Source organism: Lactuca virosa, chromosome 5 (genome assembly GCF_052849685.1).
Source record: "Lactuca virosa cultivar CGN04683 chromosome 5, Lactuca_virosa_CGN04683_v6, whole genome shotgun sequence".
In the NCBI taxonomy this organism is placed as follows: domain Eukaryota; kingdom Viridiplantae; phylum Streptophyta; class Magnoliopsida; order Asterales; family Asteraceae; genus Lactuca; species Lactuca virosa.
This window is the reverse complement of record NC_136430.1, coordinates 345,596,707-345,668,795: the sequence shown is the minus strand read 5'-3', so window position 1 is coordinate 345,668,795 and position 72,089 is coordinate 345,596,707. Positions and strand designations below refer to the sequence as shown.

General features: G+C 36.4%; 1 protein-coding gene across 5 annotated transcripts; it reads right to left on the bottom strand.

Annotated features, from left to right (window-relative positions):
- Positions 1 to 37,727: 37,727 nt before the first annotated feature.
- Positions 37,728 to 56,828, bottom strand: LOC145117018 (WRKY transcription factor 6-like). Of its 5 annotated transcripts, XM_079053329.1 has the most exons (7): positions 56,446 to 56,828; positions 56,253 to 56,351; positions 55,781 to 56,155; positions 55,565 to 55,678; positions 55,210 to 55,489; positions 54,880 to 55,125; positions 37,728 to 37,825 (listed from the first exon to the last, which is right to left on the bottom strand). In XM_079053329.1, the coding sequence occupies exons 1-7, from the start codon at positions 56,758 to 56,760 to the stop codon at positions 37,791 to 37,793; spliced, it is 1,464 nt and encodes a 487-aa protein (XP_078909455.1). In that variant the 5' UTR covers positions 56,761 to 56,828; the 3' UTR covers positions 37,728 to 37,790. The 5 variants fall into 5 exon arrangements, with proteins under 5 accessions (XP_078909455.1, XP_078909451.1, XP_078909452.1 ...); XM_079053325.1 differs by having other exon boundaries at positions 37,730 to 37,825; positions 54,880 to 55,489; positions 56,446 to 56,827; XM_079053326.1 differs by lacking the exon at positions 37,728 to 37,825 and adding an exon at positions 44,593 to 44,672 and having other exon boundaries at positions 54,880 to 55,489; positions 56,446 to 56,827.
- Positions 56,829 to 72,089: the final 15,261 nt, after the last annotated feature.

Below are 72,089 nucleotides of genomic sequence, written 5' to 3'. Positions count from 1 at the left end.
ATAATGAAAAGAGATAGAAATAGTGAGAAGAGTTAGATGTAGAGAGAACAAGAAGATTTAGAGATACAGAAAAAGATTATGACATGGAAAAAGATGAAGAGAATGAGTAGAAAGAGTTATGGATCCGTGAGGGATCAAAGTAAGGGATCTAACTCTAGATGATTATACACTGGTGCTTGTTCAAATTTATGTCGATGATATTATTTTTGCCTGTACTGACCCTGCATTATCAAGTGAATTTGAAAATCTTATGAAGAGTCAATTTGAAATGAGCACGATGGGGAAGATCAACAATTTTATGGGATTAAACATTCGACAAAGCAGAGAAGGAATATTCATCAATCAAGAGAAGTATTATCGAAATCTGCTTGAGAAGTTTGGAACGATGAATAGTTCGAAATTGCATGTTCCTATGGTTGTTGACACAAGACTTGGTCCTTCGTTGGACAAGCCAGCTGTCGATATCACATTGTATAGAAGCATGATCAGTTCGTTACTATACTTAACTGTAAGTCGACTTGATATTATGTTTGCTGTTTGTAATTGTGCTAGGTATCAGTCAAATCCCAGGGAACCTCATCTCACTGCAGTAAAGAACATCTTCCGCTATCTCAAAGGGACAATTCTGTTGGGTTTATGGTACCCTTCGAAGACTGGTTTCTTCATTCAAGCACTTCTAGCGGATGTCAGTTACTAGATGGGAAGATTGTGAGCTGACAATCAAAGAAACAAACTTGTGTTTCGATTTCCACAGTAGAAGTAGAATATGTTGCTGCTGCAGCTTGCACTTCTCAGATAATTTGGATTCAAAGTCAGCTTCGTGATTATGCAATCAACATGAAGAAAATACCTTTGTATTGCGATTCCCAAAGTGCAATTCGAATTTTTCATAATCCAGTGCAACATTCAAAGACCAAACATATCGCAGTTTGATATCATCTTATCAAAAATCACGTTGAAGATGGAAACATTGAGGTTGACTTTGTAAAAACAACAGATCAACTAGCTGATATTTTACTAAACCTTTGGATGAAAATTCTTTTCTAAGAATTTTGTCAGGACTAGGCATGCTTGATGTGAGTGTAGTTCTCAATTCGTCATCATAAAGCAACGAGAAGTGCAGTCGACATATCACTGAATGACTCAGATGTTACAGTTCACGGTTAAGCGTTCGACACGCTTCGATTTCAACTTTCCTTCTGACCGGTTCAAAACACACTTCGTTCTCCATAACCAAGTGTTGAGTTGTTACATCATTTCTTGCTATCGATACTCCTTACTTCGTTAGTCCTGTAACATTTTCTTAGTGTTTGTCATTTTTTTTTCAAAAACAAAAATACCAAAAAGATTTTTTTTATTTTTGTTGTTGAGTTTTAAAAATCAAAAATATCAAAAAGAAATTATTTTTGTTATTTTCTTTTAAAACAAAAATACCAAAAAGATTTTATTATTTTTATTGTTTCATTTCAAAAACAAAAATACAAAAAATATTTTTCGTTTTTATTTTTGATCGTTAAAAAGTTTTGGTGTAGCTTGATATCGAATTCTTGTGGAGGAACTTGCTTTGCAGCTTTAGGGAAAGGTATTCATTCGATACTTTGCACTAGTTACGTGTCCCTAGAAGCATGTTGTTGCATGTTGACTTATGCATCCATGAATCAATGTGTTTCGAAGCCTTAATGGTTTTCTCATCATGAGAATTCCTTCCCAATTAGGCTATATTCGCATTAGTAAATGAGCTACCTTACTCTTCTCATATCGAGTTAAGAGTTACCAGCTTGGTCCATATATAGCAGAGGTACACTTCGTAATGTAACATCACGTTAATTTCTGTTTGTAAAGTCAAACAAAGGTCAAGTAGAGTCCTTTTTATTGTTTGGGTTTTTATTTAGGTTATAATAATAACCTTTATTTGTTAAAATCCTTAAAATATCTACAATTGAATTTAGAAGGAAACAGCTTGAAAACCGAGAAACTTCGCATCTTATTCCTTCGCTTCGGACCGCAAAGAGTTTACGGCCGTACACTCCTCGCAGCCGTAAACAAGGTCGTGAACGGCATCGGCCGTATACTCTTCGGATCTTATCTTCTCGGAAATCGAACTTTATCGCATTGGAACTTGTTCACGGTCGTAAACTCTAACCGACTTCGGGTCGTAAACGAGGTTCACGGCCGTAAACCCTCGGACCGTGAACCCTCGCACATATATATAGATTTCCTTCATTTTTCACCATTTCTCACACTTCCAACCCAAGAAACTTGATTTTCTCTCAACTATCATCAAGAGTTTTCATCTTGATCTTCAAATAAGTAAGTGTTTCTTCCATTTGTTAGTTGATACCTTGCTTAATCTAGTGAAACCCTATGATATCATCCATGAAATCATCTATTTTGGTTAGATCTTCAAGAACACCAAGAACACACACTAGTTCTTTAGACCGTGAACACCCCATTCAAGCTTCAAAACATAAGTATCCTTCCGTATACTAGTTATTCTATAGAAGCTCATAACATACACCCTTAAAAACAACCATTTTCCCAAGAACATAAGAGTTTACGGCTATGAGCATCTCCCTTGGCCGTAAACCCTCCTCAAGATCTTCCTTGGCCGTGAACATCATTGGCCGTACACTCCATGGCCGTAAACACCTTTGTGTGGCCGTGAAACCCTTTAATGCAATCACATGTGATTGTAACACCTCAATTCAAGTGTTTCCTACTCCCTAAGGTGGTTTCCTATTATAATTAGTTGTTATATACACTAATTATATCCATATATGTGTCATTATATGCTAATAGGACCCGTTTGTGCTCAAGACTTCACTTGACACTTAGCATCCTACATCGACCTTTGACTCGAATCACTCACTACAGCTAAGTTCATACACCCATATTTTCATAGTTTTTACTGTTTTAAGGGGGGGGGGGTGGGAATACAAGTCTAACACAAAGATTTTGTGTTATAAACAAATGGTTTCAAATATCTTATCAAAATGGATTTCAGTTATCATCAAATCAAATGGTTTTCAATGATTGTATCAAAATGACATCAAGTCACCAAAATGAATTTCAAAATATCAAACTTCTTTTAAATGTTTTTATATACTTATATTTCTCCCAGAAATCATACTTGTATATATATATTTATATAAATAAGATTTAAAAGGCTTATAACTGATAACCCACTTTGGTTCATTTTCCTTGTTTGGATGTGGGATTACAAGTATCAGTTATTTGTCCGAGTGTCATTTAAATTTTACTTATATATATTTGTATATGTATACAAGTATAAAAGTTAGTTCATTAAGTTTCAATTACCCTTTGTAACATGTTGAGCAAGGGGTTGCATTCATGAATACTCGGTATCAATACAGAAAGTACATATAAATTATAATAGGTATAATTTATGATTCACAGAACATTAATTCATGATTCAAGTATACTAAAGTACATTGTTTTACAAGAACAAAGGTTTGATTCAAAACTATTCAAGGGTATACATCTTTCAGATACATGTTAATAATACTAATTCAAGAACATACTATCAATCATTTATTTCAGAATGATTGGGTTTTCATAACTATTATACATGTAACGTTTATATGCTTTTTATGAGTCATTTGATACAGGTTATTTAATTCATTTAAACAATATAGTTAAAGTCCTGACATTATAACCAAAATCTTCAGCGGGGGATCGAAATAATGGGTGTATATATCTATATTGGGATTGACTACCCCGCACTCAGACTACTAGCTACAGTCATGCATACACGCCTATGAGTGACAATTGTTATCAACAGCTTTCAACGCATTCATAGCGTTGGGTCAGGCCATCTATTCAGTATGGTTATAATAACTCATATAAAAGATATTAACAATACGTTAGTGTATAATTAACTAAACTTAAGTACATTTTCAAAGTACTAGTTTACATGATATAGTTTACAGTATTACATTACAATTTACAATAACAGTTGATGAAATCAGGCACACTCTCAGATACATAACATTGGTTTACAAACAGAACGGTTTTATGTAATTAAAACTACTTTTCATATACAACAGAAAATATAGGATTTTCTGGAACAGTTTACATATTCAAGAAACAGGAAGCATTCTTTCAAACATAAATACTTATGCACTCACTCAACTTTATGTTGATACTCTCTTTTCAAATTACTTGTATTCTCAGGGAACCAGTAGACAGGTAGTCCCCGTGCTTTTGAGAAGATGGAGCTATTTATGTCTTGTCTTCTTTTGTATAACTATTTGGTTTCAGTATACAATGATGAAACACATGTAAATACTTATACTTTTTATATACAGTGGTTGTTTGTACTCTGATTACTATAATGCATGTGTTGTGATACTACAAATGAAGTCATCCACCCCCAGATGTTTCCGCCATTTGGTTTGGGGTTGTGACAGTTTCTTAACCAATCTTTTTCATCAACATATTTCTTCACGAATCACACACATCTCTTGCATATCCTCGACATCTCTGGTTGAAACCAACCAGAATGTAGATATCGCACAAGTCTGTGTTAATGATTCTAATTCATGAGACCATGATGATGATGAAACCCAAAATTTCGAACTCATAAAGGAATTGACGGTGGACATTGTTCAAGTATTTAACGAAACATTTGTTTTAGTACCACACTTTGATATTCAAAATCATATTCTTTCGTTATGAGTGATCTTGATAAAATGCTCTAAATCCAAGACATTTTTACCACACAAGATCCAGAAAATCATCATTTTTCGTTGAATATGATTTCAGTCTGAATATTTTCTTGAAATTTAGTTACTTGCAAATTTTTCCAAAACCACTTGTCACTGACTACACTGGTTATACAAGTACTTTTGCTTCTTGACTTCACACTTATGTAAAGTTGTGATCGTGGACAAAATTGTGTTAACCAACGAAGCCTTATATAAAAGAAGCCCTTCGATACTCCTCTATGAGTATTCGATTGTAATTCATGGGAAACCACACAAGCTGTTTGACATCTCTCTTGATGAAGAACGAAGCGATATTTGCCTGGGATCTTACTGCTTTTATGTCAATAGTTATTTGACATCACAAAACCAATTTTTTTATCTTTGTTCTCATCTCATTCTTTGGCACACTTATTCACACACTGAAATCCTTGAGGTTCTGAATAATACCAACTCAGGCTGATGATTTCGAACAGTCTGGCATATGACTTCGCTTCTAAACCCAAAAGAGAAAGAGCTCAACCTCCATTCTGAAGGTTCACTAATGGTTCTTATCCTCTTAGGAAATGGGAAACGACTGTTTTATGTGACGGTTTGGTTACTTCATGGTTTTCAAGGAAAAAGTGCACATCGCTTTTCAGACGTGCAGACTTTTACGGCTACATGCCCGATTTTCAAGGCAACGTGTGGCATGATTTTAATTCTTAACCACTTCAAATTCAAACTTGGAGTTTACGTATAAAAGGGTTTTGGGATCATCTCATTCAAACTTTACGCGATCACGCTTAAGTTTTCCCCAATTCTCTTTCTTTATACGTCTCGTTCTTTCAAATACCTTTAAACCCTAACAATGGTGGCTATCAACATGAATGTTGATCCTTCTCAAACCGCCGACGATGCCACATCTCAACCTCTTTTGAAGATCCAGAGTACTAATTACAGAGTGTAATCTAATGTTAGCAAGTATCTAGAAGAGTTGAAGATGTTGATTGTGGCATTGAATCACTCGGTGTTGTCAACAGTGATGTCGTCTTCTTTTTCTGTACCGATGACTTGGTTATCACTTTTCGGATCAACTGATGTGTTTAACAAGACAACAAAGGTGGTTACTTTTCAACTCACCAACAAAAAGAAGTACAAACTGACGAAGAATCACTTTGCTCAGATCTTGAACATTCCTAATGTTGAACCTTTCTATGAGGTCACGAATGAACAAGTTGTCCATATGTTCAATGAGATGGGTCATCAACCCCCACTCACCAAGATCAGTGATTTCAAGAAATCATCCTTACCTTGCCTCTGGAATTTTCTCTTTGGTATTTTTCTTCGATGCTTGACAGGTCGAAGTGTTGGGTTGGATAAAGCAAAGCTGGAGTTATATGCAATGGTTGCAGGTTTGTAGTATGATCTACTAGTCGATTATGCAACTCAACTGTGGCAGGAGTTTGGAAATAGTATTTCTAACACCAGTGTTGTGAATGGTGTGTCTTGTGCTCGTTATTGGAGTATGATTTTGAAGTATGTGTACGGAAAGGAAGGTATCATGGTTCCTGATGATGTTCCTAAGGTTGATTTTGTCTTGTTTCAACATCCCAAGATAGTAGAAGACGATCCTGAGGTTTTTCCAAATGTTGCAAGGATCACTGGTGCTATACTTCGAAAGGTTGATCCAGTTGATCCAATTCTAGTAGCCTATCTTCAAACCATCAATCCTTCGATTGAGACATGTGTTCTATTGGCAAAGGGACTTGCAAGACCTTCAAAAAGGGGCAAAAGTTCAAAGAAAGTTACCAACGCTATTCCATCGAAGCCTGCTCCCGTTCACGCATCGAAGAAGGTTACAAAGGTTAGTCCGTTGAAGCCTGATAGTGTTCCTATTCAAAAGGAAGTGGTTAAGCCTATTCATGAAGAATCTTCTAACCCAACAAAGGAGGTCATGCCTTTGAAATCTGGTGTTCTAAAGCTGTTAAAGAAAATGGCTCATAGGCATCGTCATTCTCCTGAAAGGCAGCCTATTCTCGAAACTGTTCCTGATCCATCTATTTATTTTCCCAAAGAGACTTTCGCAACAAAGATCAAGAAAATTCGCAAACCCCAGATCAATCAAAAGGGGGTGCTTATTAGGGAAATTCATGCTCCTATTTCTCCATCTTCCAAGAAAATAAGAGCTAGAGATGTGAAGAAAATCAAGTGGATGCTGATTTGGATGAGGTTGTTGTCGAGACAGAGTTTGAAGATAGTGGTAAGTCTCAATCTCCACTTCGTTATGATGATATTGGCTTCGAATCAATTCAAAGGGGCTCTCCTGTTAAGTCGCGTTTCGAGGCGACAAGAAGTCCTGGTGGCAATGTGGAAACGTCTAATGTAGACACAACCATTAATCTGGATGATCATTCTCTTTTATCCATCCCTGAGCAGACTTCGGTCATACCACCCGAAGTTTCGATTGCCAAGTCCAATATGGAGGAGGTTCGAACTTCAGGCATCACTGTGGACATATCTAATATGGACACAAATGTCAACATGGGTGAAGGGGTGTTGACACACGAAGCCCATGGTATTTTGAGTGTTACTAGTTCTTCTGTTCCTGTATCCATACTTGTTTCCTCCACATTCGAAACTACTACCATTGATACATCTACTTCTTTACCACCATATATTACTCCTACATATTTACCTATTTCTACTTCATCGCCCACTTATCAAAACATTCTCAATCAACCACTAACATCTTTGTTTCCTTCACAATCCACTGAAGGACCAAAATCCATTCCTGATAACAACACAGAAGATGATGATGCTTGTGTTTCTTTCGCTGACATACATTTTGATCCTGGGGAGGAGAACATACCAGATCATATGTTTATGTCTGGTAAGCAGTTCAAGATTCTTAACCGTAAACTCAATTCGTTACTCCAGTTTCAATCTGATGTTGGGGTCGACATAGTGTCTCCGGGACTGAAGTCGATGTTATGATCAAGGTTCAAGAACTTTGGTTGAAAGCCATGATGGATCAAATGGATAAAAACAATGAACTGCGTATGAAACATCAATCTGATTCATTTAATCATGAAGTAAAGGATCTACGAGCAGTTGCCAAAGAATGACATCTTATTTTTGTTGAAGCTGTAAAGAAAGTAAAGGAGGATGTGAATTTTAAGGTTGAAGAGATTCGTCAAGAAATGACGCAGGAGGTTGCTAAACATGATCATAACTATTCAAATCTTCACACTAAGGTGGATATTGATGGGTTTTGAGCATATCTATATTCCTATGTGATCATTCAACCCTAATTGCTTTGGATCTAAGTTTTTCACTAATTGAACATGCAAATTGAATACCAAAGCAATAACCCTAGATCTAGCATACAAGATTCTAAATTCATATGAAATTAGGGTTAGAATATTACCTCACTTGTTATATAGTAATAACAAGAATAATCCTTGAATATCTTTGTTGGGTTTTGTATACTACAACATCCTATGGTGCACATACAACCCTAAAAGCTTTGGATCTATGTTTTCTCTAATTATACATGCAATATTGTTTCCAAAGCTTTAAGCCTACAACTAGCATACAAATTATATAAACTACATAAAATACTAGTTAGAAGTTTTACCTCTTTGTATAGTTTGTAGAACTTGATGAATTTGGCCTTTAAAAGCTTAGCCCCAATAGTGTGGAAGCCTAAAATGAAGTCACAACACATCATGGACAAATGTGGAACTTGAGAGAGAATTCCATGCACCCAAAAACACCCATGAACTCCAAGAACAAGCATGTAGGCGTTTTTTAGGTTAAGAGCATGTATTTATATGTTGGATTTCAAGGGTCATGGGTATAACCCAAATCCATACCCATGGGTTTATGATCAATGGTTCATGTGGCCCAGCTCTTTATGTATCCATACATAAACTTGGTCCAACATGGATCATAAGCCCAACACATATAAATATAACTAATTATCATAATTAGTCCCCATAGATTTAATTAGTCTCTTTTGATCACTAAATTAATTCCAAATTAATTCTTGATCAATACTAATTAAAACATATGATTTCATATTAATATATTATAACTAATAATATATTGATAAATCATATATAACCTTTCTCTCAAGAGTCCATCCTAACAAATTGTCCTGATGATATGCAACCCAAATGGACCATGCTACTCTCGGTTCGAGTATATACCAATAATAGTTATGGGCTTAGACATCTAATCCAACAGTCTCCCACTTGGATAAGTCTAAAACTATTATTGCAAGTATGTCTCCAAAACCCGACTAGAAATCGTAGCTCTTAAAAGTCGCTGTCGAACTCTGACTTAGTCAATGACACGTCCATTAGATAAGGGATCATATATTCCTCCATTCTAGATATAATATGGACTGAGACATGGATTATAATCATTCTCTCTGTCCATTTGTTGTTTCCAGATTTCCGATTTATGACGACCGACTAATTGAACAACTTCAAATCAGTCCAGGCCCGGCCGAGCACTTACGTTTGTCATCACTAAATCATCGAGGGGCCCACAAATATCGCTTTTATCCCTCCAAGGGTAAAAGGAATGGATAAACTTTGATTCATATGCTTGTACTAACTACTTGTTAAATCATACACAAAGGCACGTTTTATAACATCAAGTTACTGATGCGTTTTCGTACAATCAATGTACAACCAACTCATAGTCAACAACTCATATCTCTAGGTTTGAAGAATATAAGATATTATCGTCTCATGATCACTCGTGATAAAATCCATGAAGTGAGTCAAATGAGTGTGGGTTTAATCCAATACTCGAATCTCATTCCAGGAGCACTCATGAATGTTGCAGCAACTTTTGCTATGTCTAAACACTTTAGACATCTACAAGCCCAATTCATGACAGTCTTGATTCATACCTACTTCCTAAGTATGATTGACTGTGGAGAGTTTGAATAACCTTGTTATTCGGGAAGTCAAAAAATACAAAGTGAAACACAAGAATAATACTAATCCTATATGGCCCCAAGCACCTTTGAGAGTAAATAAAACACCTTTTATTTAAACACCATATTGATTACTCGTTATTCATTGTATAATGTTTCGAATGTTCAACTTAATACTTGAATTAAAACAATAGTCATGCCATGCTCCAAGCATGCACAATATGTTTGTCCAAACAATAGTTATGCCATACTCCAAGCATGCACACTATGTTTGTCTATGATCCTTACTTTGTGAAATAGACCAATTGAACATGATTCCAATGATGCTCATTTCACAATCCCAAATCCTTACCATAAATGTGAGAATATAAGATTCTTTGCCATTTACTGAAATTTGTTAGATTTTAAACTTATGTGCATTGATCCTCTTGTAATGACTATGCACAAAAGTCACAAAGACTTGGCAACATACATTTACAAAGTATTCCAATGGAGATCAATTCCATGGAAACGAAGTCTCAAATTCAAAGTACATTCCTTTGAACATCCTTCTTGCATTAAGTTTTTCTAATCTTACACAGATTTAATGAATAACTTCCACCTATGGAAACATTTCCACATTCCATTTTGACTATCATTTCTGAACAAGAGTTACCTCCTTTCAGAATATGTCGACATGGTCCTTCAAAAATTAACACTATACTTCAATTTGTCCATGAGCAACCAATCTTTGGTAAACCTCAGATTGTCCTCGACAATTGCTTAATCATTTTAGTCATATCCAGTTCTAGTCCTTTTTCCCTCTTAATGCCCTAGGAATTTGGAAAATTTAGAACGGATGAATATTATAGCACATGTAATCGATCCTATACCTGAGGCATATGGGACATGATTCATGATGTCTCACATAAAGACATGATCCTAGACCAGCCTTTTGCTACAATATTTTTTTAATTTGCCATGTTTTCATAATTCGACTATGAAGAGGGATGCCGTAATCATAATCGAATTTTGAGAACGCAATATATATAGAATTTCCCTATGTTGAACCATTCCAACATAAAATTCATATCCTTGACTAAAGATGATTAAAATCTCAATCTAAGCTTTTAGAATTGAAATAAAGTATAATTTCCTCTCCCTTAATTATAGCAAACAACTTTCAACCCCTGCAACTTCACGAATTGAAACCCTTTTGTTTTCTATAATTAACATTGCTAACTTGCAATACTAAAAATGATAATCATGCTCCCACTAACATGATAATTATTAGCATAACACTTATGCTCCCACTAGCTTTGACATGTATCCAGAAATTAGTTGGACTTCTAGAAATCAATACTTTATTGAATTTCTTACGAAAGTTCAGATATCTGATACGAGATGCTTTGATAAGACTTTATCAAAATCATACACCTTTTCTTAGATAGCTCACATATGTGTCTAAACAATTTTTAGAACAATGAAAAGGGATGTCGTAATCATAGTCTCAATTGCTTAGACCTTTGCCATTTCTCACAAGTCCATGTTAGGGTGCCGGTTAACCACACACGCTCCACTAACGACTTTGAGAATGCAAATATCACAATTGCTATCTACTTAAAATCTACTTAGTGAAAGCGTTTCCTCACCATCATTTTTCATGAATCGGAGAGAAACCTTATGACACTTAGATTTTATGGTGTATGTGTTCCAATCCATGTGAATTTGTCAAAACCATAATCACAAGACAAGGTTAGTGACAAATCCAAACTCATATGGACTGAACTTGTGCAATCTTAACTTCTTGCCACCTGGCAGCACAAGGGCCTACCATTGCTTCCAAGTAGTTATGCAAACAACTGAGAACTCATAGAACTCTTATGCATAGTCAACTTTTAACTGGAATGGGCACAAAAACAAGAATATGTCAACACAATAGGTTACAAACCTCAAGTCGTGTGCTAGTGATAAACAACAAGTTTTATTCTTGATTAGTTCTTTAAACTTTTCAATATCTTTAAGACTCCCACTGACCTCTTGACATATAAGATTCTCTTGTCAAGAACCATTCCTTGACAAAACAAATATTCAAGAGTTACTGCAGATTCTTATCAAGAAAAGCACTTCACACAATTGGTCTTAGTTGGTCTTTGTTTTATCCAAAACATCACAACTTACCAATTTCAAATGTACAAGAGTAAGAAAACATTTTACTCTACATTTGACAAGTGTCATAAACCTTCTTAAGATTATATCACTCAAGTTACAATCTTGGAGTATGACTCTAAGAATTGTTTTGGAACGAAGTATGACTCATCTTCTTGATTTAACCACTTCAACAATTCATGACTCCTCTTCTTAGCCATAATAATGCACTAAGATGTCCTTAGAGGATCAATTGTGACACGGTTTTTCCTAATCATTATGATGATCATAAAACACGATACTAAAGTACTCTCCCATCTTTTCAGATTTGAGAAACTTTTATCTTTCTGCCTAATTTGATTCTTCTCATTCGTTCTGCCATACATTGAAACTTTTCCAATGTTTCAGAATTATACTTAAACTTGTAAGTATAACCATATTTACTAAACTTTAGTAAATCATGACGAATAGTCTTATCGTTCTCTATGGTGGACCTGACCAGCGCACACACAAGTGTACCCGATCCCCTAATCCTTCACTTGACTCACATATACATGTGATCAAGGAATTAGTCTTAATTTCCCAAAGATGAAAATTCTCATTCATCATACAATACAAGTTGCATGATTCCAAGTTTCTATCCAACTGAAACTTGGTTGATGAGAATATTTCCTTATTTGGTAAATTATGACACTACCACAAACAAAAGAATCAAATCCATTTTCCAATATTCCTATCAATGGAATCATATAAACAACAATTTTCACAAATTCCAATGTAAGGATACTTAAAATAAATAAAATCAAAAATTCTCCTTTTATTTTAAAACTTGCAGAAAAACTTATCCTTACAATACAAATGCATATGAAAACTATGTTGTTATGCATTCCTAAGCAATCTGTCATAACTCTTAAGCAACAGCTCAAAATTCTGATCATCGAACCATGCGATCGAAATCCATCTATTCACGATCAGAATCAGCTTACTCTTCTTTTAAGTTCCCTTTCATTTCTTCGATTCTACAAAACATGAAAATGCGACCTAGTCAAATCATGTAATAAGAATCTCAAAATAGGAACTTAATAGAGTTAGATAGTGGACTTACCTGAAGTAGAGTCATACATTCTGACTTTACAATCCTTATGATTTTTCAGGTAAATAGGGCAGCTTCGCAACCAATGTCCCTTCCTTTGGCAATAGAAACATATGGACTCTTTAGTAATGGTACACGAGACTATCTCAGACTTAGCCTTTCTCTTTATCATTGGGTCAAATGACTTGACCATGGCTGATCCCTTTCCATTAGGAAGAGAAAGCTTTTCTGGGCTTCTAATGTTTCCATTGTGAATGTCCATGAAAGTTTAGGAAGTAGATCTTCCAATCAAATTTGCTTTACCAATGCCCTAAATCATTGATGATTCAGAAGCAACAAGCAAATATGTAAGATCAATAAGGGTCATGTCGTGATCTGTCATCAGGGAGTGACTGAAGAACCAAGTCAACAGCCAGCTACCTCGAGACTTCGACACCCAACTCTCCCAGCCTGTCAATATGTAACTTCATCTCCAAGATGTAAGTATAGACTTTGCTTGCCAATAGGGATTGAGTGACCTTGAACTTTTCAAGAACTTGTGGGTTAGGGAGAATAATTGTAGGAAGTGGAGGAAGAGAAGTATGATTTCCATGATCCAATCGTGGGACATCATCTTCATTAGGAAAGCTTGTTCCAAGATATTTGGGAAGACCGTAGTTGTCTGAACCAGACATCTACAATGGGAGAAATTCAAGTTAGTTGATTTAAGTCCTTAATACAACACCCAATATGAAATATTAAGGCTAGGACCCAACACAATATTTTATAACTTGGAAGAGGGATGTCGTAATCCAAGCTATAAAATATTTGAAGGTAGGTAAATGACGATTTACCAATTTCCACCACGAAAAAACGAAAAAGAATTTTAGGTCTTAAGTGAATTGAAACTCCTAGATCCTTTGAGATTCATTGAGCTTTTCAATGGCATGTTTAAATCTCGGATGTGCCCTCTCAATTTTGTGACTGGGATGCCGAGGATCACAAACAATGTGTGAATAACCATGCAAATTAACTTGGTACCCTTAACTTTATCACCTAATCGATGTGCCGGTTAACCACACACGCTCCACCAATCTATGATAAACATTAAGTTACCCTTTGCCACTCTTACTAGTCCATGTTAGTGTGTCGGTTAACCACACACGCTCCACCAACAAATTGGTAAGGTACAAAGTGCAATTTCATGGGTTAGCACCAAATTCACATTTGCTAAGTAACTAAGATTGGGAATTTAATAAATTTAGTTACTTAGTATTTATCATTATACTTTTAATGAAAGGAGAATTAAATTCATGTCGTACCCGTTCGGCTAACGGCTCTCCACCAGTCAAGGAAGCGGTGGGTGAGAGTGGACACCCATTAAACTGCCATTTTATAGGTAGTAACCTTATACCCCCCTTATAGACCGGCTTCGTGAATGAGGCCTACTAACGGTAAAACCGACTTTTTACTTATACATATAATATATTAAAATTTTAATATTATAATAGTATAAGGGTGTATTTTAGACATTTAAAATACTTGGTGGTTTAATCTATTAGTTAAACTAGACTTTTAATTTAATTAAACTCAAACCATATATTTATGGATTTAATAATACTCTTTTAATTAACTATTAATAAAGTCCATAAGAGTTAATTTGAACTATTCAACAAAACATCATAATTCCAATTATTAAATTCAAAATTAAAACCATTTAATTAATTGTTTAAGTTATGAACTCAAGAGTTTTAGAATTCAATTTTTTTTTCATAAAAAACTTTTTTCAAATTCCAAAACTTGAGGGCAAGTTTTGTAACTCTTGAAAACTTTTGGATTCCATAACTTGTGGAGTTAAATCCTTGTTTTATGATGAAACTTTTCATGTTTCATAACTTAAGAACAAGTTATGGAATTCTTTAAAACATTAACACCAAGTTTAGTAACTCCATAAAAAACTTTGAATCAAATTTGTTTTTTTTAAAACTTTCATATCCATAACTTATGGAGGTTTCAAAAAAAAAACTCTTTAGATCAAACTTTTAACACTAATAAAATAATCATATCATTTTATTTTTTACTAAATTTGACCTAATTCAACTCATATAACAAATGATTCAAATTTTACAAATAATTAGTTTTTCACAAAAACAAATAATTATCTTAAAATTTGACAAAGTTCATGTTTTTTTTTCTTTTTTTTTTCAACTTTGAAAATCAAACATTTGCATCAATATAACAGAAAACAACTCATGGCTCTGATACCACTGTTGGGTTTTGTATACTACAACATCATATGGTGCACATAAAACCCTAAAAGCTTTGGATCTATGTTTTCTCTAATTATACATGCAATATTGTTTCCAAAGCTTTAAGCCTACAACTAGCATACAAATTATATAAACTACGTAAAATACTAGTTAGAAGTTTTACCTTTTTGTATAGTTTGTAGAACTTGATGAATTTGGCCTTTAAAAGCTTAGCCCTAATAGTGTGGAAGCCTCAAATGAAGTCACAACACATCATGGACAAAGGTGGAACTTGAGAGAGAATTCCATGCACCCAAAAACACCCATGAACTCCAAGAACAAGCATGTAGGAGTTTTTTTAGGTTAAGAGCATGCATTTATATGTTGGATTTCAAGGGTCATGGGTATAACCCAAATCCATACCCATGGGTTTATGATCAATGGTTCATGTGGCCCAACTCTTTATGTATCCATACGTAAACTTGGTCCAACATGGATCATAATGTTGGATAAGGTGTCTAAGTCCATAACTTATTTGGTATATACTTGACCCGACCCGACATGGTCCATTTGGGTTGCACTTCACCCAAACTGTTTATGGATAATTTTATGAGAATTGTATACTTACGATTTATTAATATATTATAAGTTATAATATATTAATATAAAGTCATGTTATTTAATTAGTTTTAATCTTGAATTAATTATGAATTGATTTAGTGATTAAAAGGAAGACTAATTAAATCATGGGCTATTATATTTATATGGTGTGGGCTAATGCTCATTTATTAATGGGCTAAGCTTATATGGAAGTCCATGGATGATCCATGGAGCTTTTAACCCATGGATCCTTGGAAGAGGAAAAGACATGGGTTATTAGGGTTTCACCCTAACCATGCACACTATATAAACAAGCTTATGTTGCATGAAAAACACCCTAGTGTGTGTGTAATAGTGGTGGCAAAAATCAAGAGTTAGTATACTCTCTCATACATTTTCCAAGTTTGTGGTGATTTGTGATTTCCATTTGAGGCATTCACGTTATTGGTGCTTGGCTCTCAAACTCCAAGGAATCAACAATCAACAAAAGGTATGTAATCCATCTAGTCCTTTTATGTTTAAAAGTACCCCATGCCATGCTAGATAAGTTATAAACCTTGGAAATTAATATTTTGCACGTACCTTAGACAAACATAGATCCAAGGTTTATTAGGGTTGCATGTACACTTAGGAAGTGTTAGAATGCTCAAAACCCAACAGTGGTATCAGAGCCTAGGCTTGTTTGTTTGATACTTGATGCAAAATAGTGATAAAAAGTTGATTTTTTGCTGTCTGACTGATGAACTCGCCGAGTCCATGGGGGGACTCGCCGAGTTCATGTGTAAACTCATCCTACTCGCCGAGTAGGTTCGTGCACTCAGCGAGTACGAGCCTCAGAATGCAGATTTTCGACTTTTGCTGCTGGAAATGGACTAGAAACATTACCCTAAACTGTTTTGGTGTTTTAAAACTTGTTTTAATTGGTGTAATGGTAGTTCTAATCCATTTACAATAGCTTATATCAAAATTTCATGCTTTGTATGTGTTCATATAATTCTTGAAACTTTGATGATCATGTTCATGTTCTTATGAATTTAGAAGATGATAGGAATTATTTGCTGAATTGTTTAGGATTAATTCTTGATCATTTATGTGTTTTAATTGAGTCCATAATTTGTCCTCAAGTTATGGATATCCAAAGGTCACTTCTTTTAAACACACACTTAAAACACATAAGTTACATAAAATGAAGAGTCTTCATTTTTATGAACCTTTAATTCATAAGTTATGAAATGAAAAGTTTTGGATAGTTACAAAACTTGCCCTCAAGTTTTGGAATTTGTAAAGTTTCACACACTTTAATAAACTTTAATTCCAAACCCTTAGAGTTTTAAAAGTTAAAATTCAACCCTTATACTATTTATAACATTAATGGTTAATTATTATATATATGTATAAGATCAAGTCGTTTTACCGTTAGTAGGCCTCATTCACGAAGCCGGTCTATAAGGGGGGTATAAGGTTGTTGCCTATAAAATGGCAACTTAATGGGTGTCCATTCTCACCCACCGCTTCCTTGATCGGTGGAGGGTCGTTAGCCGAACGGGTAGGACAATGACTTTAAATTCTCATTAAAAGTATAATGAATATTATAAAGTAACTAAACCTTTTATAAATTCCCAATCTTAGTTACTTTAGGAAAATGTGAATATGGTGCTAACCCATGAAATTCACACTTTGTACCTTACCAAGTCGTTGGTGGAGCGTGTGTGGTTAACCGGCACACTAACTTGGACTAGTAAGGATCACGAAGGGTGACTTAATGTTATCATAGATCGGTGGAGCGTGTGTGGTTAACTGGCACATCGATTAGGTGATAATATTAAGGGTACCAAGTGAGTTTGCATGGTTATTCACACCTTGTTTTGTGATCCTCGGCATCCCAGTCACAAAACTTGAGAGGGCACAATCGAGATTGAAACATGCCATTGAAAAGTTCAATGAATCTCAAAAGATCTAGGAGTTTCAAATCCAATTAAAACCTAATTAATTATTTCGTTTTTCATGGTGGAAATTGGTGAATCGTCATTCGCCTACCTTCAAATATTTTATAGCTTGGATTACGGCATCCCTCTTCCAAGTTATAAAATATTGTGTTGGATCCTAGCCTTAATATTTCATATTGGGTGTTATATTAAGGACTTGAATCAACTAACTTGATTTTCTCCCATTGTAGATGTCTGGTTCAGACAATTATGATCTTCCCAAATCGCTTGAAACAAGCTTTCCTCCTGAAGATGATGTCCCTCAACATCATGCTTCACTCCCCCCCAACTCCTCCATTTATTCTCCCTGACCCACAAGCCCGAAGACTTGAAAGGTTCAAGATCACTCAAGCTCTACTAGAAATGAAACATAAAGATGGAAGACCTGTGTGCACTCATGTCTTAGGAATGAAGTCACACATAGACAGGTTGAGAATGTTGGGTGCTGTTATTTCAAGGAAGTTCGCTGTTGACTGGGTTCTTCACTCACTTCCTGAGTCATATGGTGAGTTTATTAAAGACTACCGTATGACAGATCCTGACATAACCCTAATAGATCTTTCTTATTTGCTTGTTGCTGCTGAATCAGCAATGATTTGGCGCAATGGTCAAGCAAATATTGATGGAAGGTCTACTTCTCAAACTTCCATGGACATGGACAATGGTAACATTGGAAGTCCAGAAAAGCTTTCTCGTCCCAATGGAAAGGGATCGGCCTTGGTCAACCCGGTTGACCAAACGGTAAAGGGAAAGGCTAAGTCTGTGATTGTCTCGTGCACCATTCCCAAAGAGTCTATATGTTTTTATTGTCATGAGAAGGGACATTGGAAGCGAAGCTGCCCTGAATACCTGAAATATTTTAAAGCAAGTAGAGACAAAATGTTTGACTCGGCTTCAGGTAAGTCCACTATCTAACTTTGTTAAAGTTCCTAATTGTTGATTCTTATTACATGATGTGACTAGGTTGCATCTTGATGTTTAGTAGGATCGAGCAAAAGGAAGGTTAAAAGAAGAGTGTGTTGAATCTGATCACGAAGATGGATTTCTATCGCATGGTTCGAGGATTGGATTTTTGAGCTACTACTTAAAAGTTGTGATAGATTGCTAGGAAATATGTAATAGCATAGTTTTCATTTGAAGATGCATTGTAAGGAATATTTTTCCGCATTTTAATAAAGAAATAAAAGTTTTGTTTAGTTTATATTATATCCCCTTACAATGGCATTTATGGAAATTGATGTTTGTATGTTTCTAGCAATATTGGAAATATGAGTTTGATTCTCTCATATGTGGTAGTGTCTGAATTTACCAAATGAGGAAAGGTTCTCATCACCCAAGCTTCAGTTAGACAGAAACTTGGAATCATACAAGTTGTATTGTATGATGAATGAGAATTTTCATCTTTGTAAAAATTGAGACTAATTCATTGATCACATGCATATGTGAGTCAATTGAAGGACTAAGGAATTAGGTACACTGGGTGTGTACTGGTCAAGGTCCACCACAAAGATCAATTCGTCATGATTTACTAGAGATTAGTAAATATGGTTATACTTATAAGGTTAAGTATAATTCTGTAACATTGGAAAAGTTTCAATGTATGGCAGAACGGATGAGATGAATCAAATTTGGCAGAAAGATAAAAGTTTCTCAAATCTGAAAAGATGGGAGAGTACTTTAGTATCATGTTTTTATGATCGTCTTAATGATTATGAAACCATATCACAAATTCATACTCTAAGGACATCTTAGTGCATTGTTATGACTAAGATGAGGGGTCATGAATTGTTGGAATGGTTAAAATCAAGAAGATGGATCATACATGTTTTTATGATCATCTTAATGATTATGAAACCATATCACAAATTCATACTCTAAGGACATCTTAGTGCATTGTTATGACTAAGATGAGGGGTCATGAATTGTTGGAATGGTTAAAATCAAGAAGATGGATCATACTTCGTTCCAAAACAACTCTTAGAGTCATACTCCAAGATTGTAACATTGAGTGACATAAAGTAAGGTTTAAAACACTTATCAAATGTAGTGTAAAATGTTTTCTACTCCTGTACATTTGAAATTGGTAAGTTGTGATGTCTTGGATAAGACAAAGACCAACTAAGACCAATTGTGTGAAGTGTTTATCTTGATAAGAATCTGCACTATCCCTTGAATATTTGTTTTGTCAAGGAATGGTTCTTGACTAGGGAAACTTATATGTCAAGAGGACAGTGGGAGTCTTAAAGATCCTGAAAGGATTTCAAGATTTAATCAAGAGTAAAACCTGAGTTTTATCACCAGCACACGACTTAAGGTTTGAAACCTATTAAGTTGACATAATTCTTGTTTCTGTGTCTGTTCCTATTAAGTTGACTATGCATATGAGTTCTGTTAGTTCTAAACTGTGTGCATAACAGCTTGGAAGCATTGGTGGGCCTTGTGCTACCAGATGACAAGAAATTAAGATTGAACAAGTTCAATCCATGTAAGGCTGAATTTGTTACTAACCTTGTCTTGTGATTATGGTTTTGACAAATTCACATGGATAGGAACTCATACACCATAAAATCTAGGTGTCATAAGGTTTCTCTCTGATTCATGAAAATGATGGTGAGGAAATGCTTTCACTAAGAAGATTTTAAGTAGATAGCAATTATGATGTTTGCATTCTCAAAGTCGTTAGTGGAGCGTGTGTGGTTAACCGGCACACTAACATGGACTTGTGAGAAATGGCAAAGGTCTAAACAATTAAGACTATGATTACGGCATCCCTTTTCATAGTTCTGGAAATTGTTTAGACACACATGTGAGCTATCTAAGAAAGGGTGTACGAATCTAAATTTCAGAAGTCCAGCTGATTTCTGGAAATATGTCAGAGCTAGTGGGAGCATAAGTGTTATGCTGATAATCATCATGTTAGTGGGAGCATGATTATTATGTTTAGTGTTGCAAGTTAGCAATGTTAATTATAGAAAACAAAAGTGTCAATTCGTAAAGTTGTAGGGGTTGAAAAAGTTGTTTTGCTATAATTAAGGGAGAAGAAATTATACTTCATTTCAATTCTAAAAGCTTAGATTGAGTTTTAATCATCTTTAGTCAAGGATATATATATATGAATTTTATGTTGGAATGGTTCAACATAAGGAAATTCTATATATATTGCGTTCTCAAATTCGATTATGATTACAGCATCCCTCTTCATAGTCGATTTTTGAAAACATGTAAATTGTTGGAAAGGACCATATTGACATATTCTGAAAAGAGGTAACTCTTGTTCGGAAGTGATAGTCGAAATGGGACTATGGAAATGTCTCCATAGGTGGAAGTTCTTCAATCTGTGTAAGATTAGAAACTTTTATGCAAGAAGGATGTTCAAAGCAATGTACTTTGAATATGAGAGTTCGTTTCCATAGAGTTGATCTCCTTTGGAATCCTCTGTAATGACTGATGACAAGGTTTTGGTGACCTTGTGAATAATCATTACGAGAGGATTAGTGCATATAAGTTTAAAATCTAACAGTTTTTTTGGTAAATGGTAGGAATTGGGAATTCTTACATTTACAATAAGGATTTGGGATTGTGAAATGAGCATCATTGGAATCATGTTCAATTGATCTATTTCACAAAGTAAAGATCGTAGACAAACATAGTGTGCATACTTGGAGTATGACATAACTATTGTTTAGAAAAACAAAGTGTACATGCTAGGAGCATGGGACGACTGTTGTTTTTGTTCAAGTATTAAGTTGATTATTTGAAACGTTATACAATGAATAATGTGTAATCAATATGGTGATAAATAAAAGGTGGTTTTATTTATATTCAAAAGGGTTCTGAGACCATATTGGATTCGATTATTATTGTGTTTCACTTTGCATGTTTTGACTTCCATAATAACTAGGTTATTCTTTCCGAATGATTAAGTTATTCAAACCATCCACAGTCGGTCATATGTTGGACGTAGATATGAATCAAGACTGTCATGAGTTGGTTGTAGAGGTCTAAGATGTTGGACATGGCTACAACACTCATGAGTGCTCATAAGTTATGAGTATTGGATTCAACCCACGCTCACTTGCATCACTTCATGGAATTTATCTCGAGTGATCGTGAGACGTTAATATCATATAAGTCTTCAAACCTAGAGATATGAGTTGTTACCTATGAGTTGGTTGTGCATTGATTGCACGTAAACGCATCAGTAACTTGATGTTATAAAACGTGCCTTTGTGTATAATTCAACAAGTAGTAGAAACAAGTATATGAGTCGAAGTTTATCTGTTCCTTCTAGTCCTTGGAGGATTAGAAGCGATATCTGGGCCCCTCGATGATTTTGTTTTGACCTATGTACCGGGCCCGGTCAGAACCTAATTGATGTGTTCAATTTAGTTCTTTGTCAAACAAACTGCTGGACAATAAGTACGACGTTGTTCCATGTATTTGTCCGGCTGATATCATGAGAACAGAGGATTATATGATCACTTATCTAAAATGGCGCTTCATAGTTCAACAGAGTTTTCGAGAGCTACGATTGCTGGTTGGTTCCTGAAGTAACATACGCAAATACAGTTATTAGACTTATCCAAGTGGGAGACTGTTGGATAAGGTGTCTAAGTCCATAACTTATTTGATATATACTTGACCCGACCCGGCATGGTCCATTTGGGTTGCACTTCACCCAAACTGTTTATGGATAATTTTATGAGAATTGTATACTTACGATTTATTAATATATTATAAGTTATAATATATTAATATAAAGTCATGTTATTTAATTAGTTTTAATCTTGAATTAATTATGAATTGATTTAGTGATTAAAAGGAAGACTAATTAAATCATGGGCTATTATATTTATATGGTGTGGGCTAATGCTCATTTGTTAATGGGCTAAGCTTATATGGAAGTCCATGGATGATCCATGGAGCTTTTAACCCATGGATCCTTGGAAGAGGAAAAGACATGGGTTATTAGGGTTTCACCCTAACCATGCACACTATATAAACAAGCTTATGTTGCATGAAAAACACCCTAGTGTGTGTGTAATAGTGGTGGCAAAAATCAAGAGTTAGTATACTCTCTCATACATTTTCCAAGTTTGTGGTGATTTGTGATTTTCATTTGAGGCATTCACATTATTGGTGCTTGGCTCTCAAACTCCAAGGAATCAACAATCAACAAAAAGTATGTAATTCATCTAGTCCTTTTATGTTTAAAAGTACCCCATGCCATGCTAGATAAGTTATAAACCTTGGAAATTAATATTTTGCATGTACCTTAGACAAACATAGATCCAAGGTTTATTAGGGTTGCATGTACACTTAGGAAGTGTTAGAATGCTCAAAACCCAACACATAAGCCCAACACATATAAATATAACTAATTATCATAATTAGTCCCCATAGATTTAATTAGTCTCTTTTGATCACTAAATTAATTCCAAATTAATTCTTGATCAATACTAATTAAAACATATGATTTCATATTAATATATTATAACTAATAATATATTAATAAATCATATATAACCTTTCTCTCAAGAGTCCATCCTAACAAATTGTCCTGAAGATATGCAACCCAAATGGACCATGCTACTCTCGGGTCGAGTACATACCAATAATAGTTATGGCCTTAGACATCTAATCCAACAATCTTGACTCTTGAAAGCTTAGTGCCCCAAGTGTTTCACCTCTAATGGAGTCACAAACACCCAATGCAAAGGATGAGAAGGAGAGAGAAGGAGATCGGATAGGGTTTCAATCTAGAGTGCATCGCCGGAATTCCTAGTGTATGAAGGGGTTTATATAGCTGTGGGCTGCTAGGGTTTCTGGAGGAAACCCTAATTCATGCTTAAGGCTTAAGCAGCCCATGGACTCCTCCTTATGAGGCCTTGGACGAAATCTATAGGGCATCCCTATAGGATTTCGTCCACTCCTGATTAAAGAGTCCAATAGCCCAGTTCTACAACTATCAATGATTTGCAAAACAGCCCCTCCATTATTAATTAGTTCCTTTAATCCAAAATTAATACTAAATTAATTTCTGATTAAATACTAATTAATAATATGATTTCCAAATAATATATTAATCTTGTAATATATTAATAAAATCATTTGTGTACCAATATATTATTTCACATAATAAATTCTACTCTCTCTCTCTCTCTACTAGTCATCCTGCCAAGTTGCATGAGTGAAGGCAACCCAAAACGACCATGCTACATATCAAATCAAGTACATACCAATTATAGTTATGGGCTTAGACACCTAATTCAAAAGTCTCCCACTTGGATAAGTCTAATAACTATTATTGCAAGTATGACTTCAGAATCTGATTAGCAATCGTAGCTTTCAAAAGCCGATGTCGAACTTTGATCTAATCAATGACGCGTCCTTTAGATAAGTGATCAAATCTCACCGTTCTACAAGATATCATATGGACATGAGACATGGATTATAATCAATCTCAGTCCAAGAGTTGTTTCCCGATTTTCGATTTATGACGACTGACTAATTGAACAAATCAAATCAGTCCAGGCTTGGCCAAGTGCATAGGGTTTCATCACTAAATCATCATGGGGCCCACAGATATCGCTTTTATCCTATTTAGGGTAAAAGGAACGGATAAACTTTGACTCATATGCTAGCACAATTTACTCATCAAATCACATACAACAAATACGTTTTATAACATCAAGTTACTGATGCGTTTACGTATTATCAATGCACAACCGACTCGTAAACAACAAGTCATATGTCTCTGTTTCAAGAATATAAGATATTATCGTCTCAGAATCACTCGTGATAAAATCCATGAAGTAATTCACTGAGTGTGGGTTTAATCCAATACTCAAATCCTATTTCAGGAGTACTCATGAACACTGCAGCAAACATTTGTTATGTCTAAGCACTTAGACAATCTACAGTCAGATTCATGAAAGTCTTAATTCACTACTTACTTCCAAAGTATTAACGACTGTGGATGTTTGAATAACCTAGTTATTCGGGAAGTAAAACATGCGAAGTGAAACACAAAAATAACCTAATCCAATATGGTCTCAAAACTTTTGAATATAAATAAAACACTTATTATTTAATCACCATATTGATTAGACCTTATTCATTGTATAATGTTTCGAACAATCAACTTAATACTTGAATTAAAACAATAGTCATCCCATGCTCCAAGCATGCATACTATGTTTATCTATGGTCCTTACTTTATGAAATAGATCAATTGAACACATTTCCAATGATGCTCATTTCACAATTCCAAAACCTTATCACAAGTGTAAGAATACCAAATTCTTGCCACTACTAGAATCTGTTAGAGTTTAAACTTACATGCAATGATCCTTTTGTAATGTCTAGGCACCAAAGTCACAGAGACTTTGCCAATGATATTACGAAACATTCCACTGGAGATTTGTCACAAAACAATTCCATGGAAATGAAGTCTCACATTCAAAGAGCATTCCTTGAACATCCTTCTTGCATTAAAGTTTCTAACTCACACATATATCTCAATATCCAACTCCCATAATGGAAACATTTCCATATTTCCATATGACTATCAATTCTAAACAAGAGTTACCTCTATTCAGAACAAGTCAATATGGTTCTTCCAAAAAATATACGATACTTCCAACTGTCCACAAGCAACCAATCTTTGGTAAACCTCATATTGTTCTTGACAGTTGTTTAATAACCCTAGTCAGTTCCAATCCTTTTCCTTCTTAATGCTCAAGGCATTTGAAAAAATCAGAACATGTGAATATTATAGCATATGCAATCGATCCTATACCCGAAGCATATGGGATTTGATTCATAATGTCTTACATAAAGACATGATACTTGACCAGTCTCTTGCTATAATATTTTCATATATATAATTTCCTATGTTGAATTACTTCAACACGATATTCATATATGCTCGTGACTAAGTTCCATTAAAATTTCAATCTAAGCTTTTAGATTCGAAATGAAGTATAAATGCCCTCTCCCTTAAGCCTTACTATAGCGAAACAATTTCCAAACTTTACAACTTTGCAAATTTAAAACTTTGTTTCCTATAAATAGCTTTGCTAACTTGCAACACTTAACATAATAATTATGCTCGCACTAGCATAACAATTATGTTCTTACTAGCATAACAATTATTCTCCCACTAGCTTTGACATGTACCCAGAAAGCAGCTGGACTTCTAGAAATCAATACTTATTGACTTTCTTACCAAAGTTCAGATTTCTGATGCATGGTGCCTCGATAAGTCTTTATCTAGACTTATCAAGCTCACACACCTTTCATTAGATAGCTCATGTGTGTATCTTAACTCTTTCAGAACTTATAGGAATAATTTATGAGTGTTCAAACTATTTGCCATTTCTCATAATTCAAACTATGAAAAGGGATGTTGTAATCGTACTCGAATTTGAGAACGCAATTATCACAACTGCTAACTCTAATGATACTAATCAATCTTTTAAAATCTACTTGTGAAAGCGTTTCCTCACAATCATTTTTCATGAAGTAGAGAGAAACCTCTTGCCACCTAGATTTTATGGTGTATGTGTTCTTATCCATGTGAATTTTTTTCATTTCCAACCACTATCATAAGACAAGGTTTATGACAAATTTAAACTCATATGGACTGAACTTGCTTAGTCTTAATTTCTTGCCATCTGGCAGCACAAGGGCCTACCAATGCTTCCAAGTTATCGACTAGCTCACCCATACATATCAATGTACTTTCACTGATCAAGTTGTTTTGCCTTATGCAATCAAATGAGAACTCATAGAACTCACATGAATAGTCAACTTAACTGGAATGGCATAGAAACAAGAATATGTTAACATGATAGGTTATCAACCTCAGGTCGTGTGCTAGTGATAACTAAAAGGTTTATTCTTGATTAGTTCCTGAAACTATTCAAGACCATTAAGACTCTCACTGACCTCTTGACATATAAGATTCTCTGTCAGGAAACATTCCTTGACAAACAAATACTCAAGATTCAGTGTGGGTTCTTATCAAGAAAACACTTCATATATTTGGTCTTAGTTGATCTTTGTTTTAGTCAAAACACACGACCACCAATTACAAATGTGTAAGAGTAAGAAAACATTTCTACTCCACATTTCATGAGGCGTTATAAACCTACTTAGAACACGTTACTCAAGGTACAACTTGGAGTAACTAGAGTATGACTCTAAAACATGTTTTTGGAACGAAGTATGACTCATCTTCTTGATTTAACCATTTCAACAGTACCTGATTCCTCTTCTTAGTCATATAGATGCACTAAGGTGTCCTTAGAGGATCAATTGTGACATGGTTCCATAATCATTAGGATGATCATAAAACATGATACTAAAGTACTTTCCTTTCCTTTCAGATTGGAGAAACTTTTATCTTTCTGCCCAATGGATTCTTCTTATTCGTTCTGCTATACTTTGAAACTTTTTCAAAGTATCAGAATTACACTTAATCTTGTAAACATAAACATATTTACTGAACCAACAGTAAATCATGATGAATAGACTTTATCGTCCTTTGCAATGGATCTGACCAGTTCACATCAATGTGTACTAGATTCTTTTGTCTTTCACTTGAATGTTAACAAGGAATTAGTCTTAATTTTCCAAAGATCAAGATTCTCATATATCACACAATACAAATCGCATGATTCCAAGTTTCTGTCTAATTGAAACTTGGGTGATAAGAATCCTTCCTCACTTGGTAAATTATGACACTACCACAAGCGATGTAATTTAGAATCAAATCCATTTTCAACATTGCTAACAATAGAAATACAAACACGAATTTTCACAAATGTCATTGCAAGGAAACGTAAAATAAGATGAAATCAAAATTTATTTTATTGATAAAATGCGGAAAACTTGTCCTTACAATGCAAATAAATATGAAAACTATGTTTCTAAATATTCCTAAGCAATCTATCATAAGTCCTAAGTAGCAGCTCCAAATTCCAATCTTTTGAACCATGTGACCGAAATCCATTTTTTCAGATCAGAATAAGCCTTTACTTCCTCTTAAGCTTCCTTTATTTCCTTCGATCCTACAAAACATCAAAATTTGATTAACACATTATGTAATAAGAATCTATAAACAGGAACTTAATAGAGCTAGATAGTGGATGTACCTGAAGTAGAGTCTTACAATTTGACTTTACCATCTCTAAGATATATCAGGTAGTCAGGGAAGCTTCGCTTCCAATGCCCCTTCACTTGACTATAGAAACAGAAGGACTCTGTAGGAGTGACACATGAAACTATCATAGAACTGGCCTTTCTCTTATGGTCAAACTTTTTGACCTTGCAAGATTTCTCTCCCTTATGAGAAGAAATCATTTCTGGACTATCATCGTTGTCATTGCCTACGTCCATGAAAATTTGGGAGGTAGATCTTCCAAACCAATTTGCTTGACCAGTGCGCCAAAGCATTGTTACTTCAGCAGCAATTAGAAAATATGTCAGATCAATAAGGGTCATGCCGTGATCTGTCATATAGTAGTCTTTAAGGAACTAACTATATAACTAAGTAAGCGATTGAAGAACCAAGTCAATAGCTAGCTTCCTTGGGAAAATGACACCCAACATCCATTCTGTCAATGTGCGACTTCATCTTCAGGACGTGTGCACACACAGACCTTCCATCTCGATGTTTGCATGCCAATAGGGCTTGAGTGACCTTGAACTCTTCAAGTCGACGAAAAAGTGGGTCTGGGAGAATCACTGGAGGAGGTGGAGGAACAGAAGAATGATTTCCAGTTTCACCAATGCACGAAGAAGGGAACGATCTTTTACCTTGATTGACACGTGGAAGATCATCTTCAGAAGGAAAATCTTTTTCCAAAGGATTGAGGAAGACCACAATTGTCAGAACTAGACATCTACAAAAGGGAGAAATTCAAATGAGCTGATTTAATCCTTAATATAACACCCAAATGAAATATTAAGGCTAGGACCCAACACAATAATTCACAGTTCGGAAGATGGATGCCGTAATCCAATTGTAAATTAATTGAAGGTTGGTAAATGACGATTTACCAATTCCACCACGAAAACGAAATTTTAACGAATTAGGTTTTAGATAAAATTCCTAGATCTTTTGAGATTCATTGAACTTTTCAATGGCATGTTTAATCTCGATTATGCCCTTCAAATTTGTGACTGGATACCGAGGATCAAATAAGGTGTGAATAACCATGCAAATTAGCTTGGTACTCTCGATGTCATTTATCGCCTAATCAATGTGCCGGTTAACCACACACGCTCCATTGATCAACGATAATTTACAAGCTACCCATTTCCATCCTTCATTAGTCCCATATTAGTGTGCCAGAACTACACACGCTCCACTAATGACCAATAAGGTGCAATGTGCAATTTCATGGGTTAGCATCAAATTCACATTTTCCTAAAGTAACTAAGATTGGGAATTTATAAAAACGTTTAGTTACTTTATAATTCATTATACTTTTAATGAGAGTTTAGTGTCATATCCTACCCGTTCGGCTAACGACCCTCCACTAGTCAAGAGTGCGGTGGGTAAGAGTAGATACCCAATGGCGGTCATTTTACAGGTCGCTTCCTTAAACACCCCTTATAGACCAGCTTCATGAATGAGGCCTACTAACGGTAAGACTGACTTTTCTTATACATATATAATATATTAGACTTTTAATGTTATATATTATAAGGGTGTATTTTAAACTTTTAAAATACTAAGTGGTTTAATCCTTTAATAAATCAAACTTTTAATTTAGTTAAATTTAAACCATATTATGGATTTATTAATTGTCTTTTAATTAATATTATTAATATAATCCATGAGGGTGTATTTTTAAACTATTCAAAAAATACTAAGGTTCTAAAATTTAAGATTTCAAAATTAAAGCTATTTAATCAAATTTTAAATTATAAAACCAAAGGGTGTATTTTAAAACTTTTCAAAATACTAGGTTAAATTTAAATTAGGAATATAATCCTATCATAATCCACAACTTCAACCAAATCTTTCAATTTTGATAAGGATATCATGTTAATTTTCAGAAAATTCGATTTTAGACTTTAAAAACGAATTATGGCAATTATCCTTATCAAAATCTGATCTGAAAATCGAAATTTTAGGTAACTGACGAGTCAACTCGTCGAGTTGGGCAAGGAGATCGTCGAGTTCACCCAACTCCTAGAGTTCCATATTAAACTCGTGGAGTTCAGCCTCCAGACAACAAAAAATGATTTTCTTATTCTTTGGACGGTTCACTAGTGCATCAATTCAATTGAAAAACATCCTAGGCTCTGATACCACAGATGGGTTTTGAGCATATCTATATTCCTATGTGATCATGCAACCCTAATTGCTTTGGATCTAAGCTTTTCACTAATTGAATATGCAAATTGAATACCAAAACAATAACCCTATATCTAGCATACAAGATTCGAAATTCATATTAAAATAGGGTTGGAATATTACCTCACTTGTTATATAGTAATAACAAGAACAATCCTTGAAGATCTTAACTCTTGAAAGCTTAGTGTCCCAAGTGTTGCACCTCTAATGGAGTCATAAACACCCAATGAAAAGGATGAGAAGGAGAGACAAGGAAATCGGCCAGGGTTTCAATCTAGAGTGCATCGCCGAAATTCCTAGTGTATGAAGGGGTTTATATAGCTGTGGGCTGCTAGGGTTTCTGGAAGAAACCCTAATTCCTGCTTAAGGCTTAAGCAGCCCATGGACTCCTCCTTATGAGGCCTTAGACGAAATCTATAGGGCCTCCCTATAGGATTTTGTCCACTCCTGATTAAGGAGTCCAATAGCCCAGTTCTCTAACTATCAATGATTTGCAAAACAGCCCCTCCATTATTAATCAGTTCCTTTAATCCAAAATTAATACTAAATTAATTTCTGATTAAATATTAATTAATAATATGATTTCCAAATAATATATTAATCTTGTAATATATTAATAAAATCATTTGAGTACCAGTTTATTATTTCACATAATAAATTCTACTCTCTCTCCACTAGTCATCCTGCCAAGTTGCATGAGTGAAGGAAACCCAAAAGGACCATGCTACTTATCAAATCAAGTACATACCAATTATAGTTATGGGCTTAGAAACCTAATCCAACAGATATAGTTAGTGATGCTGTGACGAAGCTTGTTGAGTATCACAATTATCTTCTCATCAAAGTTGATGTGAAGTCATAGACTGATTCTAAGGAGTTTGTTCATCTGTAAGGGTTATTGGGAGGATTGAAGGAGTCGATTTCGAAACTTTATATTCCTACTTCTTCGTCGGTTTCTCAAGAATCGATATCACAAATGATTTCTTCATTGGAATCTCGTCTGAAGGCTGATCTTGATCCTTTGTTAAAGTTTGTCAATTTGATGCCCATGGCTGCCCCACCTATTTCCACAGGGGTGCAAGGGGGAGAAAAGGGAGTCGGTGCATCAAAGGATTCGGATCAAGGCAAAGTTGCTGGTAAAGTAATAAGCACATAGATTCTTACTTCATTACAGTGTCCACAACAACTACTTCAGCAACCATGACTTCGAAGCCTTTAACTAAAGGTATTGTTATTGGTTCATCTGCTGGTGGATCAAGTTCGAAGGCACCGCTATCAACTGAAGAAATGAAAGGAAAAGTGAAGGGTATCCACACTGAACCAACAGGAGAAGAAAAGAAGCTTGCCTTGGAGAAAGAGATCGAAAGAATGAGGCAAATACAAAGTATTCTTCGGCAAAGGCAAGGAGGCCCACCTAGTCTTGCGAAGTGTGACCCAAAAAAACCTTATTGTTACGAAAAAATCGAACAGATTGTTTCTCTTGGTAACATGTCTGATTTCTTGAAAGTACCAAAGAAGATCTTTGATATAGAAAATTAAAATTTCAACCAACTGGATTTTCCTGAAGAGCTTTGATATAGAATATTACAATTTCAACCAACGGGATTTTCCTAAAGAGCTTTGATATAGAAAATTACAATTTCAACCAACTGGATTTTCCTGAAGAGCTTTGATATAAAAAATTACAATTTCAACCAACTGGATTTTCCTATCAACCATATGATGTTCGTATCAGCTCAGTATCAATTAATTGACAAGTTCGAAGACAAAGAAGAGTACAAGAAACTGAAAATGAGGTTTCATGTTGTACTTGGAAAAAGAAAAGAAGAGATTTGGTCATTGGTAAAGATTATCATGGTGTTGGGAATAACCAAAGATCAGCTATTCGAAGGGTTATTGCAGAACTATCGTTTTCATGTATTTTGTGCCAATAATGTGGCCTGTGAATTCACAATAGCTGATTTTCCCATGATGAATCTTAATGATCTCATATGTGTGGCAAACATTCTAAGAGGGGTTGATGCTTTGAAACTTTAGGTGACAAGCAAAGAAGATTTATTTCTTGGATTTGCACATATCAAAATCTTCATTGACAATTATTATGAGTATCCTGCTTTAAACGATGTGGAGTTAGCTTTGGCAATGGGAAAACATATTGCTATGCCAAAATCTTTGTTGAAATGTGTTGGGAACCTGAAGAATTTTGATGATTGAGAAATCTATGTCAAAACTTGGGGATAGTTTTTGTTGGAAAGAATAAAAACAACAAGGATACAAAGTTTTTGTTCACAGTTGAAGACGTTTAAAAATATAATAACTCTCAATATACAAATCTGCTTGTTTGTATAAATAACTGCAAGAGAAACACTGAAGGGGACAAAGCTGAAGTTCGAAAATCAATCCTTTGGTAAATGGAACTTAGAAGAGTTTTACATCAAGTGACCAAGATGATAATGACTTAGGATTCAAAACTTCTCACAAAGGGAGAGAATGTTTAGGTCAAAATTAGTTGTGAGGTGTCGAAATGTCCTTAGTTTTATATTAGTGTCGAAGTCTGTTTGTATGTATTACATAAGGGTACTTCTTTATGTCGAAGTGTTATTGTTCAGCCCTTGTGTATTTTTTGTATGCTTCTGTAATCCCTATAAATAGGTGATAGGTACTAGAGTTAGAGTAATTTTTGGGCCTTCGCTACTTTACTCTAAACTTTCTCTATATCTTTTAGAAGCTATAATCAAGCCATCCATATCTTATTTACTCTTTGTGTGTTCATAGTTCAATCTAAACTCTGATTACGTTTATTATACTCGATCTGTAACAACTACATAAGGCGAGTACCAATGACGTTTCCCCAAATTATAGGACATGAAAAATTGTTTGTAAAATGTTTTATGGTGTAGATGCAGTTTCGTACCTTTTATAGGGGTTGAAGGTTAAGTTATGGATTTGGCGTGCGATGTAATCCTTCTTAGCAATAGGAATGTCAATATAGTCGATAAGGACTCAAACAAATATATGAAAATGATAAGGATCAAAGGAGGATTCAAAATTATATTAAATATTCGTATAACGAAGTAGTGCGATGTTTGATCGAGAATGAAAATTTAAGGTTGAAGTTTGGGCATGAGACATGTTAGTAATTTGGAAAGTGTAAGATAATGGCATACTTGAGAAGATCACTAGTGCATCCGGGGGCCTTGACCTAAGACTTGTAAATTTTTGTCATAAAGGGGATGTTTTGTGCTTCAATTCAGATATGTGAAGTAAAGACGGTAGGGTAAGAACTACCTAAATAAAAGTTTTTGGGTCAAAGAGATATCCTAGGTTAAGTTTTAAGCTCAAGATGGAAACGACCTAAAGCTAAAATCGTAGCGTAGAAGAGAAGCCTCACGTATTGGTAGCAATGGGCTGAACTTCCGTGCCCCCTCGTGATTCATATCAGGGATGCTCGCCAATGGTATCCAAGTGATTACTTGTGGTGAGTCATCTACCTCCTAACGCGATGCTCCAACTATCGTCCTCCTTCTCTAATCGGAACGTTTTTCCTAGTTGTAACTCTAGTACGAAGACGATGAAGAGGTATCGAGCTAAAATTGGTATTGGTATCGAGTTAAGATTGTCACTAGTTGTTCTCTAGTTGCTAACCTTACGTCTAGAGTCAATAGCTACCAAGGAGTACTCGTTCTCAATATTAAGTGGATTGTTCCTAGAGCGGCTAGTGATATAACCTAACTGGTTAACCTATCACTTGATAAGGGCTAAGAATATTTCTAAATAAAGGCATTGTGATAAAAGTTCACTTAGTCTCTAAGTATACGTAGATGAATGCCTATAATATGCAATGCCTATACGCACACTGAAAAATTTTGTTTTTCAAAAGTTTAAGTTGAAAATTGTTTTGAACATAATTATACTATAACCGTTTCCAGTATCACATTAATTTTCCTTAATTAGGCATAGTTGGCCAGGCTATACTTAATTAAATTCCAATAATGCGTACTCGACTTAGTTATACCAGTAGTATGTTCAGTATTTTGAAATTCGTCTTGAATTTCTTTTTTTTTTGCTATAGTTGGGGTTCTCCAACGGAAAACCGGTATTCTCTATAACCTTCGGCTCTGATACCATTCTCTATCACACCCTGCTAAAGCGGAAACACGAGGTGCAACAATACAAAGGGTATCATAATAAAAGTTAAAAGACAGCACCAACCATAGTATTAAAAAGCAATACAATTTACAATGAGTTTGAATTTTTTTTAAAAGTAATTACAATGTATTAAAAAAAATAACACATGCGAATGCTCCTACATGTGATGTGTCTCTAGGTGCCTCACACTAAATGATTCCTGAAAAAACATGTAAAATGAGCGTTCACCTACCGAAATAGTTGGTGAGTTCACAAGTTTATAGCATAACATAGTTTCAATCATGAAAATCAGAATAATGATAGAAGTTTCCATAATGAAATTGCATTACTAAAATGAGTAAATAAGTTTCCATAAATAGTAGTTCATTGCTAACATGAGATACAAAGTTTGTTAATATCATGAGAAATAAAGTTCGTTTCCAACAAGAAAAAACAAAGTATGTATGTGCATAGCGATCAAACCATGAGTTAACAACCAAAGCCTAATGACCGGGGTTCCCTTTTGAATACTATGTATATTGCTAACATAAGGAGAAATATGGTAAAATGCACTTCGGGAGTGTGCGAGTGAGAAGTTGTCTACCTCCTAATAGTGCTATCTATGATGACCATGGGCTTAAAAGAGTTAATGAGTTGTGTGAAATGATTCCCAGTACTTAACGGCGATAAAGCCTCATGAATTAACATTAGCATACACATACATAAGATTTCAGCAAGCAACATTGATAAAATTTCAATTTAGATACAATGTCATACATGATTTAGGACATGCTTTTCCACCCTAAAACATGAAAACTGTAAATAGGGGTTGTGAATACTCACTACTTATTTTGTGATGATGATATAAGGCCTTGAACTAAGTTTCACTCATACCACTACCGATGTCCTATAATAATGATATACACTAGTGGGTCTCTAATCGAAAACTAATACTAGCATACTTAACTTCTACGATAGAGCAATGTCAATATTTTGTCAAAATTTTGATGTTGTTATGTTACAAATATTTTTCTATGAAATTTAGATTCCCGTGAATCAATTTGTTTAAAAACAAATTTAAATGGAAAATCCCATTTTTGCAATGTTAATTGTGATGTACTTATAACATTTTAGAAGGCGTTTCAATTGATTAAAAATTCAAAACTAAATCAAATCATGTACAAAAATTTTCAAACTTCATATTTCAGTTGTAATTTTAATAAAAGAACTACAGATAAATTTTCATTAATTTTTTATATGCCAAAGTATTTTTCACCATTTAAATCCTTGAATAATCATAAAATCATAGAAAAAATTAAATGATAACCAAAAACTCTTGGAATTTTTGTGTAACTGTTTCATAGTTTCTCTAAACTGGAAAAAAAATAATAAATGACACATTTGATCAATAAAACTCGGTTTTTATAATTTAAGTGTGTTTTGTATCAAAAAAGTATAAATAAATTGTAAAAAATAAGTAAAAATCACAAAAAAAATTATTTGTGTTCCAACTGAAGTCAATGACTTCCAAAAAACGTTTCATGAATTTTAGATATGTATAGCTATTTTTCCTTTATTTAACTACTTGAATCAACACAAATTCAAGAAAACTAGAAAAAAGTTTAGGTAAATCCTCTATATTTTTTTTACAATTGTTATATGATGTATGTGAGTTGAGAAAAATGTCAAAAGTTGTTTCTAAATAGTAGAGTCAGATTTTATGATTTATGTGTGTTTAATCTAAGGAAAATCGAAATTACCTTTAAAAAGTTAAGATAAATCCTCGAACTTTTTGGGTAGTTTATTTATAGTACTTTGAAGCTAGGAAAAATGATCAATGAACTTTATAAATTGTAAAACCTATTTTTATGATTTCAGATGTATTTAATGCCAAGAAATTTGAAATAAATAGTAAACAGTGAGTAAAAATAATCAAACTTTTAAATGTATGTTAAACTGTAATCAAATATGTTCTAGATATTTTTCATGATTTTTAGAATAGTTTAACTATTTTTCCTTGATTTATTATCTTAAATAGGCATTTAATTCGTGAAAATTAGCAAACACTATATGAAAATTGTCAAGCTTTTTATTTGGTATTATATTGTATTAGAATGTATCCTGGTAAAATTTCATGAATTATGGATAAGTGTAACAATTTTTATCAATTTAAACCCTTAAACATTCATTAAATCCAGGAAATATAAGAAATGGTCATGGAAAAATCTGTAAATTTTTGTATGAAGGTTTAATAACTGCCAGAAGGCACAAAAATTATCAAAAATGGTTTTCAACTTTTAAAACTGTATTTTACCATTTATTTGTCCTAAAAAAATCGAAATAATTATAAAATAGCCATAAAAATCCATGAAACTTCATAAAATATCTATACATAACTTGTAGGTCATCCAAGAATTTTCCCGGAATTTATTGACCTTAAAAAGTATTTTATGTAAATTATTGCTCTGTTTTATTGCAAAATATACAATAATTTGAGAAAAATGAATTGTTTTCTGAAAATTTCAGATCTTCTTATTTTGTAGTTGGGATTCTGGTAAAAAATGGATTTGGGCAGAAAAGGAGTTTTTGGTATTTTTTTTTAAGTAAATAAAATCCTTGATGAACACATTTGAAAGCTTTTAGCAATGAACTTTGAACATCAAGAATTTAAGCTCGAGTTCATCACATGCATTATGGTCTGAAGAACATGCATGTATTTGTTTGTTCAAAATGATGTGTCTAAGAAGAAAATTTGGATGCATGTTGTTTTTTATCTGTAAAACTTGTAAAAACTCATATTTGTGGATTTGATTTAGGTTTTGGTCATTGGATTTCACCTTCTAGCAACATACATGTTGTTTTTGGGTGAAATCCTACCACCATCATCATCAAACTCAAAGTGCATGAACATGTACATGAAAAAATATGAAGAAAGGTGTAGAAGGAGAAGAAAATGCAAGAAAATCATGAAAACTTGAAGGGATATGAAGGAGATTCGATTTTACCTTGAAAAATACTTCAAAAGGGAAGAAGATTTTGAGTAAAATGAGGGATATTTAGCTGGAAATTTGTGGGTTTTGGGGATGATTCATAGAGGGAAAAAATGGGGGATTTAGAGAGAAGAAAAGAGAGAGAGAGAGAGAGAGAGAGAGAGAGAGAGAGAGAGAGAGAGAGAGAGAGAGAGAGAGAGAGAGAGAGAGAGAGAGAAAGAGAGAGAGACGAGACGAGAGATTTTGTCTCTCGGGATACCCAATCTCTCTCGTCATATCTTTTGGGTCTCTCAACCAAAATCGGTCACAAAAATATAGAAATACATGTAGAACCATGGATAATCGAAAAGTAAAATCTCTCCCACAACGTTGTCTTCTATGTTCGTCATTTATAGACAGAAGGATGAGAGAAGCTTTTAGAGAGAGAATGAGGAGGTAGTAGTGTGTGGGAGAAGGTAAAATGATTGAAATGTAACACCCATAAAATTAAGTCAATTTAAAACTTTTAAAACATTTCCAAAACCATTAACCATTACAAAACTTGTTTTCAAAATGTATCATATCAGAGTATCCCAGAAACAAAGTCATAAAAAGTGAGGAGTTGTACGATCACGCCTTCGCCTTGCCGCGATCCCCTGATGTACCTGAAACAATAAACTGAAATTGTAAGCCCGAAAGCTTAGTGAGTTCCCCAAAATACCCATACCACAAAAATACACATATAATCATAAACAACATATTATGGGTCCAGTCAACCATCGGGTTGGAATACCCCAAGCCCTCAACCATCCGGTTGGAATGCCAACATACTATGGGTCCAATCATCCTCGGGATGGAATGCCCACACTTACTACGAGTCCAATCATCCTCGGGATGGAATACTCACGGCCCACAACCTACAGGTTGGAATGCCCAGGTCTATTGGCCTCCGCACAAAGCAGATAAACCTCAACCGCTAAACGAACATGTGAACATATAACAGATAATCACATAACAGTCTATAGACAATACTTGATCTAACGGATCATACCACAAAGCACATGACACCATCCTATCTACCAGGATGCCGATCTAACAGATCATACCACATACCATATAATATTATCCTACCCTCCAGGATACCGATCTAACAGATCATACTAGCATAACGTAACCATATAACAAATCCAAAGGGTCGGCCTTGGTGCCTTAGACCCTTGAGTATAGTGAGGATAACTCACCTCGCAAGTAGCTCGGAAGGTAGTGTCAAACTCCTCCAGATGTAGCTCCAACTCCAACACCTATATTCACCAATGTCCTTTGCTATCAATATTCAATTTACCAAAATACCCTCAGAAGTCAACTGGTCAACCCTTGGTCAAAGTTAAAGTCAACTGTCACGGTCAACAGTCCATGTTGACCTCAACTCGTCGAGTACCCTTATCTACTCGCCGAGTTCCTTGCATAACTTGCCAACTCGCCGAGTCACTCGTCTGACACGCTGAGCCTAAGGCAATCTTCATCGGACTCGCCGAGTCCCTTCAGTCCTTCATCCATACAGATGCCTTTTAATCCCTACTAAGGATCCATACTGTAGATCCAAGCTCCTAGGGCATGTTTATCACGTAAAGTTGCAAACTTTACGTGCATGAAAGGTGCTAATGACTTAAATCCAGCTAAAGAAGAGGTTCTAGGCAAAAGAGCTTCACCAACATGCTAAAGACTGAGACTTTATGATGATAAGAGCCAAGATGAGCCTAGATCTGAAGTTGCAACTTCAGATCTTGGTTCATCACTGGAAATGTAACACCAAATGCCCAAAATGGTCCTAAAACTCAAATATAAAAGGGATCTAGCTAGAAGAAGCTCAAGGTGATGATTTGATACCTTCAAATGATGATAAACTAAGGTAGACTTCAGATCCCCAACTGTTCCTTGCTCAAAGCTTCTTGATCTTCAAGCCTTTCCTCACCAAGATCCACCTTTCATGCTTAAACACACAAGTATGGAGAGAAAATGGAGATTTAGGGTTTTTGGACTCACAGGGGCTGTAAGGGAAGGCTAATGGGGGCAAAGGATCCCTTAAATAGGGTGCAAAACCCCGGGGATTAGGGTTTCACCCTCCAGCTCCAACTCGTCGAGTCACTCTTCCGACTCGGCGAGTTGGTCACTTAAATATGTGGCCCAATCCCGCTCCTACTCGACGAGTTAGGGCATCCACTCGTCGAGTAGACCTTGAAACTTGAAATTTAAAGTCATACTATCAATACCCGAGAATCGGGGCGTTACTATTCTCCCTCACTTGAACTAGACTTTGCCCTCGAAGTCTGCTGCGGTGAACAACTCCGGATAGTGCTCCCGCATCTCAGCCTCTGGCTCCCATGTCCATTCGGATCCCCACCGATGCTCCCACTGTACCTTCACCAAAGGTATCTCCTTGTTCTATAGAATCTTCACCTTCCTCTCTAGTATGGCCACGGGCCTCTCAACATAGTTCAGGCGCTCATCGACCTGAATGTCATCCAAGGATACCACCGCCTCCTGGTCCATAACACATTTTCACAATTCCGAAACGTGGAAAGTGCTGTAAATCCGACTAAGCTCCTCCGGAAGCTCTAGCCTATATGCCACCTTGCCAATCCTGACAACAATCCTGAACGGCCCAATATATCGGGGACCCAATTTTCCCCTCTTCCTGAAGCGGATCACACCATTCCAGGGCGAGACCTTCAGGAGTACCATATCAACGACCTGAAACTATAACTCGGATCGGCGCCGGTCGGCGTAACTCTTCTGCCGACTCTGAGCGGTCTGTAGTCACTGCCTAATCTGCTAAATCTTCTCGGTAGTCTGCAAGACTACCTCCGTCCGACCCATCACCCTGTGTCCGACCTCACCCTAACAAACCGGGGTGCGACATCTCCGCCCATACAACAGCTCGAAAGGCGGAGCGCCAATGCTGGAATGATAGCTGTTGTTGTAGGCGAACTCTACAAGGGGTAGGTGGGAATCCCAGCTCCCACCGAAGTCAATAACACACGCCCTCAACATGTCCTCAAGGGTCTGAATGGTCCGCTCACTCTGACCGTCGGTTTGCGGGTGAAATGCTTTGCTAAAATGCAACTGCGTGCCCAGTTCCTCGTGGAACTTCTGCCAGAAGCGGGAGGTAAATCTAACATCTCGATTGGAGACAATGGAGACTGGGACTCCGTGGCGAGCAACAATCTCGCGGACATACACGTCGGCCAACTTCTCGGCCGATGAACTCTCCCGTATGGCCAAGAAATGGGCACTCTTGGTCAATCGATCCACGATGACCCATATAGCATCAAATCCCTTCGCCGTCCTCGACAACTTGGTAACAAAATCCATCGTGATTTGTTCCCATTTCCACATGGGAATCTTCAGGAGCTGCAGTTTGCCATGCGGCCTCTGATGCTCGGCCTTGACCATCCTACAGGTCAAGCACCTCTCGACGTACCAAGCGATTTCTCGCTTCATACATGGCCACCAGTAACTCAAACTCAGGTCTCTATACATCTTGGTGGCCCCGGGTGGATAGAAAAATGAGACTTGTAGGCCTCCTCCATGACTGTCTGTCTGATCCCACCAGACATCGGAACCGAAACCCGACCGCATCGGGTCAATAATCCCCGACAATCCTGCTCAAACCGGGTGTTCTCACGCTTGATCCTCTCCAGCTTCCAATTCTCCGGTCGCATGCCCTCAACCTGGGCGTCTCTGATCAGACTCACAAGCGGAGAATCCACCGCTATCCTCATACATATATTAATCGACTCATAAGCACAAATACTCATACCTGGCCCAATCAGCCTCGAGCTGGAATACGAGGCATGCCTACGACGGGTCCAGTCATCCCTAAGATAGAATACCCTCGTATCATACACATGTTTGGTCCAATCAACCCTCGGGTTGGAATACCAAACACGTCAGTTCCACTCAATCGTAGGGTCCAGTCATCCTCACGATGGAATACCCTAGATTGGAATACCATTTTATACATAACTTGGGTGTACCCCATAACTTGAAATCCAAGGACCTATCCTTGCATCTCATCCAAAATCCTCTGATTCATCACAACCGAGTAACACTCATCTGAAATACCGGGTTCCGTCCCGGTCGCGGAGCTAAAGGATTCCCACATAGTTTCCTCACACGACTTTCGAACGAAATCCTTCCCTGGAACTAGTTGGCACTAGATATCATGCCTCTGCGACTCTAACAACCTCCTGATCCAACTGATCGGATCCTTGCATCAAATCCTGACGTCACCAAATCCAAGGCTAAAAGTGATTGCTACCTGACCAACGGTAGACATATATCACAAATGACCTTAAGCAATTCCTTGCTTCCTTGATCTCTTAACTATAGTGGCATTCCTACAGTCTTATTGCTGGCTTAACCAGGTCTAATCCCTCTAGGGAAACCCATAACCAATCCGTGGATTTCCATATCCTCACTGCTACACCCGAACTGGTGGATACTATTGTTCCCTCCGCGTCCTAGCAACGCGCTCATACTATCTACCAACCTAGCGAATGTTGCGGCTACACCTACAGACTTACATCACTCTAGCACTATTTGTTAACCTTGTGAATGCTACGGCTACACCCGCAGACTTATAACACTTCTCACACTATCTGCTGCTAGTGAATGCTACGGCTACCCCCGCATTCTTACCACACTTCCCATACTAACTGATCGCTAGTGAATGCTACAGCTACCCCCGCAGTCATACAACACTTCCATATCGGTCGAACACGCGCTCGACCTAACACACAACTGAACTTAATTCATGGCTAGAATTCCATCCTGTTTTTCCCCAAGTTCTGCTATCAAGCGTCGAAAAGACGCGATTCACATGTTGGGGAGCTTTACCGAACTCCCAACTCACACAACACTCAAACCAAGCAGCCACTTGGGTTGTCTTCCTTCCTGACAACGATGCGAAACTTATCCCATTTTCAAAACTGGTCCTGCTTCTGCATTCCGGTTCGATTCTCCCCCACTTAGATTCAACTAAGTCTTCACAATACATGGAAATTTGAGAATTCCCAATCCTTCTTACTTCCAACGATCGATTTGATGACAATCAGACCTCACCAACTAGTACTCCTTACTAGCCACCCCAAATGATCACACGCTTCTAATAACTAGATGAACACTTCCTGAATCCCACTGAAACCGAAAATCCCTAATGCTTGGATGACCCCACGTTCAAGTCCTGAAGACCAAAAGGTAGATGCTCCAAACACGTTTCCCGCTCTCGGGCTCTAGAATCATTCTCTTCAGGGTTCGCACCCTGACTCACTTACCAGCTTAAACATCCACAGTTGAACTGCAGCAGCTGAAGCAACCTCTGCCCTAAACCGGGCTACAAACCACTCCCAAAACAGAGTCTACAATCCCAAAAGTGCAATAGGCCGCACAATCAATCCTTACCGCCTAATACAAGAGATCCAAGGCAAACCGAACCTCACAAAATACTTATGCCACATCGACCCACCTGCGCTCACCGGCGCTGAAATAATATCGCCAATCCCTGCATCCAACTGGCCCGAGCTGGAATACAGCCTGATCCTGGGGTCACAAGCCTGCTCACTCATTCGAACTCGAAAAACTGAAAGGGCACAATCGTTACCATAGATGATAAAATTCTAATCAATCACTCTACCTCCCCTCTTCTAATGAATCCCTGAACTCTAATCACCTACAATCCTTTGATAATAAATTTCTCCTGACACCACCAATGGCCTAACAACTCATGAAACTCCGCAACACATAGATCAGACAGAACAGGTAACTAACACGAAATTACTGCTTATCCATATTCAACAATATTCCAAGACAAAAATAAATACCGATCATGGACGATTTGACCACAATATTATTACAGAATGGGGTTTTCCAATTACATACCAGAGACTTCTTGTGGCTCGACCTTGACCTCCTGAGGAACGATGACCGCTGGAATCTGAATTCCTTCCGTCCTCAACGCAGGACAACTGGACCTGAAATGACCTAGCTGGTGACAGTGAAAGCATATCTGATCCTTCTTGCAATCCCGTTGCACATGCCCTCTCTCCCCACACTTGTAGCACCTGAATTTGTGACAATCAAATCTGTGGGTTCCCCCACACTTTCCACACACCTCCTGACCCTCCTGACTTCCAGTACTTAGGTTAGCTGTCTCCAACTCTTCGTCCTTTGTTGAAAAGTCCCTCCTCCTCTTTCCTAGTTGTGACCCCACCACCGGCACTCCCCCAGTAGTCATCCCGATAGCAACATCTCTCACAGATTGCAACGCTGCAACTTGCTCCTCGAACTTGGCGATCACCCTGGCGGTGACCCAGTCCACGACACCAAACAATTCTTCTCGCAAAATCTGAGACACCTCCACGGAAATCATCTCCCGTATCTGATCGACGGACAATACCGGCCTATCCTGGCCACTCGCTCCCTATCCTGATCCGGATCCCGCCTCAAATCGATTCGACATCACCATACTGAACATATACCAGGAAGATATCAGATAATCCACATGCACAACGGGAAACCTACTCCCAACCAAACCCTAGGGGTTGTGACTTCCTTGATACGCGTATGGGTCCTGTGCTTTCAGTAGTACGGGACCATACTACCTTCCACACCTACCCATATTTGTCTCAAGTATCACCACAACACCCTACAATATACATATACATAGCGAGCGATAAATCCTCACTCCTAGAGGAATGCTAAATATCTCATAACTGGCCTCCCGGCCTCTCACTACCCACCCATCCACCAACTGCCACACGACCCTCCATTGGTGCTAGTTAACCATTGCATGAATACAATCACATACCGCACGGCTTAAACAATCTTAGACTAAAAGATTTAATCCCACAACGGTTGGACTCAGACAAGAGCTGCGCAGCAGGACCAAATCCCTTACCCTAAGACCATTTAACTCATGTAGCATGTGACTTAGAGTATTCACCCAATAGTTAGTTCACAAGCGAAAGAGTCACAAACAATCAATTGAGGTACTCTACATAAGATAAGGCATCAAAGATCAGGCAATTCTATCATACGATTCCTGAGGATCCCTATCTTATTACTAGCATGTTGTTCTAACATATCACATAATATCAAATAACTTGTATGGTATTTTGGGGTCTACTTACTGGCTCCGGCTGATCGTACACTTCGCATCCTCTTTTACTTATTTTTCAAACCATTTAAAAATCATTTTGAAAATCTTTCCTTGATTTGAGACTGGATTCACACGAGTGTTCCTCCAATTCACTCAAACCAAGGCTCTGATACCAACTTGTAACACCCACAAAATTCAAGCCAATTTAAAACTTTTAAAACATTTCCAAAACCATTAACCATTACAATACTTGTTTTCAAAATGTATCATATCAGAGTATCCCAGAAACAAAGTCATAAAAAGTGAGGAGTTGTACAATCACGCCTTCACCTTGCCGCGATCCCCTGATGTACCTGAAACAATAAACTAAAACTGTAAGCCCGAAAGCTTAGTGAGTTCCCCCAAAATACCCATACCACTACAATACACATATAATCATAAACAACATATTATGGGTCCAGTCAACCATCGGGTTGGAATACCCCAGGCCCTCAACCATCCGGTTGGAATGCCAACATACTATGGGTCCAATCATCCTCGAGATGGAATACCCCAGGCCCACAACCAACAGGTTGGAATGCCCACATACTACGAGTCCAATCATCCTTGGGATGGAATACTCACGGCCCACGACCTATAGGTTGGAATGCCCAGGTCTATTGGCCTCCGCACAAAGCAGATAAACCTCAACCGATAAATGAACATGTGCACATATAACAGATAATCACATAACAGTCTATAGACAATACTTGATCTAACGGATCATACCACATAGCACATGACACCATCCTATCTACCAGGATGCCGATCAAATAGATCATACCACATATCATATAATATTATCCTACCCTATAGGATACCGGTCTAACAGGTCTTACCACATACCATATAATATTATCCTACCCTCTAGGATACCGGTCTAACAGGTCATACCACATACCATATAATATTATCCTACCCTCTAGGATACCGATCTAATAGATCATACTAGCATAACGTAACCAGATAACAAATCCAAAGGGCCGGCCTTGGTGCCTTAGACCCTTGAGTATAGTGAGGATAACTCACCTCGCAAGTAGCTCGGAAGGTAGTGTCAAACTCCTCCAGATGTAGCTCCAACTCCAACACCTATATTCACCAATGTCCTTTGCTATCAATATTCAATTTACCAAAATACCCTCAGAAATCAACTGGTCAACCCTTAGTCAAAGTCAAAGTCAAAGTCAACTGTCACGGTCAACAGTTCATGTTGACCTCAACTCGTCGAGTACCCTTATCTACTCATCGAGTTCCTTGCATAACTTGCCAACTCGCCGAGTCACTCGTCTGACACACCGAGCCTAAGGCAATCTTCATCGGACTCGTCGAGTCATTCATACGACTCGCCGATTCCCTTCAGTCCTTCATCCATACAGATGCTTTTAAGCCCTGCTAAGGCTCCATACTGCAGATCCAAGCTCCTAGGGCATGTTTTTCACGTAAAGTTGCAAACTTACGTGCATGCAAGGTGCTAATGACTTAAATCCAGCTAAAGAAGAGGTTCTAGGCAAAAGAGCTTCACCAACATGCTAAAGACTGAGACTTTATGATGATAAGAGCCAAGATGAGCCTAGATCGGAAGTTGCAACTTCAGATCTTGGTTCATCACTCGAAATGTAACACAAAATGCCCAAAATGGTCCCAAAACTCAAATATAAAAGGGATCTAGCTAGAAGAAGCTGAAGTTGATGACTTGATACCTTCAAATGATGATAAACTGAGGTAGACTTCAGATCCCCAACTGTTCCTTGCTCAAAGCTTCTTGATCTTCAAGCCTTTCCTCACCAAGATCCACATTTCAAGCTTAAACACACAAGTATGAAGAGAAAATGGAGATTTAGGGTTTCTGGACTCACAGGGGTTGTAAGGGAAGGCTAAGGGGGTAAAGGATCCTTTAAATAGGGTGCAAAACCCCGTGGATTAGGCTTTCACCCTCCAGCTCCAACTCGTCGAGTCACTCTTCCGACTCGGCGAGTTGGTCACTTAAATATGTGGCCCAATCCCGCTCCTACTCGACGATTCAGGGCATCCACTCGTCGATTAGACCTTGAAACTTGAAATTTAAAGTCATACTATCAATACCCAAGAATCGGGGTGTTACATGAAAACTTGGGAAGTGCGTGGTCTTGGGAGGTGTATTCCGAATTCTAGTGGATGAGTGGGGCTTTCTCTCATTTCCTTTACTTTAAATTTTAAATCCATAGTTTTTATAAAAAAATTATCCAATTTTTATAAAATGTGTTTTTGGTCTAGTTTTAATCCATAAAAATCTTGATTTTTAAACTAATAATTGGGGATATATGTTGATACCTTAAATTATATTTTCCTTGATTACTTTTTCCAAATTTTAATTATTATAAGATGTTATTATAAGGTTCATAACCATTTTTATAATTTTTGATGTTAGATTTATAAAAATTTAGGTTTTTCAGGGTTTTTAAGGTTTTAAGGAATTTGTTAATCTTTGGATGTCAAAATAAATTGAACTTTTGTAACATACACGTTTTGAAATCGTGTATTGTAAATTATAAAAGTGAATAATATTATGAAATATTATGTGAAATTGAGTGTTGAGTTCTAACGGATAGTTTTTACTAAGAAATGAAGTAAAACTATGTTTAGGATTACTCAGAAAGTATTGAAAGTCTTATGAGATTCCAATCAAAAGACAAATAGTGAAATTTAACGAAAATATAAAATTTGAAATAAGTAAAATTTTATTATTGAAAGTTTTAGATAATCTCATTAGAAACATGTAAGTGAAAACCTCATCGAAATCCAAGTTATAACGAAGAAGTTATGACCAATCGAAGATCCGCAACAAAACCGGCAAACACTATTCAGCGTAAAAAGTGAGTTTTCGATAAACTACTTTTTAGCCTTAGTGATCTAAATGAAAGTCGTAGTACTCGTTAAACCGAGAATTTTCATAAAAAGAACGTCCAAATCTGACTTCGTATGAGGAAGTTATGATTTTTCTAAGTTTCGGAATAGCGGTAGACAGCTAAAAACTCAAAATAAAGATCGAGCGATATTTAGCCAAAACAACCTAAACGAGAATCGAAGGTCTCGTCAATAGTAGTACAACGGTAAAAAGACTGACGAAAACGGACGCCGGATGAAGAAGTTATGGATTTTTAACGGATTTACATGTCCCGGCCTGTTAAAAATAATAATATTAAAAATAAAGTCAAAATTAGCCGACGAAGTCTAAACGAGAGTTGTTGATTATATTCTCACCTATGCGTGCATATAAATAACGTCAAAAACCGAGCTCGTCTGCGAAAGTTATGAATTTTGGAAGATTTTGGCTCAAAAACCGAGAAATATTGGATAATACCATAAATTTTCGCATGAACAGTACCGGCCACGTCACCCGCTCTCGCGAACCGCCCCGTGTCCGATCTCGGTGAGTCAGCAAATGCGTGTCGCCACCCCTCGCATCCGAAGCGCAGTCCAACCTCCGTCCGACGCATGTAGCGTCCGAAGTCTTGTTGTTCGACATGTGCTTGCCTGCGAGCCGAGCCACCTGGGCCTCGCATCTGTTGCCGTGTGCAATCTTCTCAGCCCTCGGATCCGAGCCCTCTCACCACTATAAATGGCATGCGAACCCTCTCGGGTATTTTTGGATTTTTGTCACTTTTTCACCTCAAATTTCATATTTTAGCTATTTTCACTTCCCCGGAAGCCCCGGTATCAATTTGAACACCCGAAACACGCCCCGAAGTGCCCAAAGAGCCCAAGAAATTTATCTTTTCGGTTTAAAGCTCTACCCTCGCAAAGGCCTAATTTTCAATAAAGCTTCCGGTTTTCAACGACGAAACTTTATTATTGTAACGAAGTGCTGCACAAATTACTATTTTACCCCCGGTTATTTCAAGGTGAGTTCAATATATTGGAACAATTGTATGTTATGTGTTATATGTGCTATGTGCTTTTCAGTGTTATTATTCCGGGTTATTTTCCCGTGTTATTTTTATTCGCTATTTTAATAGCAAAGAAATACCTTTGACCATGTGATCAGTGAAAGGACTTAGATTCACATTGGTACTGGTATGTAGCCTCTGGCCATGTAGAGCATGTCTCCGTAAGAGAATGACTTCTATTCTATGGCATTGGCAGAAGGTTAGACAGGGCTATAAGCCTAAAATCTACCAAAATGTTAATCAGAAGTTTTATGTCTTCTGTGCCATTTGGGCCAAAGCTTTATTGATGTATATCAAGTATGGAAATTGTTATGTCTCATTGATTGTATATCTTTGAATCAAATCTTAAGTTGATATTGAAAGTCTGTCATATGATACGCATATGCTATTGTTGTTATCGTTCCTCTTTGCTTCTGTCACATTTTTATATATATGACATAAGATTATATTGTATCTATTATTGAATTCACTAAGCGTTATCGCTTATCCCTCTCAATGTTTAACTAATGCAGGTGATAATCATCCAGTATAGTCTTATACTGTGTTTGGAAGATTTAGAAAAGTTAATACCTTTTTCTTTGTATTTAATGTTCATGTATGTATATGAATAATAGATTCCTGGGTAGTTATGTAAAATATTAAACTTAGTCGGTTTGTATCTAGTCTTTTGTATTAAGACAATCAATGTAAAATATAATATGTTTATGAATATGCAAGTAGCATGTTTTGAGGAAGTAACTTGGATTGTTAATTATGAAAGTGTGAGTCTTTCAATTTTCGAGACTTCAAATTATTTTTGGGTTTCCTAACTCCTATTCAAGTTAGAAATAATGTTTGTAATTCGTTTTTGTCGGTTTATTGGCATTTCTATGTAGTGATTCCGAGATTCAAGTGAAATTGAATAATCAAGTATACTAGTACTAGTTTTCAACTTTGACTTAAGTTCCTACGAGACTCGGGCCTAATTTCTACTACTAGGTCAAGTGCATGATGTATCTACATGAATGCACAAAGATGCTCGAGTCAAGGAATGACCCGAATTTGATAGTCACTACAGTTAAAGTAGTTATAGAAGTCACGTATCAATGTGAAATCTAAGTACACTTGCCCTCGTTTCTAATTGTTTCCAAGTTTATAGTAGGTTATAACTTAGCTTCTAGTTACTAAGTCTAGCATGTGTCGTTCATATACGTGCAACTAAGTTTATTCAAATCTAGAACTATCTCGGATTTTGATGGTTATCACACTTAACTCACATCTTCACCATTCTTTCCATCACATAAATATGGATATCCTCTAATACACTGATAATGGGCTTCTTCTTATCATCCATTATAAGATTATTGAAGCTTTATGAGTATCCATTCTCCACATATTCACAAAAAGCATGGTGAACTCTGAAGAAATCCAAAGACCATGTCCTATGGTCCCTCTTCATAAGATGAACAAAGGTAGCAAAGTTTAATTGTTCAATCTCCTTCATGGTTGCATTGAAATGTTTTTTAGTAGTTGCTTTACTGGCCCTCCAAAAAATATTCTCAAATGGTGCTCTAGGAAATTGTTTTCTATGTTCTGCTACTAGTAATACCTCCTTCACTGCCTCAACCAATCCTTACATATATAGCATCATATGATGAAGTTAGAATGACAGGCAATGCATTAAAATACAATAACAAAATGAAGCATACCTTGTGTTGATCAAACATCAGAACTAGATCATTTCCATGAATTGCAATGTTCAAATATTTTGTAAGATTCTCAATAAATCGTTTCCAATTATCTTTATTCTCTACACATACAACTGCCCAAGCAATTAGGAATATTCCTATAACATCCCAATATTGAGGTAATTTGAATTTTTAACCCTATGTATGAAGGAATATTGCATTTTTAACCCTTGGGCTTTAGAAGATTGCAAGAATGGCCCATAGTGGCATTTTGGTGATTTTGGCCATAAGTTAGTACGTTGGGCGTACGTTGTGTACGCTAGGCGTGCTAGGGCGGACCCTAGTACGTTGGGCGTACACCGTATACGTAGGGCGTACATGGTAAATCCTTAAACCCTAATTTTTAGGGTTTGGTCCATATATATAAGCATAATTATCATCTCACATCTCATTCCCTCATCAGCCTCCACCTGATAAAATGTCCCTCTTACTAACCCTAAGTGAGAAGAGTGCATTTTGAGCTCAACTTTGTGTTTTGGTGTCATTCTTGAAGAAGAAGAAGAAGAAGAAGAAGGTGGTGGGAAGACCTTGAAGCTTGGAAGCGACTTAGATCTGGGATTCTCTCCTTGCTAGCAACCTCCAGGAGGTAAAAAAGCTCCTTGGTTGATCATCATATCTTGTAAATCTATCCATTTCTTCATTTAGGGCATTTTTGGTCCCAACTATGATGATTCTTGAGCATGGCATGCTCTTAATCGATTAAGTCATCCTTTCAGACCTATTGAGGGGTCTTGAGTCATAAAAATGTGGTCTTGATGCTTAGTTTTTCCCCATGCATGCTCTAGAACGTCTTAAAGTGTTAAGAAGTTGGGATTTTGTGTGTTAAGCACTTAATGGGCATGCAAAGTCATAAAGTTGGAAAATTTATGACTCTTAGTGGTATATTGGCCTTGGATGTGAATTGGGATGTGAGAGCATAATGCATTAAGCTCTTATTGAAGAAAAAGGAAGTTTGAGATACGTCATGCTTAACCTAGAGTACACACCGCGGACGTGGTCAACTTCCCGACTCCGGTCAAAGCACGACTACGCCCAACGTAGGAGCTAAGTACGCCTCGCGTACTCAGCTAAGTGGACCAAACCATTGAGTTTGACTTTGACCAGGTTTGACCAAGTTTGACTTAAGGGTGTTTTGGGTATTTTGAGCTATAGTTGAGCCTTGGTCTCTATCTGTTGAATAGGTGATCAGTAGAACCGGTATTCGGAGCAGTGTATTTTTCAGCCTTTGTCAGACTGTGAGGTGAGTTTCCTCACTGTACCCGTGGGTCGAAGGCACCAATGCCAGCCCACTAGATTATTTATCCTGGTCAGGATAGTGATTTGATAGTTGTAGTTGTTCGGTGGATCCGTATGATTATTTGTATTTGTTGACTATATGTTTATGTTTGTTTGTTGTATATGTCGTCACGTTGTGTTGGGTTAATGTGGTCTTGCTTTGTGTTGTGAACCAAGATACCCGTGGACGACTAGATAGGATGTAGGCCCTGCGAGGCAGTCCAGTCAGGGTTGTGGCCCGTGGAGCGGTCCGGATAGGCTGTAGGCCCTACGAGGCGGTCCAGTCATGCTGAAGGCTCGTAGAGCGGTCCGGATAGGCTGTAGGCCCTAAGCTTTGGCTTACAGTTTTAGTTTATGGTTTCAAGTACTTCCAAGGATCGTGGAAAGAAGAATGCATGATGGTACACAGCTCCCTGTTTTATGTCTCTAGGTCTTGGGGAAAAACTCTGATTTGAAATAATACTTTTGAAACAATGACTATTTTTTTAAACAATGATGATGTATGGTTAAATTTTTGAAAATTTTAAATTATTGTGATTTTGAGTGATACAATTCCATTGTTAGCATCCCTACCCACAACACAAAGTGAATCATCATGGTAATAACTTTTCAGGAAACAACCATCAAGGTTAATTATCCTTCTACACCCTGACCTCCAACCCTCTTTCACTCAATGAAAACATATGTAAATCCTACTAAAGTAATGTCTACCATTTGAATCTGGATTTGATCATTTAATCTCCTCACCATATGACCATAGCTTGGCATAATTGTCTACAGTTGCTCCTTCAATTAGATCGAAAGCATATTTATTGTCCCTCCTATACTGACTCATACTCACTTTAATGCCTAATGTGTTTTTCACCTCCACCCTAAGCAGTCTAACACTCATTTTCTGGTAGTTTACAAATTCTTGAGTGAAATGACTTTCCATCTATCTTTAAGTGACAAATGAGCCAAATTTGAAATTCATATCACAATTATGCTAACTTTTAAGAGACTTGATCTGGAAAGACTGATCATCACCATTCGTGACCCCTAAAGCCTAAAAGTATAGCTTCCATCACAATAGTTAATTAATAGCCTCCTACTATCATTTTTGATAAAATATAGTTGATAACCACTTGCAACTACATAATTACATAGCATGTGTTTGAGTTATTTAGGATTCATAAACCTCATACCTAACACAAGTTGTTGCTCCTTCCAATGTTGCTCCTCATTGAAAATATATGGCAAATGATCAGCAACGTCAGCTTCTTAAGCTTCATTCTCAACCATGTCAGCATCAACAGGTTCAGGATGACCTATATCCTCACCCATTTCACAATATGAGGTATTATTCTTTTAGAAAAAACAAGGGTTGATATTTTCATCCCTATGCACTATCTCACCTGTTTCAGCATCATCCTGTATATCATCAGCTACTTCTTCCTATTTTTCTTCATCCAACCACTCATGCATGTTAGTATTACCAAAATGGTCTATATACATTGGGATTTCAGCACCACGTTCATAAGAAATGGCTATAAATTTGGCGTACTCAATTTCATTCCTAATTAACCTCAAACCTTTTGGAAAATCAACACCAGGAAGGTAGTAACAGAGTTTCTCATATTTTTCTCTTGTGAATCTTTCCATGAATGTGTAGCACTCGTCCTTATCCATGCTTGTGAAATCAATGTTCACCGACCTCTATTTAATATCTTCGATGTATCGTATAGGGTACTTGGAAAAGATACCTTGGAAGTGCACATCCACAATGATGTAGACATCCATGGTTGAGGAAAGTAAATGAAGGAAGGAAATAGATACAGTCGAGTCAAAGGAGAAAGGATGAATAAAGTATCGGTATTGTCTCATTAAAAACTCTAACAAGACACAGTCAACAATTACACGTCGACGCCTTAAATGAGGTGGCAAAGAAGTTACCGGCTTACCCCTTCGGCCCTTCATTTTTTCAAAAATGACCAAATAGACCCGACAAAAACAAGTTTATTCCCTGATAAAGCATGAAAATAAGTTAAGGAACTCAATGTGCAAATTTGAAAGACATTGTTGGGCTAATGTGTCATTTTTCCTATAGTTTAATAGGCTAACATGATTTCTCTAAGTTATGTAAGTAAAGTTATGTTTAATTAGTATGACAAACTGAATGAAAATTTTGTTATTAATAATTTGGTTCATGGAATTCATACGTTAATATAATAGAGAGTGGTGTGGAAGGGGATCCACAAATTCTCCGTAAGGGGGTTTCCGACTTGATAGCTTCCGGTTAAAATGGTTAAAATGAATAGGTCATGTGATAGATTTAGACATTTTAGAATTTTAGTCATTATATTATGTTGATTAATTGACATACTTAGACACATTTATTGCTCTTAAAATGGAGCATTGTGTAGGTCTGGAGAAAGTTAGGAGCGGTGGTTCAGGTTATGATTTTGGTACACTAGTCGGTTATAGAAGAATATCCAATGGAGATGGTTTGAAGCTTGCTATCGAGTTGAATGACTTTTTCATCTTTATTATCACGAAACAATTTTTCAAGATTGTTCCATACTTGAGAGGTTGTGGCATTGCGTTTCAAAATCATATGTACTAGAGGTTGAGAAATAGTTTCATATATCCAAAGTTTTCATGATGGAGCCGATACATAGCCATTTTTGTTCATTAGGTATATCCGACAATTTTTTTTCTTCAGTTCATCCAAGTGATCATACATACGTTATAGCCGACACTGTGGATGTAGAATAATCTCCGCCATTTATTATAATTGGGCGCTCGAGATGAACGATCAAAGATACCGATGATCGGATATTAGTAATAGACATACGTTATCAAATAATATATATATACAAAATACAAAGGCCATAAACGGACTATGCAAGACAATGGGCTAAGAACCTTATGGGTCAATATAAAACACGAGAATACATAAATACACTATATACACATATGTTAACATTATGTATTTAATATTGTTATCGTGTTGTTTTTGGAATCCATGTTACACAACTGAGATATGATACTATTATTATAGATAAAAACTATGAATCTAACATCATAAAGTTGACTTTAACTTGTATCTCAAGATCGAGGTGCCACCGTATCAAAGTCGACGGGCAAGGATATCGTTTTAAAATCTTTCAAGAATAATTTGGATTCATTTTATGTCGTTATCAGTTTTTTATGATTGCCGCCGCTTTAATAGAAGACCTATATTTGCCTAAAAACGTACAAATAACTATTTTTTACCAATCTAACGGCCCTATTAAATTTAAATTGTTATAAAAAAAATATCATTGAAGAACACAATAAATAATATAGTTGACGCATACACTAGAAAGAAAATCGTGGGTAAGTTTCCACCCGACTATACCAACTTATCACGTCGATCAATTAGGTTGAATCATCGCATGTGTCTTGTTATTTGTATCATTGAATTAAATAAGGTTTCTTATCATTAAATAATAAATACTTTATATACTATGTATATATAAAAGGTAATAGGGAACATGTGTGTATTAATAAGGAAGATAACTACAAAAAGAAATGAATAAAACCAGCTCATGAATTTTAATTTCATTGAAAACCTGAATTGCTGACTTTATCGTCGCCATGACCATTGTTGTTGCTGGTGGTGGCATTGACGTTTTCCTCATTGTTGTTCCCACGAGACCCGCCGGCGGTGCCACCAATAATAGACGATATCGCCGCTGCTAGGGCGGCAGTAAAATTTGGATCCGCCGTGAGGGCTGCAACAGTATCAGTCAACGCGGCAGGTGGCAGCAGCTGCCCCGGTCGGGAGCTGGCTTCCATGCTTTCAGACATTTGAAGTCCTGAGAATTTGGAGTGGTTATATAAAGACTGCCCGAAAATATGGGGCAGGTGGTTCGGGTTAGAGAATGGTTCTTGAAACTGACCGGGGCTCCGTTGGAACTGTAACGGGTTTTGAGTTTGAGTGAGGTCTAGAGTGATGGTCGGAAACGGGGCGGATGCTGAGATGGTGGCCATGCTAGAAGAGAAAGGGAGGAGATTTCTTCCTAAATAGCCGTCGGAGCTTGGCATGGACCCGGAAAGTAGCATTCCGGCGGCGGAAGAGGTGGTGGAGGCCATTGCCATTGCGGCAGGCGGGAGAGGGTGGTTGTGATTGCCTTCGTAAGTGGTGATCAGGATCGATCTATCTTGTGCACATCTTTGCACCTGTTCATCAAACATGCATCACAATTCGAACACAGAAATGATCGTTTTTTGAAAAATTAGAATGAAATTACTTACTTGTTTTCTAACGAGACAACCAGCTGCCATGGTGCAACGGTAATATGCTCGTGGACATGGGTTTCCTTTTGCCAGTTTTTGACCGTATTTCCGCCATTGACATCCATCTGCGATCTAACAGACCAAACAAATAAATTCTTCAATGAATTACGTCGTCATTCGAGAATTGAAAATTAAAACTGAATCTCTAATATTGTTCATTAATTACGTACGTACCACGGAAGCTTCTGATCGAGCACGAACAGAAACCCTAGCTTTCCGAATCGGTGGTTCAGAAGATTGATCTATATTTCCAGTGTTCTGGTTGTTAAGAATTGGTCGCGTCGATTGTTCATCGTGGTTCCTTTCTTCTGACGTCGACAACTGTAAGTTCTCATCGGTTTCAGCTTTCGCTGGATGTGCTAAACCCAGATCCATAACTTGCCTTCTAGATCCTTCTCCATTAGGGTTTTCACCACCTTGTTTTTGGTGTATCATCATCGCGAGATGATTCTCTAGTGTATTGTAATTGTAGATCACTTGATTCAACGCCTCTCTCAGCCGTTGATTCTCACCGTTCATCCTCTCCAATTTTGCTTGAACACTTGCTAACTATATATCAAATCATTTGATTACATCAAAATTCAGATTTTGACTCATCACAATAATCATGCATTAAGCTTTTAGAAGTATGTATAATGATACTCACCTCATGTTTAGTTCGTTTATCTTCATAACTAGGAGAAATGCCATCGTCGATTACAGATTGATCGCTGCTTGTGTTTCCAGTGAGAAGATTCAAACGAGTCTATAGAGTCAACGACAGATTACAACAAAGTACAGAAGAAACAAAACTCAGAATAAAAAGTAAAATAAAATAAAATACCATCATCATATCTTACATTGACATTAAAATCCAAATCGATAGCAGGTTTAGTAATCTCCTCCTTACAATTAAGATCATAATTGATCGACTTCGATGGATAGTGTTTAGTATCCGTGAAAAAATCAACTTCGTTAATCCGTTTATCATCGGACTTGTCAGGATCAGGGTCAAGGTAGTTGACAGGGAAATGAATGGTGGTTGGTGGTGGCGAATGTGATGACGACGACATGTTGTGTCTGGTGGAGTCCATGAATTCCGGTTGGTAGTGGTGGCGGTGGTCGGATGTGATGCGATCTGAATCAAAGGAGATTCCGGTTGATGGAGTGGACATTTATGAATAAATGAAGCAGTGGACTCGGCAATAAAAATGGGAAGTTCAGACTGAAGACCAGAAATATACCATGCGTGTGTTTTTGTGTTTTTCTTCATCTAGATATTTTATTTATTTATTTATTTCAGAGACCTGCGATTTGATTTGTTTTTGTTTTTTTGTGATTTATGTTTTATGTGCTTTTGTATCTCTGACACATTGCCGACGTAAGGAATAGCTGGAATTTTGGATGGTCAAAAATATCAACGTTATATTAGTAATCTATAAAAAATACAAAATATATTTGTATCATTTCACCAATTGATTTAGAGTAAACAAAAAAAAATATGGATTTAATAACTCTCAAACTATTATACCATTTTTTTTATTTAAAACCTAAATTGTCTCCACGAAATATTGCTACTATAAAACTCCAAAACAACATTTCTCCTAATCTAATCGGTGAAGGCATCGACACAACTCTCACCTCAAAGAAATGATGAAATCTTCATCTAGAATAACATGTGATTTCCTTTACTTGGTGGCATCTCTATTTCAGTTTTGTTCATAATGAAACTGAAGCTAGTTTTAACAAAGAATATAGGAAAAATCTAGATGTTGATGACTAAGAAAGAAAATATCAGGTCCCTTAGTCGAAAGAGATTGTAGTTTCAATGTAGAATTATGTGTCTTTGAAAAAGTAACATGGCGAAGGTCCACATCTCAAATTTAAGGCATTAAAGCTAGCGGAATGTTACATTTGTTTTTAATTTTGATTATTTAAAACACTATAATTTATATAAAACTAATTTCATTAATACTATGATACTTGAAATTAGTATATAAAAAACATAAAACATAAAAATAATACTGCTTCCATCCATATTTTAGCGTTATTTTGCGTTCTCCTAACAACTTGTCAAAACTCTAGATACCAGAAAGGTAATGTTTTTTTTTTTTTTTGGAAAATTGCAAAAGCATTATTCAACAACATTTCATCATTTTACCATTTGGCAAATTATGTTTCATTGTGGAGTATTAAACACAATATTAAAGTGCACTGCCATTTGGGTTTTGTGCCCAGATTTTCTCTTTGTTTCAGTAGCAGCCTGACCCATTTCATTATAGAATTGTTAGTTGATTTTATTCCAAAAAGATCGAAGACCATGATCGTAGATGTCAACCATCGGGTCCTCCTGTACATCGTTTAATGCACTGGCCAAGCGTTTGAAGAAGTCGTTTTGAGAGAAATTTATGAATGTTGAATGTTTAAAAGAGATGATTATTAAAGGTTTGATAGTAGTGAAAAATGAAGACGGATGTTTGTATTTATTTTGGTTGAAAAAGGCTTACAATTTAAATTTTTTGAAAAGAAATAGTTACTTTTTGGAAAGTAAGTTATTTTTTAAAAGTGGTAAAAACCATTTCTCTCTCCTCTACTCCGATTCACCGAATTGTTTACCAAGGTCGACATGTCAAAGTGGCGGCCGGTGTTTGGAGGTGAGTCATCGTATGCCAAGGTGGTACCGAAGTCACTCCATTTAACCTTAACAACATTTGTATCTTCAATTATGAGTATGTAAAATGTCTAGAAATTAACCATAATTATTTTCATATGGTTTTTGATTCAGTAGTTAATATTTTATTCTATATTTTTATTACCCGTAGAACATAACGTCCAAATTTATAGTTAACTCATTTATTTATTAGAGTTTTGTAACCCTTTAATTAGTTTAATACATTATTACCTATTAAATATATTTTAGATATAACAACCCTTTTCTTTTACTATTCTATATAATATTTGATACTACTTACATAACATTTACATAAGATGATGATTTTATTAAAATGTAAGGTTACGAAATATATTGTAAGTATTTATAAAAATGTTGTAAGTATTTTGTATTCTTTAACATCTAACCATATAAATTAAAGTATAAAATAATTTTAAATTTTCAGAAAATATATCATCTGAGTTCAAAAATTACTATAATTTGACAAAGATACAAAAATTAGGAAGCGATTCGTACACAACAACAATTTTTCATACACAACAAATTATGTTTTGTAGAGTTGTACAATAAAACACTAGGTGTAAAACTATGTATTACATGAGTTCATTTAAAAAAATATGAAAATTTTAAACATTTGAAAAAGTTTGAATTTATAAGAAAAATTAGAAAAATATTGAATTATTAAAATTAAAGTGTTTGTTCTCTTTTAAATTTAAACAAATAATTAGATAAATATATAAAGAAAACTAATGAAGTTTTAATTTAGAAATGTTAAAAATAGAAAGAAGTCAATTATTGAAATTGATATGTATTTTTTATTAAATTTATTGTAATTATTACATTTAAATATTATATAGAATTTAATAAAATAGAAAAAATCACGAAATAACATGTAATCAAATCAATAATAGCATGATATGTGGCATAAAGATTTTCATTTATTAGACTAGTTTGATGTTTTTAATGTATATTTTGTTGTATATGGGAAGAAAATTAATATGTACGAATGTGATTCAAACAATTGCAGGAGATGTTGGATGATGAGTAAATGTTAATTCGTGTTTAAACGGTGATATTATTTAAATAACGTTAAATATTACTATTGCAATTAGTTAATTTAATCTAAAAAAAGGAAACATTATCTACAAACTAAGAAAAGATTATGTGTTGACAGCTGTCATGTAGGAACCACAGTGGTGGTTAACTCGACTTCATTTGTGTTCTGGCCTTCTGTCAAAGACGAGGTCGACGCGTTCCCAGAAATTGAATTCCAATCCTATAGTTTATTCTAGTTACACTTTAACCCCTATATCTGTGGAGTTGTTTATAAAGAAATGGAAACAACCTTTAGGTTTTGTAATTGATCACATTGCAAGATTAAATTTCTTTATAGTATAAAATTAACTTGTTAAGTGTAACATACCAAATTTTAAATAAGAGATCAACCATAAAATTGCTTACATGCAAATATCTAATATAGTGCAAACTCTAGTTTCGATTAAGGTTTTTAGATTCCACTTCTTTCATCCGTCAAGTGGATAGATGAAATAATTAGATTTTTTTTTCATTTGTCCGTATGGATAAATGCAATATAAGATATAAAAAAATGATTGGATATAAAGATTTTCTGAACTCTTGACGTAGTCTATGCTAGTTGCTCACTAGTCTTCTAAGAATATAAAAAATAGAAAAGAAAACATAATTTCATACCAAAGATTACGATTGTTTCATATATAATATAGACTAGTATATTATATATCCATTGTAGATTTATTGGAGTTCATACATTATCGCAATAAGATAAAAGGTAGAAAAAAGTTATATTGTTATATATTAACATTTTTTTTAGAAACGGCAAACTTTAAAAAAAAATTAATTTAAAAAAAAAAAGAAAAAAACAACCACTACCTAAGAGAAATAAGACGGAAAAAGATAACAAAACAACACCTTCCAAGGTTTTAAAAGGACAACAAGCTCAATTTGACCAATTACAAGTACCCAAATTATCCTTACAATTAATAATTAAACACCGTTTTGATAATGTAACCCGTCCTTTTTGTTGGAGATGAGTATTGATTTTTGAGTAGCTTATAATTTTTGCATTCCAAATGCACCAAAAGTGTCTATAAATGATCACAATAAGAATATTTCTCTTCATTGGAAAATGACCCCAGTTTGCAGCAAAATCAATGATTAATTTAACTGTTGTGAAGCTTTGGAGCGAAATATTACACCATCTGAAGATCCAGAACATAACCTCATGTATATAGGGGCATTCGACCAGGATGTGGTCAGTGGCCTCGATGCGAGTGGGGAAAAAATGGCAGGTGGTGGTGGGGATAAGGACACCCCTTCGGCTTAAGGTTTCGACAGCAAGAATCTGGTCCATACAAGCCCTCCAATAAAACTAGTGACTTTAAGCGGCACCATCTTAAGCCAAATAGTTGGGTTATCAGCCTCGCAAGTCAACCGGGAGTCAATTTTGTACTTGAGATCACTAACATAGTTCTTTCCATCATGGGGGAGGTTAGATTTCCACGTGTCTGATGTGTCTGAGGGCAACAAGTTGCGAAGGAGGTCGCTTAGCTAAGCCAATTCATGTAGCTAGGACGACAATCTGGGATTCTGTTTTCCATCTCCAAGTGAAGCCATCTTGAGAAATTCGTTCTGAAATAAAGCAACATTTCTAAGAGTCCAAATCCAACGAACAACGGAAATGAGAAGCAAGAGTCCCTCTATCGGTCCAATCATCCAACCGGAAGAGAGTTTGACCTCCTGAAAAGACATTACATGAAAAGATTGTTGAGTTTTATATGCATCTAAATGCACAATCATGCACAGCAGAAACATACAATAATCATATGTGTTTAGGCACCCTAAGGATCCAAGTTTCATGTTATTACTACTACTTTACTAAAACATAAAACATAAGGAAGAATAACATACCTCTTATGTAGCCATTGACTTCCATGCTTAAGATATTGTCCTCATCAAGGTTACTTGGATAAGAGAACCCAAACCAAAATCCCTCTCATGGTATCACACCCAATGACACCAAAGAGTGGAATAAAAATAACTATAGGGTCAATTTCACAAACCCAAAGAAGATTATAGATAACATCCTATATAGAGGGAGGAAGAAGGATTGGCAAATTTTATCAAGAAAATATGCAATAAAGATTGAGATCTCTAAGGCCCTATTTATAGCCTTGGATCCCTTCTTAGGTTTTGTTGGATTAGGTGTCTAAGGTCTTAACTAAATTGGTATAGTCTTAGTGAATAAAAGTAAAGTCCTTTTCGGGCGACCCTCATAACCAGAATTAGCTATAAATGATATTAGGAAACAGATAAAATGATTTATTATTATATTATGTGATTAATATATTAATTAAAAATTTTCAATTAATGATTTTTTAATTTATTATGTGATTAATAAATTAATTGGAAATAGGTGGAATTAATTCATTATTAATTAGAATTAATCTGAAATTAATTCATGATTAATTGAAATTAACTAAAGGTGCAAGGGGTGAACTGTAATTGTTTAATAGAAAGAAGCAATTCTTATAACACCCGGTTTCTGGTCATTTCTTAATTCAGGGTCGGGGGTCAAAAGTCGATCGTGTTAAGGCTTTGGGCCTTAAGGAGGTAAAGTTTGGACCTTTCGGGAAGTGATAATAATGGTTGTGATATCTAACCCTTGAAATGTGTTTTGTGCCGAAGGGTAGAAAATGAAAAGTCATAAACCGGGTTTCTTGCATGAATTGCAGATTTTAGTTTGAGAAGTTTTTTAGTTCAAAATAATTAGATAGGATTGTGGAGCTCTTCAATACATTTTCGTGCATATAAGAATGTCAAAATCGGAGTTGAGACGAAGAAGTTGTAGCAGGTTGAATCTTGAGTTGGATACGAAATGTGGTAGTACGTTGGTCATACTAGCTGCCAGAAAAACACACCTTTAAGGGCATACGTTGGGAGTACCATTTGGTACGCTAGGCGTACGCGACCAGAACCCAAAACCCTAAATTCGGGGTATTGAGCCCTATTTAAGCACCTTAACTCCACTAAATCTCTTCCATTCTCAGCCTCCATCTCTCCAAACGTCCTCGTTGAAACCTTAACCCTAGTTTAAGACTTGTGAGCAAAAGAGTGTGTTTTTGGGTGCCTTTGAAGGAAGAAGAAGGTGTTAGTAGTGCTTGGAAGCTTGAAACAACTTTGGATGTGAAAGTTCTCCTCCCTTATTCATCCCCATAAGGAATAATGTTTGTACCTGTATGCCTCCAATGATAGATCTAGCTTAGATGTCAAAGTTATGTCCTTTTTTCCCACAAATTGGTCGTTTTAAGTGTGAGCTGTTCCAGAAATTGTGAGGTGCATTTCCAGGTGTGTTTGAGGGTGTTAAGTCATAAAAATGCAATCTTGATATTTTCTTTCCATTCATGCATGAGTTATGAAGCTTAGAATCTTATGATAAGTTAGGGTTGTGGATTTGGTCTCTTTCTAGCCTTGTAAAATCATAAAGTTGGAAAATTTATGATTTGGAATGTCTCTTGGGATTAGATATGAGTGTTGGAAGAAAGGTATTTAGGGAATAATCACTAAATAAAGGATTTGTCTTGGACGTAAGTGCAACGGGCGTACATGGGAGTATAGGGACTTTGACTTGGACTTTGAATTTATTTGAGTTACGTTGACCGTTGACTTTTTAACAAAGTTTAACTTTGGGTCAAACTTGAGGGTTTCAGACTGTTGATTAAGATTTTACCTGGTTTTGGTAATTAGTGGATTCGTGGGAGCAAGAAGTGTAGAAAGGGGAGCGCATCTCAATGCTTCAGGGTTCTTCACTTCAGGTGAGTTTCTTCACCGTACTTTTGGGTCGAAGGAACAAATGATGCCCAATAGATTATGTATCCTGGTTTAGGACGTTGCTATGTTGTAGTGATCTGTTAAGATCTGCATGATTATCTGTTTGCTGTTAAATGTTTTATATGTTGCATATGTCGACATGGTATGGTTAGGTTGAGGCATTACTGCTATGTGCAAAAGCCAACAAACCCGAGAGCAAGCCAGACATAAGATGTGGGCCAGAAAGGGCAAGCCAGACTTATGTTGTAGGCTCGGGGGAAATCTAGACATGAGTTGTGGGCCAGAAAGGCAAGCCAGACTCACGATATGGGATCAGGGGTAATCCAGTCCAATGAATTTGAATCTAGTATGCATGTTGTTATATGTTGTGTGGTGGTATTTTTGGGAACTCACTAAGCTTTGTGCTTACGGTTTTATGTTTATGGTTTCAGGTAATTCTGTTTTCAAAAGAAAGGGCCCGACTTGATCGCACTGCATCCCCTAGAGATTTATTTCGCACTGGATGTTACAAATTACCTTGAGGTTTTGAGAATCCCTTGGCTTTGATCGTTTTTGGAAAAATGAATGAATAGTTTAACTTATTTAAAATGAAAATTTTTACTCGATATTTTTGGGGTGTTACAAGTTGGTATCGGAGCCTTGGTTTGATGGATTCGGGCACACTCTCGGGTGTGTCTAAACTCAAATTGAGGAATTGGTAATAATTTTGAAAGAAAATAAGTTTTCTAAAATATATTTACAAAGAAAAAGGGGTGTGATGTGTGCGATCAGTTGAGCTCAAGTAAGTGATTCCCAAAATACTCATACATGTTGATATGTTATATGATATGGAATGTTTGCATGCCAGTTTATAAGCTAGGGATCTTCACAAATTGCATTACAGAATTGTCTGATTTATGACGCCTGATAGCCTAGAAGAATTTCGTGCATGCTAGATGGAATTGACATCATTACTATAGTTATTTAGTGTGTGCATCATATTTGTACATAACTACGATTTTATAGCATAAGAATGTTTGATTTAGCCTTATTTCATGTTCCTCGTCTGCTTTTAGGCTTAGCGTATCATCAAGCATTCGACCGTCAATGGAATCAAGTGTTATGTATGATTAACATGCACGAATAGCTACAGGGTTGGTGGAAGTTCCATGGGAGGGGTGTGGTGGTAGCAGGCCAACTTGAAGAAATTGTTAGTTACTCTTGAGAGAGTGGATATAAGGTGTATTTGTATCTTGGATGTTTGGTACTATTGGTTAGGAATTGCGTGTAAGGATCTGTCTGATTTTTTATGGTGTCTTAGTGCTAGTCGGTTTCACTGCTCGAATGTTTCTTTCTTTGTGCTTTGTAGGACCCATGTTGATGTGAGTTAACTAGTAAGTGAATATTTTGAGTTACATGCTACAAAGGTTAAATAATTTTAGAAAGATTTATTCGGACCTTGTCACACCCCCAATCCAGACGACGGAAACATCCGGGGGTGGATGAATTCATTTGTAGTATCATAACACGTGCATTATAGTAACCAAAGTACAAACAACAGTTGCATTAATAAGTACAAGTTTTTACATGTGTTCAATCACTGTATATTGACACCAAAATAGTTATAGCAAAATATAGAAGACATGACTCAAAATGGCTCCATCTTCTCAAAAGCTCAGGGAGTACCTGCCTACTGATTCCATAAGAATACAAGTAATTTGAAAAGAGAGTATCAACATAAAGTTGAGTGAGTGCATAAATATTTATGTTTGAAAGTATGTTTTCTATTTCTTTTAAATATGTAATATGTTCCAGAAAATCCTATATTTTGTGTTGTATATGAAAAGTAGTTTTAATCTCATAAAAACCGTTCTATTTGTAAACCAATGTTCTGTTTTTGTATTCCTTTGTAAAACTGTAAAAGTTAGTGTGTCTGGCTCCACCAGCTGTTTTTGTAAACTAATACATTAAAAATGTACACATGTTTAGTTAATTATACACTAACGTATTGTTAATATCTTTTTAATGAGTTATTATAACCATACTAAGACTAGATGGCCTGAATTAAACGCTTTGAAGGGGTCAAATCTGTTGATCACAACTGTCACTCATAGGCGTGTATGCCCGACTATAGCTAGCAGCCCGAGTGCGGGGTTGTCAATCCTAATATAGATCTATACACACTTGTTTCGATCCCCGACTGGAGATTTTGGTTATAATATCAGGACTTTAACTATATTGTTTAAGTGAATTAAACAACCTGAATCTATTTACTCATCAAAAGCATATAGACGTTACGTGTATAATAATAATGAAAACCCAATCATTCTGAAATAAATGATTGATAGTATGTTCCTTGTTTAGTATACTTGGAATGTATTTGTTAGTTGTATACCCTTGTTTAGTTTTGAATCTAACCCTTATTCTTGTAAAACGATGTACTCTAGTATACTTGACTCGTGAATTACTGTTCTTGAATCATAAATTATACCTATTATAATTTATATGTACTATCTGTATTGATACTAACTGTTCATGAATGTAACCCCTTGCTCGACATGTTACAAAGGGTATTGAAATCGAATGAAATAACCTTTATATTTATATACATATACAAATATATATATATATATATATATATATATATATATATATATATATACCTAAAATTTAAACGACATTCGTACAAATAACCGATACTTCAAGCCCACATCCAAACAAGGAAAAGGGAATAAGGTGTGTTATCAGTCCTAAGTCTTTTAAATCTTATATATATATATATATATATATATATATATATATATATATATATATATATGATTTTTGGAGAAAAATATAAGTTTATAAAATTATTTTAAAGCATTTAACATTTTGAAATACTTTTGGTGACTTAATGTCATTTAACAAAATTTGAAACCATTTGATTTGAAAATAATTGAAATCCATTTTGTGAGATATTTTGAAACCATTTATTGGTAACACAAAATCTTTGTGTTAGACTTGTATCCCGCCTCCCCATAAAACTATAAAAATTATGAAAATACGGGGGTATGAACTCACCTTTTGGAGGGTGATTCAAATGGTGATTTGATATAGGATGTTTAGTTCCACAAGTGTAATCCCGTAGCAAAACAAGTCCTATATAGTAATTTGTATAGCATATATGCAACCAATTAGCTAAAATAATCATAGGTATGATTAGAAACTTGACTAAATTGTAAGTATAACTTACAAATAGGAGTGTTAGAAGCTAAAATGGAAGCTGATAGGTGTTCACGGCCAGGAGGGGTGTTCACGGCCCAAGAATTATGAAGGGTTCACGGCCCTGGAAGTGTTCACGGCCCTGAGTTCTTGATGAATGATGAACACTTGATGATCCTAAGCAAGTTTCTAAGAAGATTCAAATGTTTTATGATGGTTGTTCTTCGTGTTCTTTGCGTGTTCTTCGTGAAAACTAGTGAAATCAATGGATTTTAGCCTAGTATAAGAAGATGGAAGGGTGTTCTTAAAGTGATAACAAGATCAAGAATGATACATGTTAGATGTTATGAAGAACTAGTGATTAACACTTGAATATGATGAGAAAGAATGATCCTAACATGTTCTTGAGGAGAGAGGGTGTTCTTGCTTGATGATACTTGAGAGAAAAGGTTGAAATCTGGAGTGAAAGTGAAGAAATGAAGCAAAAACTAGCTGGAACATATATATATATATATATATATATATATATATATATATATATATATATATATATATATATATATATATATATATATATATATATATATATATATATGCGAGGGTACACGGTCCGAGGGGTTCACGACCATGAACCTCGTACACGGTCCGAAGGCGGCTGTGGCCGAGAAGTGTTCACAGTCCGAGGGTTTGCGGCCCTCATTCACGGCCGAAGTCGGCTAGCATGTTCACGGCTGCGAGGTTTCTTGGTCCGAAGGAAAAGAAGGAAGAAAAATAATGCAAAATTAGTCGGATCCAACTTATTCCTTTCTTATACATTTAATATTCTTAGAGTTTTAAACATGTAAAGGTTATTATACTAACCTTAATAAAATCCAATATAACAAAGAGGACTTTAGTTGACCCAAGTTTGACTTTGGTTGACTAGGGTTGACTTTACAAGTAGAAAATAACGGGATGTTACATTATCCCCCCGTTAGATATAATTTCGTCCCGAAATTAGGACTATAGCGTTACAGAAAGACTAGGGAAGAGATGTGGATACTTCTGTTGCATTTGATCCTCTCGTTCCCAAGTGAATTCAGGTCCTCATTTTGCATTCCAGCGAACCTTCACTATCGGGATACGACTTTGTTTGGTTCTCTTGACATCCCTGTCTAGGATTTCTACGGGTTGTTCTATGAAGTTGAGACTCTCATTTAATTCGATTTCGTCGAGTGGGATAACAAGAGTCTCATCAGACAAACACTTCTTGAGATTTGAGACATGAAATATGGGATGAATGTTACTGAGTTCATGCGGTAGATTGAGTTTGTAAGCAACATGACCAATTCTAGCAATGATCTGGAATGGTCCAATGTACCTTGGATTTAGCTTGCCACGTTTACCAAAACGTATCAATCCTTTCCAGGGTGAGACCTTCAATAGAACGCGATCACCAACCTGGAATTCCAAAGGTTTTTGTCGTTTATCCGCATAACTTTTCTGTGGTTTCACGAATGATCTCAGGACCGGTTAGAGTACTATCAGCTATTTGGTTCTTGGCTAGTTGTGTATCGCCTACTTCAGCCCAACATAGAGGGATCTGCACTTACGGCCATAGAGAGCTTCAAAGGGTGCAACTTTAATGCTAGTATGATAGTTGTTGTTGTAGGAGAATTCAACAAGTGGTAAATGGGTATCCCAAGCTTTACCGAAATCTATCACACAGGCCCTTAACATGTCTTCCAGCATTTGAATTGTTCTCTTACTTTTCCCATCAGTCTGAGAATGGTACGTTGTACTCATGTCAAGATTTGTTCCCAAGGATTTTTGTAATGATTGCCAAAACCGCGAGGTAAATCTACTATCTCGGTCAGATATAATAGATATTGGCGCACCATGCAACCGTACTATTTCTTTTATGTACGTCCTTGTTAATTTCTCCATTTTATCTGTTTCTTTTATTGGCAGGAAGTGGGCGGATTTGGTTAATATATCGACAATAACCCAAATGGTATCATGACCACCCGTTGTTCTGGGTAACTTGGTTATGAAATCCATTGTAATTCGGTCCCACTTCCACTCAGGTATTTCTGGCTGTTGAAGTAAACATGAGGGCTTTTGATTTTCTACTTTGACTTTGGCGTAAGTTAGACACTTGCCCACAAAAGTAGCTATTTCGGCTTTCATGTTTGGCCACCAATAGAGCTTCTTTAGGTCCAGATACATCTTGTCTGAACCCAGGTGAACAGAGTATCGAGTTTTATGGGCTTCATTCATGACAACATCTTTGTAGCCACCGAACTTCAGTGTCCAGATACGATTCATGAAATAATGAACTCCATCACCCTTGATTTCCAAATTCTTTTCCATTCCCCTCAAGGCTTCACCTGTCATGTTCTCAGGTTTCAAGGCTTCCAACTGAGCCTCCTTGATTTGTGCGGATAAATGGGAATGGATAGTCATAGTCAGAGACTTTACTCGGGGGCCCGAGTACACTTTCCGACTAAGAGCATCTGCTACCATATTGGCATTGCCGGGGTGATAACGAATCTCACATTCATAATCATTTAGTAGTTCAACCCATCGTCGCTGCCTCATGTTGAGTTCTTTCTGATCAAAGATGTGCTGAAGGCTTTTATGATCAGTAAAGACTGTACACTTTGTACCATACAGGTAATGCCTCCAGATCTTCAAGGCAAAAACCACCACTCCCAGTTCGAGATCGTGGGTGGTATAGTTTACTTCATGGGTCTTAAGCTGTCTTGAGGCATAGGATATAACCTTTCCTCGTTGCATAAGAACACAACCTAGCCCTTGATTTGATGCGTCGCAGTAGACTACAAAATCTTTTGTCTCTTCTGGGAGGGACAAGATCGGTGCACTGCAAAGGGTTTGTTTTAAGGTCCGGAAAGCAGTTTCTTGTTTCTACTCCCATTTGAATGACACACCTTTTTGAGTCAAGGTGGTGAGTGGCTTCGCTATCTTTGAGAAGTTCTGAATGAATCTCCTGTAGTAGCCAGCGAGACCTAAAAATTGTCGAATTTCTGTTGGGGTTCGAGGGGTCGCCCAACTTTCGAAAGCCTTGATTTTGGAGGGATAAACATGTATCCCATCCTTGATGACCACATGACCTAGGAATTCCACCTTTCGAATCCAGAATTCACATTTAGAGAACTTCGCATATAATTTCTCTGCCCTCAAAGTTTCCAATACTTGTCGCAAGTGTTTGCGGTGTTCTTCCTTACTCTGAGAATAGACTAGTATATCGTCAATAAAGACTATGATGAACTTTCTAAGTAAGGTCGACACACTCGATTCATCAGGTCCATGAATACTGCGGGTGCATTCGTTAGACCAAAGGGCATCACTACGAATTCGTAGTGACCGTAGCGATCTCTGAAAGCAGTCTTTGGAATGTCGGACGCCTAGACTCGTAACTGATGGTATCCGATCTCAGGTCAATCTTGGAGAAGAAACTAGCTCCTTGGAGTTGATCAAAGAGGTCATCTATCCGTGGCAAAGGGTATCGATTTTTAATGGTAAGTTTGTTTAATTCCCGGTAGTCTATGCACATACAAAATGATCCGTCCTTCTTTTTCATAAACAAGACCGGCGCTCCCCAGGGTGAGAAGCTTGGTCTATTAAAGCCTTTGCTGAGTAATTCGTTCAACTGGCTGGACAGTTCTTGCATTTATGAAGGTGCAAGACGATATGGGGCTTTAGCTACTGGGGTAGCTCCGGGAATCAAGTCGATTCGGAATTCGACTTGGCGTTCAGGAGGGACTCCTGAGATATCTTCAGGGAACACATCAGGGAAATCACAGACTTCAGGGATATTCTTGATGCTTTTCACTTCTTGTGTCTTATCAACAACGTGAGCTAAGAAGGCGCAGTAGTCCTTGCGAAGATATTTCTGAGCCTTGACACAAGAAATGATTTGAAGATTCGCACTAGATTTGTCGCCATAGATAACGAGAGATTCATTACTTGGCAGATTAAGACGGATGGCTTTCTCGAAACATAGGATATCAGCCCGATAAAGACTTAACTAATCCATGCCGATTATGATGTCAAAACTTTTAATTGAGATCGGCATAAGGTCAACTTGGAATGAATGGTTATTTAAAGTAAGTGTGCATCCTATGTAAATGTCATTGGTACTTTCGGTTTTTCCATTGGCCATCTCAACGGTGAATGTATCTTTTAATGCTTTGGGATTTTGTTTTAGAAGATGTTTGAACTTATGGCTTACGAAAATTTTCTCTGCACCGGTATCGAAAAGAATGCATGCGTAAGAGTCGTTGAGAAGGAACGTACCGGTCACCACATTTGGATCCGCTACTGCTTCTTCATAACCAATCGCCAAGACTCTTCCAGTATCGCCAACGTTCTTTAACTTAGGACAATTTTTCTTGAAATGCCCTACTTCTCCACATTCATAGCATGCTTGGCTCACTCCTGCAGCAGGTACTTGGGTAATCGGTTAGGGTGGTGATTTACAGAATCAGGCAGTATGCCCTTTCCTGTTACAGTTTCGACACTGCATTTCTCGGTAATTTCCGTTGTGGTGGTAATTGCACTTGTTACATTTAGGGAGATTACCAGCATAAGGCTTAGCTGGTGTGGGGTTAGTAGGAACAACAGTAGGTGCAGTAGCAGCATGGACCGTCACTAACTGTTGCTTTTTCGAGGGTTCCTGAGAAGATTTGCCCTTCCTTTTATTCCAACCTTTCTTCTTCTTCTTCTTCTTGTTGTTATTGTTACTGTTGTTGTTTCCCTTGGGCTGTTCTAGAGCAGCAACCACAGAGTTTTGACGGGCTCCATGGTCAATAAGCGACTGTGCCAACTCTTTGGCACTGTCAAAGGTAACAGGCCTGGAAGCAATAACACTTCCCTGAATTTGAGGTGTCAGCCCCCAGATGTACCTTTCAATCGTTTTGCTCTCCAGAGCTATCATATCTACACATAGAATTGCTAAGTCGCATAACCTATTAGTGTAGGTTGTTATGTCCGAACCAACCATATTAAGACCCCATAGCTCTTGCTCGAGCTTCTGAATTTCACCCTGCGGGCAGTACTCCCGCATCAGCATTGTCTTCAAGTTCTCCCAACTTATTGAGTTAGCCACTGCTAAGGTCAGTGACTTAACATGGCCGTTCCACCATGTTAGCAAAGCTACAGGCAGCGAATTTAACTTTGCTAGCCTCCAGGCAGGAGCAGATCTCGAAGACTGCCTCTGTTTTCTCAATCCATTGCCTTAACACCATAACTCCTCCAGTCTCGTTAAAGGTCCTGGGTTTAGCGTTTGAAAAGTACTTGTAGGTACACTCTCGTGAGTGCCCGTGACTCTCGTCGTGGTTGGAGGGATGCGCACCAATTCCTGATCCACTAGCGCCAGTGGTGTTTATATGAGACATAGTAGCTGCAACAGCTGCCGTGACCGCCGCCTGAAACATGGCAGCGTCAAATTGAGGAGGTGGTGGCGGAGGTGGTGTTGGCGCTTCATTAACATTGACACGCCTTGGGTTTCTCCGTGGAGGCATCTTTCACTTTAAAAAATAAAAGATGAAGAGACAGTCAGATATCAATAATGAACATGAATATGATATCTCTGAACTAAAACACTTAGTTCAATATAAATCTTATAAGGAATTGGAAATAGAAGTCTACTACAAGTACAACTTGTAACAGGATAATATGAAATTTGAGTGGTTATTTTTCAAAGAGTATGAAAATGCATGTCGATTATATTGGCATATTGAATACATAGAGTCTGGAAAACTTGACCCTAAATAGGTCTACAAT

Excerpts from the sequence above, each read along its gene's own strand:
- LOC145117018 (XM_079053325.1), bottom strand. The coding sequence starts at position 56,760 with ATGTCCACTCCATCAACCGGAATCTCCTTTGATTCAGATCGCATCACA. Across the intron at positions 56,352-56,445 it reads ATTTGGATTTTAATGTCAAT|ACTCGTTTGAATCTTCTCAC; the intron begins GTAAGATATGAT and ends TTGACTCTATAG. Across the intron at positions 37,826-54,879 it reads CGATAAAGTCAGCAATTCAG|GTACATCAGGGGATCGCGGC; the intron begins GTTTTCAATGAA and ends TTATTGTTTCAG.